The sequence below is a fragment of the Scyliorhinus torazame genome, chromosome 4 (assembly GCF_047496885.1).
Source record: "Scyliorhinus torazame isolate Kashiwa2021f chromosome 4, sScyTor2.1, whole genome shotgun sequence".
In the NCBI taxonomy this organism is placed as follows: domain Eukaryota; kingdom Metazoa; phylum Chordata; class Chondrichthyes; order Carcharhiniformes; family Scyliorhinidae; genus Scyliorhinus; species Scyliorhinus torazame.
This window is the reverse complement of record NC_092710.1, coordinates 65,148,264-65,217,495: the sequence shown is the minus strand read 5'-3', so window position 1 is coordinate 65,217,495 and position 69,232 is coordinate 65,148,264. Positions and strand designations below refer to the sequence as shown.

The following is a 69,232-nucleotide window of genomic DNA, read 5'->3' as shown; positions in this document are numbered from 1 at the left end:
ACAGATATGGCCCAAGTACCAAATCCTGTAAAAGCAGGAAACTCAATTAACACCCGATTGGTTCAGTAATAGGCAGAAAGAAGCAAATATAACATTCTGAATAAAAACAGAAATGTTTGAACTGTCACAAACTTCCTGGCACTATCAGAGGCCGACGATCCTCCAGACCTTGGACATAAAACGAACAATATGATCGTGGTGTTTTAACACAGACAGTGCTGGGTCTGCAAAGGAGACAGTGGGACTGGATCGTTGCACAGCATTCGAGAGAATTTTCAAGTCCCTAACAGCATTAATAATTGACCATCTCGAAACTGGGATGTATAAAAATGTTTTTTGTACATGCCTACCATTAATAGTGAGTTTCTGACTAATTTGGTAGATTTTTTTGAGGACGTTACCAGTGCAGTAGATAACGGGGAGCCAATGGATGTGGTATATCTGGATTTCCAGAAAGCTTTTGACAAGGTGCCACACAAAAGGTTGCTGCATAAACTAAAGATGCATGGCATTGAGGGTAAAGTGGTAGCATGGGTAGAGGATTGGTTAACGAACAGCAAGCAGAGAGTGGGGATAAATGGGTGTTTCTCTGGTTGGCAACCTGTAACTAGTGGGGTCCCTCAAGGATCAGTGTTGGGGCCGCAGTTGTTCACAATTTACATAGACGATTTGGAGATGGGGACCAAGTGCAATGTGTCAAAGTTTGCAGACGACACTAAGATGAGTGGTAAAGCAAAAAGGGCAGAGGATACCGGAAGTCTGCAGAAGGATTTGGATAGGTTAGTTGAATGGGCTAGGGTCTGGCAGATGGAATTCAATGTTGCCAAGTGTGAGGCTGTCCATTTTGGGAGGAATAACAGCAGAATGGATTATTAATTAAACGGTAAGATGTTAAAACATGCTGCTGTGCAGAGGGACCTGGGTGTGCTGGTGCACGAGTCGCAAAATGTTGGTGTGCAGGTGCAACAGGTGATTAAGAAGGCTAATCGAGTTTTGTCTTTCATTGCTAGAGGGATGGAGTTCAAGACTAGTGAGGTAATGCTGCAATTGTATAGGGTGTTGGTGAGGCCGCATCTGGAGTATTGTGTTCAGTTTTGGTCTCTTTACCTGAGAAAGCACATATTGGCACTGGAGGGAGTGCAGAGGAGATTCACTAGGTTGATCCCAGAGTTGAGGGGATTAGATTGTGACGAGAGGTTGAGTAGACTGGGACTGTACTCATTGGAGTTTAGAAGGATGCGGGAGGATCTTATTGAGACATATAAAATTATGAAGTAAATAGATAGGATAGATGCGGGCAGGTTGTTTCCACTGGTCGGGGAAAACAGAACTAGGGGGCATAGCCTCAAAATCAGGGGAGGTAGATTTATGACGGAGTGTAGGAGGAAACTTCTTCACCCAACGAGTTGTGAATCTCTTTAATTCCTTGTCCAGTGAAGCATTTGAGGCTTCTTCTTTAAACGTTTTTAAGAAAAAGATAGATGCCTTTCTAAAGAATAAAGGGATTCGGGGTAATGGTGTACGGGCCGGAGAGTGGAGCTGAGTCCACAAAGATCAGCCATGATCTCATTAAATGGTGGAGCAGGCTCGAGGGGCCAGATGGCCTACTCCTGTTCCTAGTTCTTATGTTCTTATGTACATATGAAAGATCGCTTGAAAAATGGCCTGATCCAGATTAATTCAATTAAGATTAAAAGATCCGGGCTATCACCATCCTTAAGAAAACATATGTAAATTTCTAGGGGCTCATTTGGAGAGGTTCTAAGAACCAGAAATCCACAATGAAAAAGTAACGGATTAGTGAGCTGCTTACCTGGAGAATTCCCATCAGGACGTAACTGGAAGCTATTTAACTACTTCAGTGCTTGAAGAGCAATCTCCCTTTAGTGCGAGCTGCTCCCTGTTCCCTCCGGGAAGATACGCTTCCCTCTTTTCGGTGGCTTAGTCAAAAGCAGATTATTAAGGTTAATCCTCCAGGTCAGAAATCCTAAATCAGTTACACCAGTGTGGTTGCACCACAAAATAGATCTTGTTCACCAAATGCCACACCCATCTCTTGCCCATGCAAATATCTGAGAGTACGCTATTCTGTTTGCAAGCTTACTTCCACTAGGTCCTGAAATAGTCTCCGATCCAATATTAGCGCCATCAATAAGATTGCATATTTCTGCATCCGTAACATTAACTTTGCATCTGCCCCAGGTGAACATTTGTTGAAAGGATCATCAATGTCTTAGATATCTCGAGACTCATTTAAACCAAGCCACTCCAGGATGGTCTGACGCGTTCGACTGAATGTTTGGAATCCATACATAAATTTGCAATGAAAATCCATACCAGAGGTTTCAATTCTCATTTTAAAATCATGGAATCCCGACATTGCAGAAGGAGGCTATTCGGTTCCCGATGACACTCGAAAAGAGCACCCTACCTAGGCCAAAGATTCCACCGTCTCCTCAGAACAGCGTCAACACACCGATCATTTATTGGCCATAAAGGGGCGATTTAACATGGTCAATCCACTAACCTGTACATTTGTGGACTGTGGGAGGAAACAGTGCAATCGGAGGAAACCCACGGAGCTACGGGGTAAATACGCAAACACGATAAAGACACCCAAGACTGGAATTGAACCTGCGTCCCTGGCACTGAGAGGCAAAAGTGCTAATCCATTGTTTCGAATTACGTTTCCCACTCACGTTGACTGGATGTAATTAGTAAGAGGGCTTGGGGATAATTTATATCAACAGCATAAATCTGCCTAACTGAGAGACATTTTAGGAAAAGAAAAATCACCCTGTGGCGCCCAATACCAGTTCGTTCTAAATCACGCACTCTTGTTCCCGAATCCCAATTGCTTCAGACCAGGTAGGTATTTGAATAAAGGAACCCCTTTTGCATTGAACACCTTCACCTTCCAATGTTTAGCAAACAGGTTTCCAAGATAATATGTCTAATTGACTCGCTCTGATTGCGAGAACAACTGTTAAACATGCTGTAGCCTCTTATCCACTCGCAAAGTGCTGAAAGTAAGAGGATTTCGAAATAAACCTGGCAGAGATATGTAAAGATATATACGATAAACACGCAGAGAGCTGCATTAACCCGCAGCTCAGGTAAAACGGTGTTATTTTGGTCATATTGTTTAGCTGATTAATATATTCATCCGACTTCCGGTGGCTGGGATGTGCTGAGCAGTCCCATGAAAGGCGGCTCTCCTCGCAGAGACACCAACATATGTACCTTTGAACCGAAAATCGGTTACTGAGCAAACCACCACTGGAGACACAGGAGGCGATGGCGGAAAATTAGAGAAGGCTGCCACGGAACAGTCATCGGATCGCCGCACTCCAAATAGAGGTAGCGAGGTTGGTGGCGGCCCAGGGAACGCTCAAAGAGAATGTGGAAGACCAGAAAAACAGCTCTCACCACGAGAACCTTGGGATTTTTGGGCTGCCGAGGGCACGGAGGCTAGGAACCCAATGGACTACGTGGCGCGGGTGTTGGGAAAGCTGGTCACAGGAAAAAGTTCCCCGGAGGGCCCAAAGGCCACTCTGGCAGAGGCCCAGGGCAGGTGAACCAACACGGGTCATTATCGCCAAACTCTACTGATTCCAGAGCATTGAACGGATCTTGAACTTGGCAGCACGAGGTCCTGCAAGTGGGAAGGACATACGCTTGTATTTATCAAGAGATTGGGGCTGACATGGCAAAGCGCGGGACTAAGTTTAATGGAGCCAAAACAGCGCTGTTTAGGAGCAAGGTACAGTTGGAGATTTGAACCCAGCAAGATATTGGGTGACATCCCAAAATAGGGAACACAATTCCACAACGCCGCGAGGCGAAGAAGAGCACATCTGCAAGGATGGTCTGGAAAAACAGCAGCAGCAATGTACATAGATGGAGCATTGACGATGACAATGGTCCTTCATTTACCAACAACGGCGCATCCAGGAAGGGGGAGGCAAAGGGCACCAAGATGAGGAGGGGGAGTTCGACAATAGAAAGGGTGAGGGAGTCGCTCCCACGGGGGGGGGGGGGGCACAATGCTGGTGAACAAGCTGGTATTGGGATGTACGAGGAGGGGCGAGGGGTCTGTGCCGCAACATCCGAAAGGGAGGGTGCCCCTGGCAGAAGGGGGCGACGACATTCGGTCGAGCCGAAGGGAGGGAGGAATGACAGGAGGGGGAGGTAAGGGGTGTGGTAAGGGGGGAAATAATTGTTCATAGGGCACTCAGGGACAGGAAGGAAAGGTTGAAGGTCGATTCCATTGTGCAGGTGGCCCGGCGATACACCACAGCGCCTACCACTTGGACATACCAGTCGAAAAGAAAGCAGCAACGAGAAGCACAACTAGAACTGGAGGTAGTCAGGGAGACTACCAACTTCATGCAGTCGGGGTGGGCACTGAGGCCAGACGTATCCCGATGGACTTCGACAAAGAATTTGTGATAACACTGGGCCCGCATCCGTGGGAGATGTTCGTCGACTCGCTATCTGAAGGGGCTCTGCCACCCACGCCGGCACGGTCCTTGGTATCACTGATCCGGAAAAATAACAAGGAACCGATGGAGAGCAGGGCATACAGACCCATCTCACTCCAAAAAACTGATGCCAAAACTCTGGAGAAGGCCGTGGCGAGGTGACTGGACAGTTGCGTGCCAGAGGGTCAGACAGACATTTTGAAGGGAACGCAAGTAACAGCGAACATCGGGCGTCTACGAAACGTGATTATTACCCCACCCAGGGAAGAGACACCAGAAGTGCTCATCTCAAAGGACCCAGAAAAGGCCTTCGACGGAGTCAAAAGGCGGTGGTGGAACGGCTTGTATTCAGGCCAGGGTTCACCTCGTTGGTGAAATTACTGTCCAGCGCTCCCATGGCGAGCGTATGGACATAGGCCAGCAGCTTTGAATACTTCTGGCTGCACTGAGGCACGAGGCAGAAATGAACCTTATCCCCGCTGCTATTTTCGCTGGCAATCGAGCCACTGTCTTCTTCATTTAAAAAATAATCATTTTAGAGCACCAATTATTTTTTTCCAATTAAGAGGCAATTTAGTGTGTCCAATCCACCTAACCTGCACATCTTTTGGTTAAGGGTCAAAACCCACGCAGATACGGGGAGAATGTACAAATTCCACATAGTTGACCCAGGGCCGGGATCGAACCCGGGACCTCTGCGCCGTATGAAGCAATGCTAATCACTACGCCACTGTATCACCCAACTTCTTCCACTTTCCACCATTGCCGAAATAAAAAAGCTTAACCTGTATAAGACCGAAACCTGCCCAGTGAACCAGTCGGTGGAGGGGGCAGGGGGTCGGTTGACATGGGGAGTGGAGAGGGAGGGGGCGTGCAGAGCTGGGGAAGCTGCCGTCAAGCTGGCCCAAGCCAAATTTCGATACCTGGGTATCCAAATAGCCCACGATGGGACACGGATCCTCAAGTGGAAACTGTCGAATCTAATGAACGAGCTGGAAAGAAGTGGGACTCGCTCCCGCTCTAACTGGTGGGGAGAATTCAGTCGATCAATATGAACGTTCTGACTAGATTCACCTTCCTGTTCAGATCCTGCCCGATCTTCATCCCCAAGGCGATCTTCATAAATGTAGATAAACTACTCATCGCGTTTCTTTGGGGGTGCGGGGAAGAACCGAAGGATGAGAAAGAATGTGCAAGAAAGGAGGAGGGACATGGGAGGCCTGGGGCCCTCCCGAAACCCCTGTTCAACCACTGAGCAGCTACCACAGAAAGAGTGCGGGCATGGCTAAAGGAGCCTGGAGCGGAGTGGGTCAAAATGGTGGATAATTTCTGCGCTGAGACATCCCTCCGGGCTTTGGCCGTGGCACCCCTCCCAATACCCCAACCATGCACTCAGGAAGCCCAATGGTAATGCCCAGACTGAGAACGTGGAACCACCTGAGATATCACTTTGGTCTGATGGCCATGCCCACCAAAGCCCCCATCTGCACTAACCATGTGCTCACCCCCACCCGCGCGACGGTAGATGCTAACTTTAAGAGGTGGAGATGGATCGACAGTGTACAGACAAGGGGACTTAGACATAGACGGTAGAGTAGCGCCCCTGTGATACCTCATGGATAACTCCAGGTCCCGAAGGGGAATGAGCGACGATGTATATAAATAAGGAAAGTCATTCAAAAGTAAACCGCAACTCTCCCCCAGCATCCAGGACATTTGCTACTGGACAGACTCCTATCTGCGGGCAATCTAAGACGCAGAAAATACGCGGACATGTATGGACGGCTACTAAATGAGGTACGGTCATCAGTGGTGAGATGCAGAAGTGGAAAAGTTAGGCATAGAGATTGGGGCAGCACCCTGGGTTGAACCAATGTGCAGGCTGACCTCCACCTCTTCAGGCGCCATGCTGAGCCGCACGCAGCAAAAGTGGATGCACCGTGCGCAGCTGAGCAGAACAGTAATGAGTGGGTCCTTGCTATCTGTGCAGGATCAATAGGAACAGTACCAGGGCGACCTTTCTAACTACGCTCGCCGATGAGCGTAGTTATGGTCTTGCCCAAGACTTGCCGGTCCCGGACAGTCTTGTTGGAGGCGATGTCGAAGGTTGCGGAGGTAAGCGGGGAGCCATGCCAGCTAGTGAAGGTCTTCGGGGTTTCAGAGTAGCCAAGCTCCTTCTGGGGAGAGGGACAGGCGCCCTAGCCTTGCAAACCTTATCGTTCGCCGAAAAACCCTGCTCGGCTGGCGATCAACAGCGCCACCCAAGGCCACATACTGGCTGTCTGACCTGTCAGAGTTTCTCAATTTTTAAAAAAAATAAGCCATTCGAGGATCCGAGCAAGGCTTCCAAAGCACATGGAGGCTATTCACCAGTGTGCTCCAATACCTGTTCGCGATCAGCAACCAATAAGCAAGGGGGAAAGGGAAGGCATGGAGGACCGAACCGGACAATGTGGAGATGGATGTATGAGGGAGAGGAAAGGCCGGGGGGGCGAAGATGAATAAGGGGGTGGGGGGCACCACCAAGGCGAACACAGGGCAAGCAGGACAGAGGAGCCAGACGGGGGCAATGGGCAAAGTCAAACATGTGAGCGGTCACAGCAGCAAACCAGAAGCACACACAGTCGACAACAAACAAGCCCCCTCCCGGCTTTCCCTCCCCAACCATCCGTACGTTCTATTACCAGGGAAGGACATGGTCGTAAATACGGAAGTATAGTTGTGACAACCAATTCTCCGGGTTCACCCCCCCCCCCCCCCTCATTTCTGCATAGCGGACAATTTGCGCGATTGTATAAAGGGTTGTCTGTCTCTCAATATTTCCATTTGTATACACATTTTGTAGATTCCCGATTTTCTTTCTTCATTTGTATTTTTGTTTGTCACCCATAACGAATATCACTGTAAAAAAATTATATAACCAATAAAACCATTTAAAATGAACACACACATACATTAATCCAGCAAACAGGAGATTCTTGTTGCAAGTTCCATGAACTCCTTATTTTAATTCAGTGTATTGAATGAATTTATGAAAGTAAGCAGGACAATAAAAAATAAAAAATGTCGAAAATAATTCAAAATGGTTGTTTGAGAACGACTGCCGGTAGAATGTCTCTGCAATGTGTTAATTTAAGGGCACATTATCGCTCATGGCATTTCACACGTTCTGGGGAAAGAGAACATTGTTACAGTGAAATTATCGATCAAATGTCACTCCTGGACGAAGTGGGCGATCTTCTATCTGGGAATTGAGGTTCAGTTGTTAAATTCAAGATTTTTGGGAAGAAAGGCCAACAGAACAATAAAAATCACTACAATGATGGGATACAAAAATTATCAAGACAATTAAGTGAACAAAGATAATAATAGTTTACTGTTAGAACACCGCAACAGGCATAACTAAAATCTTCACCATGCGTATGCTGTTCTTGTCCTGGTAATTGGAACAGGTCGCAGGTTTGTAAGGTTCTGTGAGTGGGACGGACTGTTGTATCTTTCAGATGGTATACACTGTCGCAAATATGTACCAGTGCTGGAGAGACTGAATCTTATAGTTGGTGAAAGTGGTGGCGATCAGGCAGATTTGTTTCTTTTCTGGATCGCATCTCAATGTATTCATCTGCATATATTCTGTGTAATTATCATTGAATCATAGCATCATAGAGTTTACAGTAAAGAAGTAGGCCATTCAGCCATCCGAGTCTACACTGGCCCTTGGGAAGAGCATTGTACTTAAGCCACACATCCGCCCTATCCCCGTAACACAGTAACCCAGTAACACTACCTGTCCTTTTGGACACTAAGGGGCAATTTAGCATGGCCAATCCACCTAACCTACACATCTTTGCACTGTGAGAGGAAACCGGACCACCCGGAGGAAACCCACGCTGTCACAGGGAGGAAGTGCAAACTCCACACAGACAGTCACCCGAGACCGGAATTGAACCCGAGTCCCTGGAGCTGTGAGGCAGCAGTGCTAACTACTGTGCCAACGAGCCGCCCTTAATTGTCTGCAAAGAACGGATGCATTTTAGCTTCTGAATGTGAGGAAGATAAAACGTTTAGAAGGAAGCTCAGCAACATTGAGAAACGTTGCTGGAAAATGAGAATTCTGAACGCAGCTCATCGACCTGAAAACCGACCTGCGTGTTTTCCTCTTTCGGATGTTCAGGATTTGCCAGAGCTTCCAGTGGAAATTGTGGAAATACCGGCTTTGGACTGGGCTGGGTACAGAATGAAGTCTTACAACACCAGGTTAAAGTCCAACAGGTTTATTTGGAATCATAAGTTTCGGAGCGTAGCTCCTTCATCAAGTGAGTCAATGTATATATATATTCGATTACATCGTATTGTTTCCTATTTAATTGCAGTATTCGTATGTGAATTATTTCAGGACACGATTGCCGTTGTAGGGATATTATGAATTAGGATTATATCACGCCTGTTTCTTTTGTGAAGAACATGAATGAGTAAAGACAAAGAAGGGAATGGCACCATTTCACAGCATTGGGGCAAGAGGAGGCGAATTATTCTGAAATCAATACAGAAAATACTTTAAATACTCAACAACTCAAAAGGCGTCTATGCAGTCCTTCCAGATAGTAGAAGTCAACGGGTTTTCAATTCATTACCAAATTTCTCCAAACTTTCTTCACTCACTTTCATTTCATTCAGCAATCGAAAGACTGCAACCTCAGGCATTCAATGGGATTCTCCATGACTGCTCCATCAATTCCGTTCATAATTGTCACACTAGAAATGCTGCATTTAAACAGTTCACATTACAGACACAATCGTGGCAATACTCCAGCGCAAATATTGCATTCTTGTCACTTTTCTGTTCATGTATGTCATATTACTGGATGATTATTCAGCACCGAGCTGCAATCAGCAATATTCATTCCTCCAGACCTTTCTGTGAATGATCCATTTCACAGCCATTAACACTCAATATTCGCTTCTGTGAATCGTTGAGTATCGGATATATTCCTCAATGCATTGCACGGCTGTGTTGTCCACTTGCGGATCAAACTTGTTGGCAAACAACGGTTCCTGTTGCATGATCCAATGCAGATCTCCAGATCCAAACACACAGATGTGGTGCCTGTACTTTCCTGTGCAAGGCGGGTAGAGTGCTCCTTTTGCTACATCACCAGCCAGAACAGCCCACTTCACTGCTCGCGTAACAGTTACGTCTCTCCTATTGTGCCCTGGAGTGAAAGGTATGGAGCCGGGTATCCCCGGCATTCTCTGCAGCGTGGCCCAGATGTGTTCGTCGGGGCTGTAGGTGTCCTCGGACCACTTGAAGAACGCCTGGATTTCTGGGTCCACAAAGAGAGTTCTCACGAATTCTCGAATGACAAGAAAGTATGCACTCCCCACAAACATGGGGTGGTTTATGGGTGGAGGTCTCTTCTTTCGATTCGTTCTGACTACATTCCTGCTTTTATAATAGTGATATTCCCATCGTTTCTGAAAATCAACACAAAGAGAAACATTTCTCATTTTTTAAATTATATCCTTATGTTCTCTGCAGGATCAAAACTTTAGCAGCACAGGTTTGAATACTAGCAATATTATCTACTTTGTAAATGTTGCATACAAAATATTGGCGTGGGCCCAGAGCAGAGGCACGAACTGTGTGCGTGTGTGTAGTGATTGCATAATAATTTGAATAGAAATCATTTTCTGGTACACACTAAACACTAACACAATATAATCCTGATCACATATAAATATAGCAGATTATGAGGGATCATAGGGTTTTAAGCGAATTGAATACGTAATTCCCAAGGGCAGATACAGAAAACGCTGATTCTGTAAGATATTCATTATCAGTAGTTCCGAGCAGTTACCTTTAAGGAGTGCTGCCTGTAGTATCAGTCTGTAACGAGGATGAGATAAGAAAGTCTCAGTTTGTTGGGTATCAAGAAGACACAGGGACAATTGATAAGGGAGTCTGGAAAACCTCTTGAGGTGATTCTATGCGTTCGGAACTGACCATGAAGCCTCAGGTTGCCTAGTAATCAAGAAATACAAGGCCTGGATTGTATCAAGCCCAAGTGGGCTGTGGAACTATTGAATTGTATAAACTGTGGATGTTATTCTATATTTAAGCGCAGAACCGCATGGTGTATCTAGCAGCGTATTTACCACTAGCGAAATAAACTGCTTGACGTTGGGAACAGGCCTGAGCATTCAGTGATTCTTCTGGATTCATTCCTGCTATCAGAAATCATTAATGCCGAGTGGCTGTAAAGAAACATCGCTGAATGCAAAAGCCGCTACGCTGTCACCAATTCTCCGGTGCAGGTGACATCATGAAAATGCTGCACAATGCCATCATAAATTGTTTGAGTTCTCACAGGCATCCAAATTCGACATAATATGCCGAGTTACAACGACACTTCAAATCAAAGTATGACAATGTTAAAAATCTTTTAAAAAAACAAACAAACAAGGCAATATAGGGTAATTGTTCAAAAGCAGACTGCGGAAGTTGGGAACCTAAAATTAAAACAATAAATACTGGAAAAATCCAGCAAGTGAGGCAGTATTTGTGAAGAGAAACATAGTGAATGTTTCAGGTCGACATGAAGGTCATATCTGTGGTCACCTTGAAAGAACGCCCAATACAGTTCCTGTGAAATAATCTTCTATCTTTGTGACCACAGCGAATGATTTCCAATGACTTGGGTCCTGAGATGGTCAAGATGAACCCACTGTATCATTTCCTAAAAGTGAAACTTCAAGTAATGTGACTACAGTATAAAGACAATCATACTGCAATCATCTGATTTTTCAAAACTATCTATTGAATTACTTTTTTTTACTAGATTTAACTATTCTAATGCAGGGAAACATGATGGAAATATGTCTAGATGGAGCGGGAGAATGAATACGTGAGGGAGAGGGAGGGAGAAAGGAGGGCGGGAGGGGGAGCTGCTGGTTAATAGATGGATGTAAAGTAAGGTTGAAGGATGGGCACAGCAGTTGACCTGAGTCTTTCACCTGTTTGTATCCCGGTGGAGAGTCTGACTCGATGACATTCGAACTATTCTTGGCCATGAGAAGGTTGACGATATCCCTGTTGGTTTTCGTTGGAAGATCTTGCCCGCAGACGTTGATGAGGTATTTCCAGAGGACAGGGCTCTGCAACAGTTCTTCCATACAGTTCAGATCAGCTTGAACACGGGACCATGAGGCATATACGACCAACTCTGACTTCCCTACAATGAAGACATTACGGAAACAGGAAGCTATGGCCCGGACCGTCCAGTGGAATCGTTTTGGAGACTTCCTGTCCACATGGACGCAGTACACATTCTGTGGAGCATAAATACTCCTTAAGAGCCTCTCAAACATTTCAATGTTTGTATGGATCACCATAGAATAGGCCAGAGGGAAATCCCGTTCCTCAGTACTTAAGGGGAAAGTGATGTACTCCCGAATCTTAACGAAATTATCGCAGTCTCGGGTCATTGTTAAATAATCCATTTCGGTTAAGGCTTTGTATTTGTTGCCGATTGTTTTCGACTTCAGAAGAATCTTTTCAATGGCTTTGTGATCGCCACCAATTATCCTCCAACAATTCGAATTATTTGCTGTTAGATTGGGAAATCCATATCGTGCATTGTAACCTGATTTCCAAACGTTTGAGAAATATCCTCTCCAACAAAAATATCCAAAAATAAAAATCACCGAGAGTCCGCTCAGGGTAGATGTTTTTTTTAGCTGCCTGCAAACGCACCGTGGAAATTCCCTCATTGCGGTTGAGTGCACGTTTAAAACATCATTTTGTAATACAATGTTCACATTTAATTTATATGGTAAAACATAATTAGTAACATTTTGGTCTTGAAAATAAGAACTTTGGATTCAGTCACAGGTAACAATTTACTGTATTCCAATGTTCAACAACATGGTGAAATGAAATCTGAATGTCTGGGCTGAGGAAATGAATTGTTTATTTATTGGGGTTCAGCGGGCTACTCTGTTTAACGGGTCCCAGTGGCGGCTGGTGCCTTTTCCTCTGTTCTATGAGTCTTTCCTCCAATCGGTGTCTGCACCTCTCTGACTCTTTCAGATGTTATGAAGATGTGTTCTGTAAAATATTAAAATATAATGAAATCGGTTGGACAGATGGCGTTTTTCAAAATACATTTTTACAAATCGGAGGGCACGTTCCTCCAGCAACTATTATGTTGCAATTCTGAAAGACACAAACTACTTTATGGAAATTAGCTTAATCAAGAGGGATATCGTAGCAGGAGACTTCAGACCCGTTATATGCTCCTCCAGCACAATGTGGGAACTGAGGGATGCTTCCAGCGTCCCTGGTAGCCATGTGTGCAGAAGGTGTGTCCAAATGCAGCTTCCAGCTGACACAATTTTGGAGCTGAAGCTGCGGGTGGAATTACTGTGGAACTTTCGCGATGCTAAGGAGGTCGTGGATAGCACATTTAGCGAGGTGTTCAACCGCAGGTGAGGCTTTCACAGGCAGAAAGGGGATGGGTGACAATCAGGATCAGTAAAAGTCTCAGGAAGCCAGTACAGGAATCCCCTGTGGTCACCCCCCTCTCAAACAGATATACCGTTTTGGATGCTGTTGGGGAGATGGCCACTCAGGGAAAAGCATCACCAATCAGGTTCACAGCACCGTGGTGGCTCTGATGCTCGGATGGGTTGGGAAAAACATGTGGCAGGGCTAGAGTGATAGGGGATATAATGGTAAGGAGCAAGTGTTATGGGCCTGAGTTGAGAGAACCCCAAAGTATATCATGGAGTTCACCTGACCCACAACTTTTACAATATTGTGGTATGAGGAGCACACGGTCCACTCTACAGGTAAGCAGAAATGAAAAAGTTTTTTTAAAGCAAAACAATGTTTATTCTATGAATTTAAGTTAACGTTTTTAAAACATACAGTGAACATCTTAGCAACCATTAATTCAAATACAATCCCAAAGACTACAAAACTAAATAAACCTTTAAGCTTTCCTTTTTAACATCCATATGGCTTAAAAACAAAACCTTTATCAGAAGTACATCAGGCTAAAGTCACTACGGAAAACATTTATAATTCTGAATTCACCAAATGATCAAGAGACAGTCTTTTGATGACAGAGAGAACAGCAGTACATCTGCTTGGTCTGGCTTTAGCTCCAACATTGAAAACGAAACTAAAACACACCCTGCAACCTGCTCAAAAACGAAAGTAAAAACCTGACAGACAGCCCAGCTCCACCAACTCTCTGACATCACTGCAGTAGTAAACACCCATTTCTTAAAGGTACTCTCACATGACACCTCCCCCCCGCAAGAAAAGAAAACCCATCAACTTCAAGATGGTATCATTTTTCACCTTTTCACCATTCTTTAAGTAATACACACAGTAAATATACTTTTTCGTTTAAAAAAACAACACACGTAAACAAGTATAATCATAATAGTCCATTTTTTTCGTTCTTCTTTCTCCCACTGAAATCCTTCTCGATTGACAGTCTCCTTGAACAAGAAGGTCTCTGCACGATCCATCCATTTCTCTGCGCCTCGGCATTTCTCTTTAAAGTAAGATACTTTCGTTCAATCTGATCACAGAGTCCCTTGTAATTCTCCAACACAGGAGCATTGGTTATCACAGATTTCAGGCCGTCAACTGCCTGTTGAACGTCCGCTGTCCACTGCAATTTTCGACGTTACTTCAGCAAGTTCAGCAGTGTAGCAACCACGCTACAAAACCTTTGCACACATGTTCGATCAAATCCACTCATGTCAAGAAATCACATTATTTCCCTTCGTCTTGAGTGTATCGGAAACTCCTCAACGAAAGTGAATTGGGCTTTTCCAAATTCACTTTTGGCTAGGTTTACCACAAAACCTGCCTCCGGAAGTCGATCGAATAACCATCAGATGTTTTAAATATTCTTTCCATGTCTGGCTGAAAATTACCATATCATCAATATATACCGCACAATTGGGTAATCCTGAAACGACTTTGTTAGTTAACCGTTGAAATGTTGCTGGGGCATTTTCCATGACAAATGGCAGAACTTTGAATTGGTATATACCATCTGGATTCACAAAAGCTGAAATCTCCTTCGCTCTTTCGGATTAAAGTACCTGCCAGTAACCATAAGACCATAAGACATAGGAGCGGAAGTAAGGCCATTCGGCCCATCGAGTCCACTCCACCATTCAATCATGGCTGATTTCAACTCCATTTACCCGCTCTCTCTCCATAGCCCTTAATTCCTCGAGAAATCAAGAATTTATCAACTTCTGTCTCAAAGACACTCAACGTCCCGGCCTCCACCGCCCTCTGTGGCAATGAATTCCACAGACCCACCACTCTCTGGCTGAAGAAATTTCTCCTCATCTCTGTTTTAAAGTGACTCACTTTCATTCTAAGGCTGTGCCCCCGGGTCCGAGTCTCCCCTGCTTCCCTACGTTCACCCTATCTAAGCCATTCATTAGCTTGTAAGTTTCTATTAGATCTCCCCTCAACCTCCTAAACTCCAATGAATATAATCCCAGGATCCTCAGACGTTCATTGCATGTTAGGCCTACCATTCCTGGGATCATCCGTGTGAATCTCCGCTGGACCCGCTCCAGTGCCAGTATGTCTTTCCTGTGATGTGGGGCCCAAGATTGCTCACAGTATTCTAAATGGGGCCTAACTAATGCTTTATAAAGCTTCAGAAGTACATCCCTGCTTTTATATTCCAAGCCTCTTGAGATGAATGACAACATTGCATTTGCTTTTTAATTACGGACTCAAACTGCAGGTTTACCTTTAGAGAATCCTGGACCAGGACTTCCAAGTCCCTTTGCACTTCAGCATTATGAATTTTGTCACCGTTTAGAAAATAGACCATGCCTCTATTCTTTTTTCCAAAGTGCAAGACCTCGCACTTGCCCACGTTGAATTTCATCAGCCATTTCTTGGACCACTCTCCTAAACTGTCTAAATATTTCTGCAGCCTCCCCACCTCCTCCATACTACCTGCCCCTCCACCTATCTTTGTATCATCGGCAAACTTAGCCAGAATGCCCCCAGTCCCGTCATCTAGATCGTTAATATATAAAGCGAACAGCTGTGACCCCCAACACTGAACCCTGCGGGACACCACTCGTCACCGGTTGCCATTCCGAAAAAGAACCTTTTATCCCAACTCTCTGCCTTCTGCCTGACAGCCAATCGTCAATCCATGTTAGTACCTTGCCTCGAATACCATGGCCCTTATTTTACTCAGCAGTCTCCCGTGAGGCACCTTATCAAAGGCCTTTTGGAAGTCAAGATAGATAACATCCATTGGCTCTCCTTGGTCTAACCTATTTGTATCTCTTCAAAGAACTCTAACAGGTTTGTCAGGCACGACCTCCCCTTACTAAATCCATGCTGACTTGTCCTAATCCGACCCTGCACTTCCAAGAATTTAGAAATCTCATCCTTAACAATGGATTCTAGAATCTTGCCAACAACCGAGGTTAGGCTAATTGGCCTATAATTTTCCATCTTTTTCCTTGTTCCTTTCTTGAACAGGGGGATTACAACAGCGATTTTCCAATCCTCTGGGACTTTCCCTGACTCCAGTGACTTTTGAAAGATCATAACTAACGCCTCCACTATTTCTTCAGCTATCTCCTTTAGAACTCGAGGATGTAGTCCACCTGGGCCCGGAGATTTATCAATTTTTAGACCACTTAGTTTCTCTAGCACTTTCTCCTTTGTGATGGCTACCATATTCAACTCTGCCCCCTGACTCTCCTGAATTGTTGGGATATTACTCATGTCTTCTACTGTGAAGACATGCAAAGTACTTATTTAGTTCCTCAGCTATTTCCTTGTCTCCCATCACTAGATTACCAGCGTCATTTTGGAGCGGCCCAATGTCTACTTTTGCCTCCCGTTTGTTTTTAATGTATTTAAAGAAACTTTTACTATCATTCCTAATGTTACTGGCTAGCCTACCTTGATAATTGATCCTCTCCTTCCTTACTTCTCTATTTGTTATCCTCTGTTTGTTTTTGTAGCCTTCCCAATCTTCTGACTTCCCACTACTCTTTGCCACATTATAGGCTTTCTCTTTTGCTTTGATGCATTCCCTAACTTCTTTTGTCAGCCATGGCTGCCTAATCCCCCCTCTGATAACCTTTCTTTTCTTTGGGATGAACCTCTGTACTGTGTCCTCAATTACTCCCAGAAACTCCTGCCAATGCTGTTCTACTGTCTTTCCCACAAGGCTCTGCTCCAAGTCGATTTTCGTCAGTTCCTCCCTCATGCCCTTGTAGTTACCTTTATTTAATTGTAGCACCTTTACATCTGATTCTACCTTCTTTCTTTCAAATTGGAGATTGAATTCTACCATATTATGATCACTGCCTCCGAAGTGTTCCCTTATTTTAAGATCTTTAATCAAGTCTGGCTCATTCCATAACACTAAGTCCAGAATGGCCTGTCCCCTCGTGGGCTCCATCACAAGCTGTTCCAAAAAGCCCTCCTGTAAACATTCAATGAATTCCCTTTCCTTGGGCTCACTGTCAGCATTATTTACCCAGTCCACCTGCATATTGAAGTCCCCCATGATCACTGTGACCTTGCCTTTCTGACATGCACTTTCTATTTCGTGGTGCATTTTGTGCCCATGGTCCTGACCACTGTTAGAAGGCCTGTACATAGCTCCCATTATGGTTTTTTTGCCTTTGTGGTTCCTCAATTCTACCCACACAGACTCCTTTAAGTAACTAACCTTTAAGTAAATCCAGTTTGGAAATAAAAGCTGATTGTCCCACTTTCTCAATGCAATCCTCCAAATGTGGGACAGGATAAGAGTCCGTTCTTGTAACTGCATTAACCTTTCTACAGTTTACTCACATCCGTTGGGTACCGTCTGGTTTAGGTACCATCATTATGGGTGAGCTCCATTGACTGCAACCCATTTCAATTATGCCATTTTTTAGCACACTCTCAATCTCTTTGTTAACTTGTGCCAATTTTAAAGGGATAAGGCGATATGGATGTTGTTTGATTGGAACAGCATTTCCTACATCTACATCATGTGTGGCTATTTTAGTACTTCCCAATTTATCTCTACAAACTTGCCCATGTGATATCAATAACTCTTTAAGGTCAGTTCGTTTTTCCTCTGGAAGTTAACTCAACAATTTTTCCCAATTTTTAAGAACATCCTCGATTTCGAATTTAATTTGAGGTATGTCAAATTCACAGTCATCTGGAGCTGTTCGTCACTTTGGGGTAGAACCATTAAAATCTCCTCCTTTTTCTCTCCTTCCCTTTCAAAGTACCTTTTAAGCATATTCACATGACACACTCAGTGAGTCTTTCTTCTATCTGGTGTTTTTAACCACATAATTCACCTCAGTTAATTTCCTTTCAATCTGATAAGTTCCACAAAACCTTGCTTTAACAGGTTCCCCTACCAGCGGTAACAACGCTAAAACTGTATCTCCACTGGCAAAACTACGAACTTTGGATTTCTTGTCCGCTACCCGCTTCATCACATTTTGTGCAACTTTTAAATGTTGCCTACCAATTCACGTGCTCTATTTAATCGTTCCCTAAAATTTGACACGTAATCCAATAACTAGCCGATTCATCTGCTCTGCTTAAGAATTCCCTAAAATTTCACACGTAATCCAATAATGTAAGTCCTGATTTCACACTCACCAATTTTTCCTTCATCAATTAAAGTGGTCCTCTTACCTCATGACCAAATATTAGTTCAAAAGGACTAAATTTTGTTGACTCGTTAGGTGCATCCCTAATTGCAAACAGTACGAATGGAATTTCTTCATCCCAATCCTCTGGATATTCGTGACAATATGCCCTCAACATTGTCTTCAATGTCTGATGCCACCTTTCTAACTGCGATTCTGGATGGTACGTAGTTGATAGAAATTGTTTGATTCCTAAGCTATCCAGAACTTATTTGAATAACTTTGAAGTAAAATGTGTTCCTTGATCCGATTATATTTCTGTGGGGAGTCCATATCTAGTAAAGAATTTAAGTAGCTCCTCCACAATCTTTTGAGCTGCAATATTACGTACTGGAATGTCCTCTGGAAACCTAGTAGACACACCCATCATTGTCAAAATATATTGATCCGAACATTTTGTTTTAGGAAGCGGTCCTACGCAATCAATTAGGACCCTTGTAAAAGCGTCCTCAAATGCTGGAATGGGTGTTTTTATCACTGCTTGAGGTTTTCCTATCACTTGACATGTGTGACATGATTGACAAAATGTAACTACATCTTTTTGTAGTCCAGGCCAATTAGAATGTTTCTGGATTTTAGCTTGAGTTTTCCTTATTCCCAAATGACCTCCCACTGGTACCCCATCGGCAACTCACAACACATCCTTTCTATACCCTACCGGCAATACTACTTGATGAACCTCTGTCCACTTTTCATCCGCCTGCATATGTAAAGGTCTCAATTTTCTCATCAATACATCACTTTTACGGCAATAACACTCTGTCATGTTTCATGGACGTTATCCGAAGTTCAAATTCTATCTCTTTATCTTTTTCCCTGATCTATATCTCCCTTTCTCTTTCTTTTTGTTCTGCTCGGGCTATTCTTTCTGTTTTCCTTTCTTCTCTCCCATTTTCCTCTCTCTCTCTTTCTCTTTCTTCTTCCTCTCTCTTTTTCGTATTCACGCTGCTTTAATTCTTTCTCATGTTCCATTTGTTTAATTTGTAACTGAATTTTTGCTATTTCCAATGTCAAACTGTATCTCAGGCAACTTTAAATGCTTAGCCACCACCATAATGACCTAATCTTTTCGCATTTTGTCAACTAATGCTAACGGCAATGTTTGTGCCAAACCGAATAGTCTGTTTTTAGTCTCTGTCCGTAAGGTACCGCGTGTGACCGTCTCCACCCCAAAAAACGTCAGAGCCTCTGAGAGAGCCATTGTCCACAACACACTCCCTACTTGAACTAGAATACGAAACCTGAAAAGCAACCACAATATGCTCACCCCTCACTAAGCCAATCCAATAGATAGATTTTTTAAATCCCCCTGGAGCCCCCAATTTGTTATGGGCCAGAGTTTTGAGAACCCCAAAGTGTATCATGGAGTTCACCTGACCCGCAACATTTACCAGATTGTGGTATGGGGAGCACACGGCCCACTCTACAGGTGTGGTACAGCAGATATGGAAAAGTATTTTTTAAAGCAAAACAATGTTTATGCTATGAACTCAAGTTAACCTTTTTAAACCATACAGCTAACAACTTAGCAATCATTAATTCAAAAACAACCACCAAAGACTACAACACTAAGTAAACCTTTAAGTTTTCCTTTTTAACATCCATACGACTTAAAAACAAAACCTTTATTAGAAGCGCATCAGGTTAAAGTCATTACTGAAAGCATTTATAATTCTGAATTCACCAAATGATCAAGAGATAGTCTTTTGATGGCAGAGAGAACAGCAGTACAGCTGCTTGGTCTGGCTTCAGCTCCAACACAGAAAACGAAACCAAAACACACCCTGCAGCCTACTCAAAAACGAAAGTAAAAGGCTGACAGACAGCACAGCTCAACCCACTCTCTGACATCACTGCAGTAGTAAACACCCATTATCTCACTACATATATTTATATACACACCCATTTATAAACACCCATTTCTTAAAGGTACTCCACAATGACACAAGACGGAGGATTATGTGGCCTAAAACGTGATTCAAGGATGGTATGTTGCCTCCCTGGTGCCAGGGTCTGGAATGTCATGGACCGGCTCCGGGTAATTCTGGGGAGGGTTGGTGAACAGCCAGTGGTCCTGGTACATATATGTACCAACAACATAGGTACACTAAGGGATGACGACCTGCAGAACGAATAAAGGAAGTTACGAAATAAACTAAAATGCAGGACCTCAAATGTAGTAATCTCAGGGTTGCTCCCAGTTCCACGAGCTAGAGAGAGCAGGATAAGGAGGATCAGATGACTGTGTGGCTGTGGAGATGGTGTCGCCAGACGTGATTCCGTTTCTTGAGGCAGTGGGACCGGCTCTAGGACAATTGTGACCCAGACAAACCGGACAGGCTACCTCCGGGCACAGTTGAGGCCAATGATCGTGCAGGGGCTTTCGGTAGTTTTGTTGGGCATTATTTAAACTAGGGTGGCAAGGGGTAGGATCAGATACGTCAAAATCAGATCAGGAAAATGAAGGTAGAACATTAGTTAGTGAGGTAGAAGATCTCGTGATAGATCTGGAACTGCAGGAGAAGCAAACTTCAGAAGTTCCCCGCAAGGAGTAATGATGGGGTTAGACTGTTTATACTTCAATGCAAGTAGTGATACAAACACGAGACGATTTGAGGGAACAGGTAGACACACGGCAACGGAATCCCGGCTAAAGGAGGGGCAAAATTGACAACTCAATATCCCTGGACACAGAGTTTTCAGGCAGGATAGGGTGGAAGATAAAGGATGGGGAGCAACACTAATGTTTAAAGAATCAATTCCAGTTGTGAGAAGGGATGATATCTAAACGAATCATCAAACGAGGGTTTATGGATTCCACTCGGAAATAGATAAGGAGCTGTCACACTAGTAGGTGTATAATACAGTGTGGCTGTGGAGATGGTGTCGAAACAGAGAGAGAAGATCAAATGTGCAGACAAATATCTACCACTAAGATAAAGAGGACAATAATAGTAGGAGACTTTAACTACAACAATATTAACTGGAGTACAGAAAACACAAGGGGAACTGAGGGGGAAAATCATGCAGTATGTCCGGGGAAGTCTTTTCAACCAATTCGTGACAAACCAACGAGAGCAAATGCAATTCTCGACCGAGTCTTGCAGAATGAAGAATGGCAAGTGGATGAAGTGATGGTTGGCGACCAGATCGGGGACAGTGATCACACTTCAGTTAGATTGAGTATTACCATGGAAAAGGACAGAGATAAAGCAGGAATAAAAATGTTGAACTGGGGGAAGGCATATTTTGCAAAAATTGAGAAGGCACCTGGCTAAGGTGGACTGGCCAGCATGGCCAGAGAATAAATCAGTGAAAACCCAGTAGGAAGCACTAAAAGGAGAGATCCTAAAAGTACAAAGTAGAATGTCCCCTCCAGGGATAAGAGTGGAACTGCCAAATCAAGATCTCCCCTGGCTGTCTAGAGGCATTCAGGGGAAGATCAAACCGTAACAGAAAGCGGATGATAGGCACAAAGAACGAAGACTGCAGATAGCCTAGACGAATATAGGACTGCAGAAACGAAGTCAAAATGAAATAGGGAAATAAAAGAAAACAAAGAACAAAGAAATGTACAGCACAGGAACAGGCCCTTCGGCCCTCCAAGCCTGTGCCGACCATGCTGCCCGACTAAACTACAATCTTCTACACTTCCTGGGTCCGTGTCCCTCTATTCCCATCCTATTCATGTATTTGTCAAGATGCCCGTTAAATGTCCCTATCGTCCCTGCTTCTACTACCTCCTCCGGTAGTGAGTTCCAGGCACCCACTACCCTCTGCGTAAAAAACTTGCCTCGTACATCTACTCTAAACCTTGCCCCTCTCACCTTAAACCTATGCCCCCTAGTAATTGACCCCACTACCCTGGGGAAAAGCCTCTGGCTATCCACTCTGTCTATGCCCCTCATAATTTTGTATACCTCTATCAGGTCTCCCCTCAACCTCCTTTGTTCCAGTGAGAACAAACTGAGTTTATTCAACCGCTCCTCATAGCTAATGCCCTCCATACCAGGCAACATTCTGGTAAAACTCTTCTGCACCCTCTCTAAAGCCTCCACATCCTTCTGGTAGTGTGGCGACCAGAATTGAACACTATACTCCAAGTGTGGCCTAACTAAGATTCTATACAGCTGCAACATGACTTGCCAATTCTTGTACTCAATGCCCCGGCCAATGAAGGCAAGCATGCCGTATGCCTTCTTGACTACCTTCTCCACCTGTGTTGCCCCTTTCAATGACCTGTGGACCTGTACACCTAGATCTCTTTGACTTTCAATACTCTTGAGGGTTCTACCATTCACTGTATATTCCCTACCTGCATTAGACCTTCCAAAATGCATTACCTCACATTTGACCGGATTAAGCTCCATCTGCCATCTCTCCGCCCAAGACTCCACATAATCTAAATCCTGCTGTATCCTCCGACAGTCCTCATCGCTATCCGCAATTCCACCAACCTTTGTGTCGTCTGCAAACTTACTAATCAGACCAGTTACATTTTCCTCCAAATCATTTATATATACTACAAAGAGCAAAGGTCCCAGCACTGATCTCTGTGGAACACCACTGGTCACAGCCCTCCAATTAGAAAAGCATCCTTCCATTGCTACTCTCTGCCTTCTATGGCCTAACCAGTTCTGTATCCACCTTGCCAGCTCACCCCTGATCCCGTGTGACTTCACCTTTTGTACTAGTCTACCATGAGGGACCTTGTCAAAGGCCTTACTGAAGTCCATACAGACAACATCCACTGCCCTACCTGCATCAATCATCTTAGTGACCTCCTCGAAAAACTCTATCAAGTTAGTGAGACACGACCTCCCCTTCACAAAACCGTGCTGCCTCTCTCTAATACGTCCATTTGCTTCCAAATGGGAGTAGATCCTGTCTCGAAGAATTCTCTCCAGTAATTTCCCTACCACTGAAGTAAGGCTCACCGGTCTATAGTTCCCTGGATTATCCTTGCTACCCTTCTTAAACAGAGGAACAACATTGGCTATTCTCCAGTCCTCCGGGACATCCCCTGAAGACAGCGAGGATCCAAAGATTTCTGTCAAGGCCTCAGCAATTTCCTCTCCAGCCTCCTTTAGTATTCTGGGGTAGATCCCATCAGGCCCTGGGAACTTATCTACCTTAATATTTTTAAGACACCCAACACCTCGTCTTTTTGGATCTCAATGTGACCCAGGCTATCTACACACCCTTCTCCAGACTCAACACCTACCAATTTCTTCTCTTTGGTGAATACTGATGCAAAGTATTCATTTAGTACATCGCCCATTTCCTCTGGCTCCACACATAGATTCCCTTGCCTATCCTTCAGTGGGCCAACCCTTTCCCTGGCTACCCCTCTTGCTTTTTATGTACGTGTAAAATGCCTTGGGATTTTCCTTAACCCTATTTGCCAATGACTTTTCGTGACCCCTTCTAGCCCTCCTGACTCCTTGCTTAAGTTCCTTCCTACTTTCCTTATATTCCACGCAGGCTTCGGCTGTCCCAGCCTTTTAGCCCTGACAAATGCCTCCTTTTTCTTTTTGACGAGGCCTACAATATCTCTCGTTATCCAAGGTTCCCGAAAATTGCCGTATTTATCCTTCTTCCTCACAGGAACATGTCGGTCCTGAATTCCTTTCAACTGCCACTTGAAAGCCTCCCACATGTCAGATGTTGATTTGCCCTCAAACATCCGCCCCCAATCTATGTTCTTCAGTTCCCGCCTAATGTTGTTATAATTAGCCTTCCCCCAATTTAGCACATTCATCCTAGGACCACTCTTATCCTTGTCCACCAGTACTTTAAAACTTACTGAATTGTGGTCTCTGTTACCGAAATGCTCCCCTACTGAAGCATCTACCACCTGGCCGTGCTCATTCCCCAATACCAGGTCCAGTACTGCCCCTTCCCTAGTTGGACTGTCTACATATTGTTTTAAGAAGCCCTCCTGGATGCTCCTTACAAACTCCGCCCCGTCTAAGCCCCTGGCACTAAGTGAGTCCCAGTCAATATTAGGGAAGTTGAAGTCTCCCATCACCACAACCCTGTTGTTTTTACTCTTTTCCAAAATCTGTCTACCTATCTGCTCCTCTATCTCCCGCTGGCTGTTGGGAGGCCTGTAGTAAACCCCCAACATTGTGACTGCACCCTTCTTATTCCTGATCTCTACCCATATAGCCTCACTGTCCTCTGAGGTGTCCTCCCGCAGTACAGCTGTGATATTCTCCCGAACCAGTAGCGCAACTCCGCCTCCCCTTTTACATCCCCCTCTATCCTGCCTGAAACATCTAAATCCTGGAACGTTTAGCTGCCAATCCTGCCCTTCCCTCAACTAGGTCTCTGTAATGGCAACAACATCATAGTTCCAAGTACTAATCCAAGCTCTATAAGTTCATCTGCCTTACCCGTAATACTTCTTGCATTAAAACATATGCACTTCAGGCCACCAGACCCGCTGTGTTCAGCAACTTCTCCCTGTCTGCTCTGCCTCAGAGTCACACTGTCCCTATTCCCTAGTTCTCCCTCAATGCTCTCACCTTCTGACCTATTGCTCCCGTGCCCACCCCCCTGCCATACTAGTTTAAACCCTCCCGTGTGACACTAGCAAACCTCGCGGCCAGGATATTTATGCCTCTCCGGTTTAGATGCAACCCCTCCTTCTTATCCAGGTCACACCTGCCCCGGAAGAGCTCCCAGTCGTCCAGATAACGGAAACCCTCCCTCCTACACCAGCTGTTTAGCCACGTGTTTAGCTGCTCTATCTTCCTATTTCTAGCCTCACTGGCACGTGTCACAGGGAGTAATCCCGAGATTACAACCCACGAGGTCCTGTCTTTTAACTTTCTGCCTAGCTCCCTGAACCCCTGCTGCAGGACCTCATGCCCCTTCCTGCCTATGTCGTTAGTATCAATATGTACAACGACCTCTGCCTGTTTGCCCTCCCCCTTCAGGATGCCCTCTACCCTTACTGGTACATCCTGGACCCTGGCACCAGGGAGGCAACATACCATCCTGGAGTCTCTTTCACGTCCACAGAAGCGCCTATCTGTGCCCCTGACTATAGAGTCCCCTATTACTAGTACTCTTCTGCGCTTTGACCCTCCCTTCTGAACATCAGAGCCAGCCGTGGTGCCACTGCTCTGGCTGCTGCTGTTTTCCCCTGATAGGCTATCCCCCCCCCCCGACAGTATCCAAAGGGGTATATCTGTTCGAGAGGGGGACAACCACAGGGCATTCCTGCACTGACTGCCTGCCCTTTCTGGTGGTCACCCATTTCTCTGCCTCCACCTTGGGTGTGACCACATTTACATAACTGCGATCTACGACGCTTTCCGCCACCTGCATGCTCCTAAGTGCATCCAATTGCTGCTCCAACCGAACCATGCAGTCTGTGAGGAGCTCCAGTTGGGTGCACTTTCTGCAGATGAAGCCATCCGGGACGCTGGAAGCCTCCCGGACCTGCCAGATCTCACAGACAGAGCACTGCACCCCTCTAACTGACATTGCGTCAATTAATTAAAATTAAAATTTAAAAAAAAAAATTTAAATTTTTTTTTTAAATTTCAAAGTTACTGTTAACTATATGTTTCCTAGCATTAGATTTCTAATAGAAATGCGAAAGCTAAATATAGTACTCTCCGATCTCTGGCTTACATATCCCTCTAAATTATAATTAAGTAATTATGTTTAATTAGTTACCAATGCTTAATTTTTTTAATTTAGTGTAGATTCCCAACCAGCCACTCAGGCCACAGCTTTTCTGTGATGTCACTTCAATTTCCCCTCGACACACACAATTTGAAAAAGGTATAAAAGTAAAAATGAGTAAAAATCACATACTTACCTTCTTACCCTCTGAGTGTCTTAGATGTTCTCAGGTTCTCTCCCTGACAGAGACTGCTCCTCCTCCTCCGAACGGCTCCCGAAACTTGGCCACGATCTTTTAAAATCTCCGCTCGGACTCGCAGCTCCCGCGCTTTTTAAATCTCCCGTGCTGCTTTCACTGTCCCGGCTCACTCAGCTCCCGTGCTGTTTTCAAAGTCCCGGCTCACTCACCTCCCGCGCTGTTTTCACTGTCCCGGCTCACTCACCTCTCGCGCTGTTTTCACTGTCCCGGCTCACTCACCTCCCGCGCTGTTTTCATTGTCCCGGCTCACTCACCACCCGTGCTGTTTTCAAAGTCGCGGCTCACTCACCTCTCGCGCTGTTTTCAAAGTCCCAGCTCAAAGACGGGGCACAAAAAACGATTAGCAGCTAAAGTTAAAGAAAACGCGAAGATTAATGGTAAACGATTAGTAAAGAACAAAGTGGGAAGTATCAGAGTTGAAGATGGGAACTTGTGTGTAGTTGCACAGGCTGTGGGAAGGTTGTAACTGAATATTTTATCTCTGTGTTTACAAAGGAAATAGAATATACAGGTATTGTAATCCAGGGGGAACACTCTTAGATATTGGATGGGATCAGCATAACGAGAGCGGAAGTATTGGAAGAATTGGAATCCTTGAACCTTGATCAGTCGCCAGGGCCAGATGGATTGTTTCCGAGGCTTCTGAAAGTGGTGAGGGAGGAGATAGTAGACGCTCTGAGGATGATTCTCCAATCCTCATGAGATACGAGGAGGTATTGGCGAACTGGAGAAATTTAATCGTGGTCCCATTGTTCAAAGAGGGATCGAAGAAAATGCCAAACAATTATAGGCCAGTTCGTCATACGTCAGTAGTGGGAAAATTACGAGAATAAGTCCTGAGAGATGGGATAAACTGTCACGTAGAAACTCATGGATTTGTTAAAGGCAGATCTTGCCTCACGAATTTGATTGGATTATTTGATGAAGTGACATGAAGAGGTGATTAAGTAAGTGTAGTAGGTGTTGTATAAATGGATTTTCGCAACGCGTTTCACAAATTCCCACATGGAAGATTTGTCAAGCACGTGAAAACCCATGGGATACAGGGCAATGTGTTCAACTGCATAAAAGGTTGGCTCAATAACAAGAAACATGGTGTCACGGCCGATGGCTGTCCTTGCAAGTGGTGTTCCAAAGGGATCAATGTTGAGGCCCTGAAAGTTTGTGTTGCATATTAACGATTTGGACGGGAGCACGATTTGGAAATTTGCAAATGACGCAATGATTGGCCCAGTGGTGGACAGTGGAGAGGATAGCTATAATCCCCAGAATGATATAGACGGATTGGTGGGGTGGGTGTTAAAGTGGCAGATGGAATTAACACGGAGTAGTGTGAGGTCATGCATTCAGGGAGGTCAAAAAGTTATAGGAAGTACACAATAAATGGGAATATACTAAGAGGGATAGACGAAGTGAGAGATCTTGACGTACAAGTGCGCAGGTCCTTAAAGGCAGCAGTTTGAGTAGACGGGGTTAAGAAAACATATGTAGTGCTCAACTCACTTTTCAATCCAACTGTGCTACAACGAACATAAGAATTCGACACAGAAGGGAGCGTTTCCCTGGCTGACCTGGCCGCAACTTTGTTCTTTGATCTTCAGTGGATCTCAGTGTTGCAGGTGCTTTCAACTGAGATTCAATCTTTGCATTCCAAAGATGCTGTTGGTGGATTTCTCCAGCGTGTAATTGGTGCCACTGAGGAGACAATTTTAGGGTCCATTTTCTTGTTTGGTAACGAAGGCAATCACAAAAAAATTCCTTCAGTGAAAACAGGAGAAACATTGCCGTGGATTTCCTCAAGATTCCAGCCCCTAAACGATTCGTAGGAGCCGATTGATAAAATTATTAATAAAGACTAGATTGATCGAGATTAGTGACAAATATGGGCGATAAAATGAAAATAATGTCGCCGCCCTCTTTACAGGCTTAAAAGCAATGAATTATTTTAGAAATGTATGCACTGATAGATTGCAGCCCCCAATACTGCCACTGTGGCGACCCAAGAACCTCATTCATCGAATAAAAAATAGTGACGATCTATCAGTAGCTCCTGGCCTGAAGTACTAACTTTGCTTCTCCTTGATACGTTTGTACCATAAATAAGGAACAACTCATTTTAGTGGCAGAAGAGTCGGGCACAAAGAAAGCACGAGAGACTAATTGATTGGCTAGAAAACATGCAAATGTGACATTCGGAAACATATCTTCTAAAGTAACTGATTTGTTATTGGGAATGTGGTGTCGGGAAGGCAAATGAAAAAAAAAAGACAATGAAATTATCCCAAGGAAAACTGGTTAAAAAATTGGAAGGAATAACTTAACTTGGCACTGGAAAAATAATGAAGCGGCGAGTGTAAATTGATAAGGGTACCAAAAAAAAAATCAGAGTCAAGACGAGAGAACTATCAGTCTTCTGTTCTGTCTCATTATATGAGGTTCAGATTTCAAAGTGAATGAGCCGGACTTCATATATTATAAGTTTGTTTAGCTGCTTATTTCTTTCACTGCGTTCAATCGATTGAAGCAAAGGGGATTTGGTATTTACAAGACTCGAGCCCAGGCTTTTGTTTAGGTCTATACCTCGATAGTCTTTGAGATTCTTATTTGCATTATAGTAAATTTTCTATCGGGCCATGTTTCAGACTATAAACGGTCAAACGTATTAATTAAACATCAATGAGTCTTTATTTCAGTACCGTAGCTATTTATACCTCTTGGATATTCGGCGGGGTGGGGGGAGGGGGGAATGAACAGTCTCAAAACCTGCATGAGTACCTCGCAAGCTACTGTAGTGGCATAATTTTGATTGCCCTACTTAATGGTCCCTATCTCTGATGGTATCGGAAGGAAAGCAAAAGTCAAGCAACCATGTGGGTTCCATTTATGAGTGGTATAAGAACATTCAATATGGTGCTTGGTGAGAAAAATACGGAAAAAATAGAAGGCAAGGAAATCCATGAAATGTACAAAGTGTTTTCCCGGTTCTCAACCCAGCAACGAAGAACGTTGGGGTGGGGGGTGACTCACTTTTTGGTGGAGTTGCATAATGGTGCAATGATCATGGAATTATCTGCTTTGGAACTTTTAGTGAAAATAAGATGGAACAATACATCATAGAAATTGATTATTTGAAGAAATACGCTTCAGTCAGTTGGAATACAATGTGTTCCAAGTGGATTTGAATCAAAGATTTGTAGCAATAATAGTGATTAGACAGTGAAAGGCCGACAACACTGCAGACAATTCTGGTACAGAGTAGTCTGCTTCCAAAGACGGAGAGAGGAAGGGCGTCCAAAGAGGAAACCCCCTAGATAACTCAATATGTAGAAGTTAAAATGAGACAAAAAGGATGATGACAAATGTAAGGCTGAGAGCACGATAGAACCAGTACGAACACGGGTCGCACACAGGAGACCTAAAACATATGAACGCTTCACATGAAAGGGAACATAAACATATTTTACAGTTATATAAATAGGAATAGGATAGTCAAAGCAAGGGTGCTAACAAGTAAGGAAAAAAGTAAGACGCTTTTGTGGAGGCGCAGGTACTAGATAATTTATTTGACTGTGCCTGCTCTGAAGAGTGAGGGGAAATGTGCCAGTATCGATATGAGTAGCGGTAATTCGAGATCGAATAAGAAAATGTACTAGAAATGTTACGAGCGAAATCAGCCCCCCAACTAGGCTGATCACCTGGAATGTTCGAGTGTTAAATGGGCCTGTCAAGAGGGCACGTGTGTTCGCGCATCTTAGGGGACTGAAGGCGGACGTGGTAATGTTGCAGGAGACGCACCTGAGAGTAACTGACCATATTAGATTGATGAAAGGCTGGGTCAGTCAGCTCTTTCACTCGGGACTGGATTCAAAGACGAGAGGTGTTGTGATCCTGATTAATAAGCGGGTGGTGTTTGAGGCGGGTGGAATAGTTTCGCATGTGGGTGGTCGGCACATTATGGTCAATCAGAAACTGGATGAGGTGCAGGTGGTAATAGTAAATGGGTATGTGCCAAATTGGGATGATGTCGAGTTTATAAAGAGAATGCTGGGGAAGATACCGGACCTGGACTCGCACAGGTTGGTCATGGGAGCGGACTTCAACACAGTTATTGACCCTGGTTTAGACCAGTCAAGCTCGAAAACAGGCAGGGTGCCAGCAATGGCAAAGGAACTAAAAGGGTTCTTGGAGTAGATGGGGAGGGTGGATCCATGGAGATTTGGGCAGCCGAGGGTGAAGGAGTTCTCCACTACACACACGTGCATAAAGTGTACTCCGGGATCGTTTTTTTCATTTTGAGCAGGGCCTTACTGGCAGGGGGAGTGGACACGGGGTACTCGGCGATCACACTCTCAGACCATGCTCCGCACTGGGTTGAACTGCAGGTTAGTAAGGGCAGTAACCAGCGCCCGCAATGGAGGTTAGATGTGGGACTTTTGGCTGACGAAGGGGTGTGCGAGCGGCTGAGGAAATGTATTCAGAACTACCTGCAGGTCAACGAAATAGGGAAATTTCAGCAGCGATGGTCTGGGAAGCACTGAAGGCGGTGGTCAGACGGGAGCTGATCTCGATATGGGCTCATACGGAGAAGGTGGACAGGGCAGAGACCGACCGACGGGTTAAGGAGATACTACAGATCGTCAGGAGGTATGCAGAGACCCCAGAGGCAGGGCTCTTCAGGGAACGGCGGAGGCAGCGTGCGGAGTTCGGCTTGGGAACCACAGGGAGGGCGGTGGAGCAGCTGAGAAAGGCGAGGGAGGCGATCAATGAGTATGGAGAGAAGGTCAGCAGAAAGCTTGCACAGTAGCTTAGAAAGAGGGAGGCAGACAGGGAGTTAGGGAAAGTAAATGATTGTGATTGGAACCTGGTTGGAGTTTCAGCAGGGGTCAATAAGGCGTTTAGGGATTTCTACAGTAGGCTGCAGAGGTCGGCACCCCCTACGAGGCCAGAGGGGATGAGGCACTTCTTGGGGGGGCTGAATTTTCCAAAGGTGGACGGGGAGCTGGTAGAAGGGCTGGGGGCCCCGTTCGCGTTGGAAGAGATAGTGGAGGGTCTGAAGACCAAGCTGTCGGGTAAAGCCCCGGGGCCGGACGGGTACCCAGTGGCGTTTTATAAACATTTCTCTGGGACATTGGGGCCGGTGTTGATGAGGATGTTCAATGACGCAAGGGAAAGAGGGGTGCTGCCCCCGACGATGGCACAGACCACGATTTCGCTGATTCTGAAGCGGGACAAGAACCCCGAGCTGTGTGCGTCCAACAGGCCGATATCCCTGTTGAATGTGGACGCCAAACTGCTGGCCAAACTGTTGTCCTCCAGGATTGAGGATTGAGTTCCGGACGTTATTGGGGAGGACCAGACGGGGTTTGTTAAGGGTAGGCAGTTGGTGGTCAATGTAAGAAGGTTGTTAAATGTGATCATGATGCCTCTGGAAGATAGGGAGGCGGAGGTAGTGATCGCAATGGATGCGGAAAAGGCTTTTGATCGCGTAGAATGGGATTATCTGTGGGAGGTACTGGGACGGGTCAGATATGGGCGGGGCTTTATTTACTGGGTCAGGTTGCTGTATCGGGCTCCTGTGGCAAGTGTATGGGCGAATAGGACAACATCGGACTATTTTAGACTGCACCGGGGAACGAGACATGGATGCCCCCTCGCCCCACTGTTGTTTGCACTAGCTATAGAGCCGTTGGCAATTGCTCTGAGAGCCTCAAGGGCCTGCAAGTAGCTGGTCCGGGTGGTAGTGGGTGGGGGGGGGGGGGGTGGTGGGGGGTGGTTGTTGGTGGAGCACAGAGCCAACTCTATGCAGAGGATCTGCTTCTGTATGTATCGGAATCGTTAGAGGGGATGGAAGAAATCCTGTGGATTCCAGGGGAATGTGGCCGGTTTTCGTGGTATAAGCTAAATATGGGGAAAAGTGAGATGTTTGCGATCAGGTGAAGGGACAGGAGAGACGACTGGGGGAGCTGCCGTTTAGATCAGTAGGGGGAAGCTTTAGGTACCTAGGCATTCAAGTAGCGCAGGAATGGGACCGGCTGCATAAATTAAATCTTGCCCGGCTGGTGGTCCAAATGAAGGACAATTTTCGGAGATGGGATGCACTCCCGTTGTCATTAGCTGGGAGGGTGCAGACGATTAAATTGACGGTCCTCCCGAGATTCCTGTTCGTGTTTCAATGTCTCCCCATCATTATTCCATGGTCCTTTTTTAAACGGGTCAACAAAGTGATCTCTGGCTTTGTTTGGGCGGACAAGACCCCACGGGTAAGGAAGGTAATGCTTGAGCGGGGTTGGGGAGAGGGTGGGCTGTCGCTGCCAAATTTTAGTAACTATTACTGAGCGGCGAATAAAGCCATGATCAGGAAGTAGGTGGTGGGGGAGGGGTCGGCATGGGAGCGTTTTCAGGCGGCTTCATGCAAGGGCACCACTTTGGGGGCGTTGGTAACTACGCCTCTGCCGTTCCCGCCGGCATGGTACTCCACCAGCCCCGTGGTGGTGGCCGCCCGGAGAGTCTGGGGGCAATGTAGGAGACACGTGGGAGCAGAGGGAGCTTCGGTCTGGTCCCCAATCTGTAATAATCACTCGTTTGCCCTAGGAAGTATGGATGCCAGGCTCCGGATATGGCGAAGAGAAGGGATTGAGAGGATGCGGGATATGTTTATAGAGGGGAGCTTCCCGAGTACGAGGGAGCTGGAGGATGTTTGGGTTGGCGAGGGCAAACGAATTGAGGCATCTGCAAGTGCGGGAGTTCCTACGTAAACAGGTGCCAACCTTCCCTCTCCTACCGCTAAGGGGGATTCAGGACAGGGTAGTTTCCAGAGGGTAGCCAGTGAGTTTCACCTCAGTGGTTGGGAAACTACTGGAGACGATTCTGAAGCAGAGAACCGATCTCCAGTTGCAGAGGCATAGGTTGGATCAAGGATAGCCAACATGCCTTTGTCAGAGAGAGATCATGCCGAACAAATTTGACTGTAGTTTTGAGCATGTAACCAAGTGTGTAGATGAGATGTAATTGATGTAGCTTACATGGGTTTCAGCAACGCCTTTGACAAGGTCCCACGTGGGAGACGTATTAAGAAGGCAAAAGGACATAGGACACAGGGTGATTTGATAGGATGGATTCATAAGTGGCTTAGTGGTAGGAGACAGAGGGTGATCATAGAAGGCTGCTTTAGTGACCAGTGGAAAACCACAGGGATCCGTGTTGGGCCCCCTATTGTTTGATATTTATATAAATGACATAGACGTCTATGTGGAGGTAGGATCAGTAAGTTTTTTGATGCCACAAATATTGGCCACGTGATTAACAGCTTGAATGTCTTCGATTACAGGATAGTGGGATGGTCAAATGCGTGGATTTGCGGGGCAGATGGAATTTAACCCTGAAATGTGTGAGGTGATATATTTTGTAAGATGCAATTTGACAAGTAAGTATACGATGAAAGGGCGGACACTGGGAGGTTCCGAAGAAGAACCGGACCGTGGCGTGTTTGTCGATTTCCAAAGGCAGAAGAGCAGGTTAATAGGATCGTGAAAAATGCATAAGGGACAGTCGCAATTCTGGTCGCCGCATTATAGGAAGGATATAATTGCACAACGGTACATGATCCCGTTACAAAGGGGGATTTCTCCCCGCTACCTCCCTCATAATTTGGTATGCCTCGATGAGGTCCCCATCTGTCTTCTTTACTGTCAGGAAAACAACCCCTGCCTAACCAGCCTCTCTTTCACAACTGACCAGCTTCCCCAGATGCTGCCGGACCTGCCAAGAGTTTCCAGCACCTTTTGCCTTTATTTCATATTCCCAGCCTTAGCAATATCTCACTTTTTGAACAGCAAACGATCCCTGTCCGGGAATCGATATTCAAGTCAGGAATGAGATACAGCAGAGGGAAAATATTCAACGCATCAATGAATTTCATTGAATCCAAGTAATTCTGTCGCTGCTCCACACGACAATTAACCATAGTTATCAGCAATGTGGAATAAACCTGAATTGCATTCCTAATGGAAGATAAGTGGAGGTTGGAAAGGTTTTTATTTGAAATACTCCCATATTTGTTTCCGGAGCAAAATCTCACCGAAACAGATTAAATTCAGTTCCAAACATAGGATTTCTGATTTGCGAGGTTTAAAGATTAGTCAACTGCGATGGCTGGGAAGATTGTTCTACTCACTAGTGTGCCACAATCGTGAGCAATCGATGCCTCAATATGCCTAAAAGATCTTGACAGGAGCAAACAGACAAAATAAAAAAAAGTTGACTTTGAGACACAGATGGAATTTTTGTGTCTCTGCTCCCGTCCTCTATGTATCTTTTGTCACTGACTTTAATCCACGACCCCCAGTTATTGATCTACACGCAGAGAGAATCGTTTCACTGTTTACTCTCTCTGTTTACTGTTTAATTGTAAACATGCCTGGCAAAGTTATAGGGGATACAACAACTGCTTTATTAGAAAGTACAAAGTAAAAGTTTGCTCAGTTATAAAAATGATGCAGAAACGAAAGCAAATCCAGTAATGTATGCGAGAACGAAGGGGTAGAGAAGATTTGCAGATTGCAGCAATAATTTGATGGGAAACAAACCAAATCGACTTTTGTGGACAATAGATATGTTTTAATTGGAAATCTGGTACATGGACCTGTAGAGGTGTCGATAGATTGTTTCATCATTTCGAAAGGTTACGTCAATTAGAGTTGATAATTGTGAGATCTGAGGCACACAGGAACTGATATATTAGGAAAAGGGCAAGCGAGTTTAGGGGAACACAATGACTGTCCAATCAGAAATTGAATAAAGGTGACTTTAGTGCACCACTATAATGGTCCTATTATATGTGGAATATTGCAGATTGTAAGATAATGCAGTCACAATTCAGTTTGAAATTGGACCATCTGTACAGAATCAATATAATAATAATAATCGCCTATTCTCACAAGTAGGCTTCAATGAAGTTACTGTGAAAAGCCCCTGTTCGGGGAGGCCGGCACGGAAATTGAAGCCACGTTGCTGGCCTTGTTCTGCATTACAAGCCAGCTGTTTAGCCCACTGATATGATAATGTTATTTATATTGCCTTAACAACTATCTGGAGGGGTAAGCCCCACAAATATTCCCATCCTCATTGATATAGAGCTCTGAAAATCAGTGCAAAATATTCGCACCTGCAAATGCCAGGTGGATGGTCTAATTAGGCCTCATCCTTCTGGCCCCAGCATCAAGATTCCGATCTTCACTTAGTTCTATTTTATCCGCGTGATTGGAAGAAACACCTGAAGGCAAATGGTATCAAAAGAATTATGAGCGTTGACAAAATTCCGGCAATAGTACTGAAGACATGTGAGCCAGAGCTAGTTGTGTCTCTCTCCACACGGTTCCAGCATCTACACCATTGGCATCTACTTGGAAAACGTAGAAAGTATCCTGGGTACGCCGTGTCCACGAATAGCAGGACAAAGCAACCCCGGACAATTGCCGCTCCATCAGTCCACAACAGTAAAGTGATGAAACGTATCGTCAATCATGCTCTCAACTGGCGGCTGGTTTAGCACCAGGGGCAGCACGGTAGCATAGTGGATAGCACAAATGCTTCACACATCCAGGGTCCCAGGTTCGATTCCGGCTTGGGTCACTGTCTGTGCGGAGTCTGCACGTTCTTCCCGTGTGTACGTGGGTTTCCTCCGGGTGCTCTGGTTTCCTCCCACAGTCCAAAGATGTGCAGGTTAGGTGGATTGGCCATGCTAAATTGCCCTTAGTGTCCAAATTTCCCTTAATGTTAGGTGGGGTTACTGGGTTATGGGGATGGGGTGGAGGTGTGGGCTTGGGTAGGATGCTCTTTCCAACAGGCCAGCAGCACGGTTCAATTCCCGTACCAGCCTCCCCGAACAGGCGCCGGAATGTGGCGACGAGGGGCTTTTCACAGTAACTTCATTTGAAGCCTACTTGTGACAATAAGCGATTTTCATTTCATTTTCAACTAAGAATTGCACAGTTCACTGCCGCGCAGGTCCTGTTCTATCAGGGTCAATCATCTTGTCACTCAATTACGTTCTCAGTCCAAGTGTGGGCAGAACAGCCAAACTCCAGAGATGAGGAGACTTCATTTAACCGAGTTTGGAATTATGGAGCTCGAGTAATTCTGATCTGTGGGGGTACTTGCGGCCGGCTGGAGGCGTAGTAAGCACAATGAGAAATGTTGCAGTTGTTTAACGTCATTCATATCAGGGCATCCTCAGTAATTCCTCAGGGCACTTCCCCAAACCCAATTATCTTCAACTATTCTATCAGTAATCTACCGTCCATCATCAGGTCAGAAATGATGATGTCGCCGTTGACTGCCGATATTTCAGTATTATTGCTTCAGATAATTGAGGCAAAAAGGCGAAAAACACTGAACTGGCGCGTAATGTCGTTCACTGTCCCCTGTACTAGAATCATTGATGTTGAGAGGAAGTGAAGCTGTGATTAGTTTATACGTACTGATAATACTCCAGAGCTGCTGGTCACTTAGCTTTTGACAAGGTGCCACACAAAAGGTTGCTGCATAAACTAAAGATGCATGGCATTGAGGGTAAAGTGGTAGCATGGGTGGAGGATTGGTTAACTAACAGAAAGCAGAGAGTGGGGATAAATGGGTGTTTCTCTGGTTGGCAACCTGTAACTAGTGGGGTCCCTCAAGGATCAGTGTTGGGCCCGCAGTTGTTCACAATTTACATAGACGATTTGGAGTTCGGGACCAAGTGCAATGTGTCAAAGTTTGCAGACGACACTAAGATGAGTGGTAAAGCAAAAAGGGCAGAGGATACCGGAAGTCTGCAGAAGGATTTGGATAGGTTAGGTGAATGGGCTAGGGTCTGGCAGATGGAATTCAATGTTGCCAAGTGTGAGGCTATCCATTTTGGGAGGAATAACAGCAGAATGGATTATTATTTAAACGGTAAGATGTTAAAACATGCTGCTGTGCAGAGGGACCTGGGTGTGCGGGTGCACGAGTCGCAAAAAGTTGGTGTGCAGGTGCAACAGGTGATTAAGAAGGCTAATCGAGTTTTGTATTTCATTGCTAGAGGGATGGAGTTCAAGACTAGGGAGGTTATGCTGCAATTGTATAGGGTGTTGGTGAGGCCGCATCTGGAGTATTGTGTTCAGTTTTGGTCTCCTTACCTGAGAAAGCACATATTGGCACTGGAGGGAGTGCAGAGGAGATTCACTAGGTTGATCCCAGAGTTGAGGGGATTAGATTATGACGAGAGGTTGAGTAGACTGGGACTGCACTCATTGGAGTTTAGAAGGATGCGGGGGGGGGTGGATCTTATTGAAACATATAAAATTATGAAGGGAATAGATAGGATAGATGCGGGCAGGTTGTTTCCAGTGGTCGGGGAAAGCAGAACTCGGGGTCATAGCCTCAAAATAAGGGGAAGTAGATTTAGGACGGAGTGTAGGAGGAACTTCTTCACCCCAAGGTTTGTGAATCTCTGGAATTCCCTGCCCAGTGAAGCAGTTGAGGCTCCTTCTTTAAACGATTTTAAGAAAAAGATAGATACCTTTCTAATGAATAAAGGAATTCGGGGATATGGTGTACGGGCCGGAGAGTGGAGCTGAGTCCACAAAGATCAGCCATGATCTCATTAAATGGCGGAGCAGGCTCGAGGGGCCAGATGGCCTACTCCTGTTCCTAGTTCTTATGTTCTTATGTTCTTATGTCACAGATGTGTGCTGATCTTTAAATTTTGGCTCCACGTGGCGATGAATGAATTGATTTGATAGGTTTAGTTTCTCGGCTCAATCTCCCATTTGATTTGTCATCAGATGGGAGACGTTTCACTATTCAGATATGATGGCGTTTCTGTGAGTTCAGCTCCAACTAATAAAGTGATACGTGGCCTTCTTACTTGATCAACTGAGGACTGAAGAGACGATTTTCAGATAGATAGAAAGATAGACATATAGATATATATACAGAATAGCCTTCTCTTCTGAAATATGCACACGGTTCACATGCAATGACTTTTGAAACAGAAACTGATCTCATTTCACATTCCATTACAAAGTTTCATGCTGGATAATTGTGCTCGGTGGTCAGGCTCTTGCAACCACATTGCCACAGAAAATATGGCGTTAATCGTATAATTTGTGTAGCGTTTACAGGAACAAGGTTTATCAGAACAAATGGGACGTTCTTTTACCTTTCTCCCCAGTTGATGAAGAAAAACACCTTGAATCGGAAGGATTCTCTCTGGTTGGTTCCCTCACTATTCTGTACTGGTTGACCTGCTGTTGTTCCCCACCCTCCAATCCCTGTTTACTCCCAGTTGATTCCGTACTCCTCACTCCATCAATAAGAGGGGAATCTAATTGTAGCAAGACAGAAACGGTGAGATAAATTGGCAGCCAGAAGTATAACATTCCATCATTCTTAATCCGCCACATTTACCTCATGGTCCCTAACCCCTTGGCGCCCTCCGCTTCCGCTTCTATCTTCCATTAGTTGTCTCTCTTCCTGGTTCTCACCCTACATCCACTGGCTGTTCCCTGTCTATTTCATCCAGTGTGTCTGCTATTTGAGTTCACGATCTGATTCGCTATTAATCCAATTTTCCTCCCCATCGTTTCATCTCTATCTGCCTCAATCATTTGTCACCCTCTATGCTTAGTCAGTCCATTTTTCTCGATGTTTCTCCTTCCTGTCTCTTGTCTAACCAAAACTGATGTTCCTTCCCTATTCCACCTAATTTGGCTACTTGTGCATCCATAATCTGATTTTCTATCTTTCACTTTCGCCATCATTCGTCACCGTTTTGTTCATTCTTTCTTTCTGTCGTTCTTTCTTTCTATCCATCTATCTATGTATATATATATAGCTGTTCGTCACTATCTGTTGGTCTCTATGTCTATCTATCTATCTATCTGTCTATCTCTTTACTTATCTATCTATCTAACTATCTGTCTATCTATCTAGATACATATATATCCTCTATCTATCTATCTATCTATATATATATCTATATATACATATATATCTGTCTATCTAGATATCCAGCTATTCGTCATTATATATTTGTCTCTAGAGCTATTCGTCTCTTTATCTATTCGTCTCTATATCTATCTATCTATCTACCTATCTGTATATCTACCTATATGTCTATCTTCCTATCTATCTATCTATCGATCTATCAATTTGTCTATCTATCTATCTGTCTATCTATCTATCTGTCTATCTATCTATCCGTCTCTCTATCTGTCGATCTCGTTTGCATTTGCATCAGGATTTCTCTAGATACGTCTCGCAAGATCTCGCCCTCCCTTTTAGTCGCTGTGTTCTCAATTCTCTGCCCACATCTGTATCCTTTAATCTCTTCCCTCCTTTATTTCCACATTTCGCTCCACCTCTGTATTCTCCAACTGTCACTAGCTCCCTGGTTTCGCACTTTCTGCATCTCCCTGCCTTCTCAATTCGTCCCTCACTCTCTCTCTCCATCTGTCTTATTGGAAGTTACCCATTCGCTGCCTGCGTCTCGATCCATCGCCTGCCACATCTGCTTCTTTCGCACGGTGTTTTCCTTACTCGTCTATTCCTCTTTTACCCGATGAACCTCTCTGCCTTTTCTTTGTACCTCTATATACCTCACACAAGTACGTGTTTCATGGCTCTGTTTACCAGCAGCCTGTTTCCCCATCATATGTCTCCGCTTATCTCTCCTCCTCCCCTTATCGTTTTGACTCTTCATGTTTCTCTCTATCCTCCCAACCATCTCTGTCCGGGCATCACAAAGCAAACACAGACGAAGCCGAGGGAGTGGGTGAAGAAAAGTATGCGGGGGAGGAGGCAAGGGAGGGGAGGGGGCGGGGAGGGGACGAGAGGGAGGGGGTGGAAAGGATAATAGGCCGAGCCAGAGGGCGGAGAAGTGTATATAAAGTTAAGTAAAGGAAGGACAGGATAAACTTTTTCGTCCAATAAAGTAAGTTAACGCAGCTGAGAAAAAACGTTTAGAAATGTGGAAAATGGCAATAAATTTGTTTTTTTAAAAAGGTTGTGAAGAGAGGTTGGATAGACTTGTTTTCATTGGATCAGTGATGGCTGAAGGGCGGTTTGATCCAGAAGTACAAGATTATGAGGGGCATGGATAGGATGGATAGGGAGCAGCTGTTCCCTTAGTTGAAGGGTCAGTCAACTAAGGGGACACAAGTTCAAGATGAGTGGCTGGAGGTTTGGGGGCGATGTAAAGAAAAGCCTGTTTACTCAAAGGGTGGTGACAGTCTGGCTTTCACTGTCTGGGCGGATGGTAGAGGCGGTCTACCTCATTTCCTTTAGAGAGTACATGGGTGAGCACTGGCACGCCATAACATTCAAGGCAATGGACCAAGTGCTGGCAAATGTGATTAGGTAGGTAGGTCAGGAGCATTTCATGTATTGGTGCGGAGTCAACGGGCCAATGGCCTCTTCTGTGTTGTATTTTCTGTGATTCTGTGATAGTAATATATCTACTTTTCGCCACAAACGAAACCACGATTTAAAAAATTTCTTATCAGTCTGTTTTTTCATCACATTTCAAATTTCTTCCAGCCAAATCACCAGCTATAGTTAATCTCTCCATAAAATCTGAAAAATAATCCAACAATGTGATCTCCGTATTCTGACTCATCAATTTCAACTTGATCATTTAAGTAGTCCCTTTACCTCATGACCAAAAGTCAATTCAAATTGACTTATTTACTTCACTATTAAGTGCATCCCTAACTGAAAATAGCACAAATGGAATTTCTTTATCCCACTCCTTTGGATAATTCTGATTATGCATAGAATCCCTCCAGATAGGAGGCTATTCAGTCTGTTGTCTGCAATGACCCTCCAAATGAACGCCCGGGTACCTGGCGCTACGAGACAGCAGTGCTAACCACTGTGCGACCGGAGTGGCGCCTATCCCCACAACAGGGTATTTAAACATTGATGCCACCTTTCTAACGCTCCTTGTGCATTTGATTTGCTTTACTCCTAAGATATCTCCAACCTCGCTGAATAACGACTGCATAAAATTGGAACCTTGATCTGATTGGATCTTTTTGGGAAGTCAGTGTCGGGTTAAAAACATAGCTAGCTCCTTTAAAATGCTCTTACCTGTAATATTTCGCAATGGAATGACCTCTGGAAATCTAGTTGACACATCGTTTCTGGTCAGCAAATATTGATTTCCACTTTTCGTTTTGGGAAGTGACCCCATGCAATCAATTAAGGACCTAGTTAAATGTTCCTCAAATGCTGCAATGGGCATTCAGCGTGCTGGTTTGATTACCGCTTTAGGATTTCCTAATACCAGCCGCGTGTGACATGTGCAGCAACATTCAAAAACATCCTTATGCAGTCCATGCAAATAAAAATGTTTTTTGTATTTTTGCTGAGTTTTCCTTACTGCTAAATGATGCCCCGCGAGACCATCATGCCCTACCCGCAAAGCCTCATTTCTGTAGCTCACTGGATAAACATCTGCTCATTTCGCATCTGCCTGAATATGTAAACATCTTCACTTCTTCATTAATCTATAGTTTCTAATATGATAACATTCCGACATACAACCATATTCTCCTTCTGCGTATGCTTTCTAACACAAGTTTTATCTCTGAATGCATATGTTATAGTTCCATCAACTTTCCTGAACTAAAGATATCCGCTTGATCCTCCACCAGCTCTTTGTACTTAGCAAACATCTGCTCAACGATTGCTTCTGATAAATGAAACTCCGGATCTGAATCCTTATTCCTTGGTTTCTCTTCCTCCTATCTCATTATTTGTGCTTCGTGATCTTGTTCCGTTACAATCTGAAAAGCACTCCAATGTCAGTTGTTTGACTTCCTCTAGCTTTTCAACCATAGTAGGCAATTCAACCCTCCGAACCTGATGCACCATTTAATCAGATCATGGTCGATCTCTTCCTGGTCTCAAATCCACCACCCCTAACTGTCCTTCATATCCCTTTAACCTGTTTTTGAAAATCAGATGTATATGTATCTCCTTGAAGTCATTCAATGACTCAGACACTACCGCACTATGGGGAGCGAGTTCCACAAATTCAACACCCTTTGCGAGAACTAGATTCTCCTTATCTCAGTTCTAAATCTACCGACTGTCAACCTATATCTTTGACCTCTCCTTTTAAATTTCCCCACAAGAGGCAACATTTATCAATGTTAACTTTATCAATCCCGTTCAGTATTTTTGCACTTCGATCAGTTATAGATATGCCACATCCACAGGTACCCCATTATCCAACTTGCTGGTTACATTGTCAAAGAACTCAAGCAAGGTTGTCAAGCATGACTTACCCTTCATAAAACCATGCTGAGAATGATGAATTGAGGTTTGTCTTTCGAAATGTTCAGTTATCGCCTCCTTAATGAATGATTCCAACACTTCCCCACTACAGAGGTCAAGCTAACCGGTCTATAGTTTCCTACGTTTTGCCTCTCTCCCTTTTTGAATAGCGGTATCGGATTAGTGCGCTTCCAATACACCGGGACCCTTCCAGAATCTAGGAAATTCAGACAAATCATAACCAATGCATCCACTATCACCGCTGCCACCTCCCTTAATACCCCCAGGGTGCAGATAATCAGTTCCAGTAGTTCTATCTGCCTTTAATCCCATTAGTTTATTCAGTACTGTTTCCCGAGTGATGGGTATTACACAAAAATCCTCTGCATTAACTGAGGTTTGGGGAACATGTTTATTATCCTCTACTGTGAAGACAGAGGCAAAATATTTATTTGGTACCTCCGCCATCTCCGTGTTCCCATTATCCCCTGACCAGTACCATCCTCTAAAGTGCCAACATTTACATTAGCGATTCTTTTCTTCATATACTTATAAAAGCTTTTGGCATCAGTGTTTATGTTCTCTGCTAGTTTCTTTTCATCTTAGCTCTTTGATTTTATTTTTGGTAGCCTTTTTCTGAACCTTGAAACATTCCCAATTCTCCAGCTGATCACTAGTCTTTGCAGTATTGTATGCCCAGGATGTTCCCTTTATGTCTTCCTTGTCTTCCTTGTTTAGCCATGGAACGTTTTTCTCCCTTTTAAAATTCCTCTTCCTCTCAGGAGTATATTTTAATTGAGAGGTATTTAATGTCTCCCTGAACATCCGCCATTGTTGCTCAATTGTCCCACCCACAATTTAATTCTGCGCAGTCTATTGTGACCAACTCTTTTCTCAGGTCTGCTTAAGTAGCTCTGCCCAGCGCTAACACAGTCATATGGTACTGTCTTCTTGCGCGCAATCTGAATTTGAAATTCTAACATTCGGTGATCGCTCCTTCCGTGATGATCCGTAACAACAAATCTATTTATCAACCATTCTTCGTTACATTATACTGAATCTAAAATACCATACTCCCTGATTGGTGCCATAATATATTGCTCTAAGAAACAATTCCTCATACACCCTATGAAAACTCCCTCGAGGCTACCCTTACCAATTTGATTAAACCAGTCAATATGCATGCTCAAATCACCAACGATTACCGTTGTGCCTTTCTCACAAGCCCTCGTTATGTATTGGTTGATATTATGCCTCACTTTGGAAGTATTGCCCGGGGTGCTTTAAATTAATCCTATCAAGGTGTTTTTTCTATCTTGTTCTTTTATTTCAACCCAGATCGGTTCAACATTTTAGCCCTTAGTGTCAATATCATTTAATACAGCTGTGGCGTCATCATTAACCAATAAAGCAACTGCACCTTCTGTTCCATCCAGTCTATCCTTTTGGAATGCTGAGTACCCTTGGACATTCAACTCCCAGTCCTGGTCCCCCTACAACCATGTTTAAGTAATCCTCATCAAATCATACCCATTTGTCTCTATTTTTGCGGTCTGCGCATTGACCTAATTACAACTACTGGGTGAATTTAGGTACAAGGTCATTAAATATACCCTATTGACTTGCCTTTGCCTTGTAGGATTTTTTCTGCAGTATTCGTTTTACGTATTCTGGCTTCTTTTATTAATCTCTGATAACACTTAGTCTCAGCCCCAACTTTCCTTCCCACAGCTACATTACATTTTGATTTTTACGTTTCCTTGCTCCTCCGTAGTCATTAGACTGGCCATGCCTGTTCATCCAATTAACTTCTCCCTTCTGTTCCCATGCTGACCTGATGCCTTGGTTCGCATTAACCATTATACTTATTTTAGTTTCACCCTTCTCTTCGCTTCCCCCAATATTTGCCATTTTAATGTCCTTGTGAACATCCTAGTTATCCTTTTCACGAGAACACTGGTCAAAGATTGAGTCAGGTGGAGACCGTACCAATGGTATAGTACCCTGCTGTTCCAATGCTGGTGCCAGTGCCCCGTGAAGAGAAACCCCTCTTTCCCCCGCCACTCCCTAATTTTCTAATCCCTATGCCAATTTACACATGGCTCGAGTAGTAATTCAGTGATTATAACGCTTGAGGATCGGTTCTTTCATTTTGTTCCTCGTTCCTTATAATCTCAAACCATGTCCTCTTTCCTAGTCTTGACCATTTTGTTTGTCCGAACGTGGACCACAACAACCGAATCCTCTCCCTTCCATTCCTTTCAACCTGGGTAGAGCTGCCCCTCACCCTGGCACCGGGCAGGCAACACACAATGCAGGACTCTGGGTCCTGCTTCCAAAAGATGCTATCAATTGCTCTAATTAGAGAATCCCCTACCACATGTCTTTTTGCTGCCACCGCTTGAATGGGCTCCTGTACCATGGTGCTGAGGTCATCTAGTTCATCCCCCTTATTATCATTTTCCTCACCCACATAAGGAGCAAGTACATCGTACCTTTTGGATAAGGTCAAGAACTGAGGCTCTTCCATTTCTGAATTCAGGATCCCCAATCTGCTTCACCCCCAGTCACACCATGCTGTCCCCGACCACCGCCCGAATTTGAGGTACTTAATGTACGGTGTGTGAATGCCTCCTGAAACTAATCGGCCAGGTAACTCTACCCCTCCCGGATGTGGTGCAGTTTCTGAAGCTCAGACTGCAGCTCATCAATACTGATCTGAACTTCCTCGAGCAACAAACACTTGCTGCAGATGTGGTCACTGCATCACGCGATGGGATCTGCTAGATACCACATCCTGTTGCTGCACACATTGCCACCTCTACTTATTTAATTAATTCATTCATTTTGCAGTGCATTTTTCAATTTGGCACCGATTTCCAACAGCCAACTAGGTCACAGATTTCCTGTGACGTCGGTTTTTCAGTTTTTTGAGCTTCAGTGGAATCGCCCGCACTCACCACTCCGTGCTCCGCCCTCCGAGACTGCTCCCTGCAGACACGTCCACGTATCCCCGAGGTAAATTACTTTCTATACTCACCGCCCGATGCTCCGCCCTCTGAGCACTGTTCCCTGGAGACTAGTCGGCGCATCCCGGCGGTAAGTTATTTTATGCAATCACCGCTCTGATGGACCGCCCTCCGAGACTGATCCCTGGAAACTATTGCAATGCGTGCATTAGTTTAAGTATTAGCCATCGCCTATTCACCTTCATGTATTTTAATTCATTTCCCCTATCAACCGCGGCCACCTCACTCCTCATACCATCGCACTTTCCTTTGCTAAGAGTTTCAGGACACTAGACTCAGTTTGGACGACTTCACTTTCAATCCTAATTGACGTCTACCACCTTCATGCGCTTTAATTATTTTTCACAATCTCACTCCCGCAGCCATCTCACTCCTCATACCATCGTAGTGTCTTTCGTTTCCTTTCAGGACATTTATTCCAGATTGGAGAAATTCACTTTAGATCCTTATCAATACTTCCATTTCATGTTCCGTAAAGGACCTCACACAACACATTATTAAAAATAATTCTAATTACTCAACACAAAATCTATGATACTATATTCCCTCGTTGATTCCTCCACACACCATAAAATAATCTCTGACGCACTTCCAGAATTACTATTGCTAGTTTGATTTGCCCAATCAAATGTAGATTATAACGAGTCATAATTACTGTAGCACATTCATTACATGCATTTCTCTCTTCCTGTTCATCCCATCCTCCGCCTTGCCACTTCTGTTTTGAGGCCCATGGATACATTTCGCTCAGTTTTTCTGTTCCTTGTTTCTTCTTTGCTCCACCTAGTTAAATTCTATATCTGACTTTCTGGGCAAGCATCCTCTCTCATTATTGACCTGAGTTAATTGTTAACTAACAACATCACCCATCACATTTTACTTTTTGTATATCCTTTCCAAAATGCGAATACCCTTGACTTTCCAGTTCCCGACTTGGTCACTCTGCAAGTTATATCTCTGTAATCACAATCATATCGTACATTTTGCGTCTTCTTGTGCTCTGAGTTAATGGGCCTTAATGCGAAAGCAATGTGCAATTTGATACCGTTTCTTTACAATTTACATTTTAATGCCTTTATACATTTTTTGTACTCTGACCCTATTTTCTGCTTTGCTTTGTTTACTTCGTCTGCAACCTTTGTTTTCTACATTTCTTCCTTTCAGTTTATATCTGCGTTTCCGTTTTTTGTGTCTTCGAACTCGGAATCCTATTCGCTGCCACTCTAGTTGATATAGTACCAGCAATTTCCCTGCAATGATATTCCTCTCGGTCTTGCTGGGTTACAAGCAGTCCAGCTTGTACAGGTCCAGTATTTCACAGAATTTCTCCAGGTGACTCGGAATACATTGCTCCTACAACATCTCTCCAGCCATGTATTCATCTGGTCTGCTCTTCTATTCCCGATCTCACTAACACGGGACACGGGGAGCAATGCTGAGAATGATACCGTTGAAGTCCTGCTTCCGAGTTTATTTCATTTCTCCCCAAATTCTGCTTGCATGACATCATACCTCTCTTTAATACTGTGATAGTTTCGATATGGACTACCACCCTTCATTGTTCAGGATATCATGCAGTCGCTCAGTGACATCTTCAACCCTATCAGCAGCGAGGCGACATACCATCCTGGAGTCACTTCTAAGGCCGCAGAAACGTCTATTTGTTCCCTTAGAATCCCCTATAATTATGGCTCTCCCTTTCCTTTGTGTCTCTCCAAAGCCCCCCCACCCCCATACTGGTGAGCCACTCCTGGTGTCTCAGACCTCGCCCTTATTACAGTCCCCTGACAAACCACCTCCTCCAACATCATACAAAACGGAAAGCATGTTAGAGACAGAGAAGTCCTGAACGATCAGCCTAGTTTTATGTTTTTTCTGGCAGTCACACATTCCCTTTTATACTCCTCACTTACTAGCTCACTGTACTACTTTCGGATGATCGAGTAGCGAGAGCTGGAGACACTTCCTGAACACGTGTTCTCCCTGGGCTCTGGAAATGACTCTGACTTTCCCATCGCACATGAGGACATTCCACGTGGCTGGGCAGCTCTCCTGTTAAATATCTTTTAATTACGTTCTTTATTTTCATTTCATATAGTTTGGAGAATATAAAGGACAATATAAATACTTACCGGACTTACGTACCGATGGCGTCCCACTTGCCCTGTCGCCAGGTCGCGATCTCTTCTCGGGTTTGATTCCTTTCGCTCTTTAAGGATCCACAAGCATCCACTCTACTTCCACAATTCTTCATCTCACATGCTGATCCTCTCGCAGGACATATCCTCGCTCCACCACTAAGTTTCCTTGAACAATTTGGCTCCACAACAGTTATCTCTTGTGCTGCGATCTGCCAGATTGTTAGCCTGGCAACAGAGGAAATCGTTGTTCACCAGTAACTGAAAGCGGAAGTCACGGAATCAACATCACGTGTGCTGAGTTCAGTTTCCAGTAACATTAACCCTCAACACCGCTGATTTTTAAAAATTTAACAATGCAACTTCGAGTCTAGTAATGGGTGTTTTTCACCGCGGCATGACAGTATGGGTTGATTGGATGTGATGTCGGTGCCAGCAGAACAGGACAATAAGCAGCAATGCATCTGTAAACATACATCAATAAAATTGTACAATGTTAGAAATAGGAGTTGCAATCTGAAGCAATCTAACTGTCGTAACCTTCCGAAGCTTGTTACTGGAACCGATAGTCGGTCCAATTGCCAGTAAAATACTTAATCAAATGAAAAAAATGTGATCGCCATGTTCCTTGAATTTCTGAATAAAGAAATATAAATAAACATAATTATTAAAATCCAGTTACCGTTTAAACGGTTGGAAAGTACCGTTTTTTTAAGTTTCCTGCGGAAATCAACTCCCCACAATGTACAGCTGCTTGTGTTGAGCGAGCATAGAAATGGATATCGAATGGCTATAGAACGCACCGGAACAAACACTTATCTAAGTTAAATAGGAATTGCCCTGTGCCCAGGCCTGGAGCTGGATTAGGTAAACGAGCACCTGTGCCCTGACAACAAAATAAATATTCACTTTTAATCACGTTCACAATGTAAATTGGAACGATAAAACTTGGCTCATAATTTTAGCACTGATTCTCATTTAATTGATAATTATTGAATCCAAATGTAACTATTAAATCGAGAATCAGTGGGAAATACATTTGGCGAATGGAACGCGGTGTCCAGCGTTGTTCCAAGTGGCTCAGTGTCGTGTCCTTTGGTGTTTATTGCATATGTTAATGACTTGAACATAAATGTGAGACATCATTGGAAAATTTGCAGGCGACATAAAAACTGCCCGTGGTGTTGCTGGTGAAGAGAATCGCTGTGGATTCCAAAATTATATGAACAGTTTGGTTCGTGGGCGGAAAAACTGAAACTGAAATACAACCGGGCAAGTGTGCGGCAATACATTTGGGAAGGCAGAAAACGTAGGGAAATACGGAAAATTTAAAGTGTTAGAGGAAATGGGATACCTTGGAGTGCATGGCCCCATGTCCTGGAAGTTGGCATGACAGGAGGATAAGGTGGTAAAGGAAGCACATGTGTTATGGGTCCGGGTTTACAGAACCCCAAAGTGTTTCATGGAGTTCAACCGACCCACAACTTTTAATAGATTGTGGTGTGGGAAGCACACGGCGTACTCTCCAGGTGTGATACAGCAGAAATGGTTTTTAAATCAATGTTTATTCTATAAACTCAAGTTAATCTTTTAAAACAAACATTGAATATCTTAACACCCATTACTTCAAAGATAACCCCAAAAGACTACAACACTAAATAATCCTCCAAACTGTTCCTTTAAATATCTTAAATACTTCAAACCTTCAAAAATAGGAGCACATTAGGTTACATTCAATATATTTATAGTCTTTGAATTGCAGAAATCAACCGACCAGCTCTGTGTTTCTTCCTGCAGCTCACAGCAAAACACACAGACACTCCCAGCTGCATTCTCAAACTGAAACTCAAAAAGCAGAAGTGAGCTGAGCTCCCCCCACCCTCTTACATCACTTCAGTAATATGATCAGCTCCATTTCTTAAAGGTACATTGCTTAAACATCCATTTCTTAAAGGTACTCTCACATGACACATGGAATGTTATTTTTTTATTGGGCGAGGCTTAGAGTACAAAAGCAGGGATGCAATGTTGGAGCAGCACAGAACGCTGCTTATGCCACTGCTGGATTTTGTATACCGTTCTCGTCATCAAAGTCCAGTGAGGAGATAATTGCTCTGGAGAGAATAAACAGATTTACAACAATATTGCCAATGCTTGAAAGTTGCGGCAAAGAGGGGAGAATGGATTGGCTATGCTATCGTCCTTAGAACAGAGGAGGCTAAGACGTAACCTAATTGTGATTTATATATTAAGAGGTGCCTTCATATGGTACTCCGAAAGACATGTTATCCCTAGCGGAGAGATCAATTACATGAGAGCTTAAACTTAATGAGGATTAGATGGGACATGCGGACAACGTTGTTCAACCAGAGGTTGGTGAGTGTCTGGATTTCTCTGCCTAGATTGGTGGTGGAGGAATAAACCCTACACTCATTTCAGAGATACCTGGATCTGCACCTGAGCTGTTGTAATCAGCAAGGCTACGGAGCAGGTGATGGAAAATTGGCGGCTTGCTTGATCGTATTATTTGTCTGGCGCAGACACAAAGTGTTGGAGTCCTCTTCCTGAGTCGTATCTTTTCTATGGTACTGCGGTTCTATAGCAGCTGGAGGTTGAGACCCATCAGCTCGTTTCTTCTGATATGGAACAGAAATGCTGGGAAAGCGCAGCAAGTCTAGTAGCATGTGCGGATAGAAAGGCAGAATTGATGTTCTGAATCCGTGAGATTCTAATTCAGACCCCACTTCACTGTTTGAATATAAAACATATATTCATTCGGCAACAGTAGCGAGTTCTTCTGTTCTGGAGCAGAGATCATGCCCTCATATAATTCACATATCTGTAACTGGATCAGCCCACTAGATGTCACCCGAGATCAGTTTTCTACATTCATTTTCTATTCAATTAGCAACTGTATGTTCACCTGCGAAGTACTGGGACAAACTGGGTTATAATCATATCGGAATAGAATTATAAAGAAAACTCGGGAAATAAACGGTTTTTTAATTGTTTCATGTTTCTCAATGTGAGTCATGCTACTCATAGAATGCTTTCGGCGTTATGATTGAAATGCTAATTTTATGAAGTTATACCCAACATGGCGGCATTTCACTCTTCTGCGATTATGTGCTCAAGTATATATCGCAGTCCCTTCCCTGTCGCATGGTCGAACAACACTGTGAAAGAGGGGAACAGGAAAACGGCATTTACGTGGAAAACCAGGAAGGCAGGCCACTGCGGGAGATAGCGTTAAAACATTCCACATTTATGAGTACCAGGCTGCAGAGCTAACAGCTACAGCTTATGTAGTCAGCCAACCGGACCACTTCCCTACACCAGCAGACATATATTCGGTGAGCATGTATTTCCACAGTAGTGCAATAGCCTTCCCGGCACGATGGGAAACAAAGGGATTCGTCTCTGCAGAAGGGAATCCTCTGCTGTTGGCACCATTACATGATGCATTTCCCAAACCACCGAAGGCTGGGAATATTGCATCATTAAAGTCAAGGCCCCTCACCGCCCTGTCACACCTGGGAGCATAAGGATGGATGAACTAGTCAAACAAGGTCTCCATGAATACGAATTTCGGCATCCACCATTATGGAACGCATTGAAACTGTGATTAGTCAGACAAAGGTCGAAGACCTTAAACAGACCCAAAGCAACGACCAGGGCCTGAAACAAATTCATGAAGGATCATCTCGACCTGCTTTGAGAAATAGCAGGATACACTCACCATACAAGTTGGGCTAATCCTTAAAGGTGGCCTATATGTGGCGAGGGACCAGAAACAATTATTTTCCAACACTATGATATCCAGGGCCACCAAGGGGCAGGAATCACCAAGAGGTGAGCAATCAAGGCTTCTGCTGGTGGCAAAGTCTAGAGCAGGATGTACGACATTATGTTAATAATTGCACAATCTGCGCACAGAACAATGCAGATATACGTGCTCACAAGGCACACATGCCCTGTGGAAGGCCCCTGGACTAATAATTAGATTGACTACATCGGCCACCTACCGCCCAGTGCGGGAGGTTACAAATACATCTTGGTCATTGTAGACAGTTTCAGTGAGTGGGTGAAAGCATTCCCAACCGGTACTAACACGACCAAGGTGACGGCTGACATGCTAGTGCAGCAAATGGATGTGATAGTTGGAGGTGAATCATTTCAGCTTCAGGACATCATGGCAGAAGTTACTCAAGGTCGTGTTTAAGGTTAAAATATGATCATCTGCTTTATCAATGATATTCCACGCATCATACGGTCATACGGTGGGGATGTTTGCTGCTGATGGCACAATGCGACTCTACAGATACTAAAGCAGTCCATGTTCCAATTCAGCATTAGCTGGTCAATGTGAAATTGAAATCACTTATTGTCAAGTATGCTTCAAATGAAGTTACTGTGAAAAGCCCCTAGTCGCCACGTTACGGCGCCTGTTCGGGGAGGCTGGTACGGGAATTGAACCGTGCTGCTGGCCTGCCTTGGTCTGCTTTCAAAGCCAGCGATTTCGCCATGTGCTAGACCAGCCCCTCGGCTGGAGTTCACAAGTGTTAAGTAACATTCGTCCAAAAACGTGAACTTCAATGACCATCTCGAACAAAATAGGATCTAGCTATCACCCTTGACGTTCAATGTTTTTTCCACCCATCGCCGAATCCCCCACTGTCAATAACCTGGGGATTCAAATTGAGTAGACTCTGAACTGGACGAGCCATATAAATACGGCGGCGAACAGGGCACGTCAGAAGCTAGGAATCCTGTGTTGAGTAATTCACCTCTGAACTTCCTGAGGCCTGTCCACCATCTACAAGGTACATGGCAGGAGTGTGATGCAATACTCTCCACTTGCCTGCATTTGTGCAGCTCAAACAGCACTCAAAAAGGTCGAACATATTTAGGAGAAAGCAGCAAGCTTGATTGTTCCCCCTTCCTCAAATAATAATTCCCCCCACTACCGACAAACAGTGGCAGCCGTGTGTACCGTCTCCAAATTCAGTGCAGGAAGTCACCAAGTTTCATTTAGCAGCACTTTCCAAACCCACGGCCACCACAATCTCGCAGGCAAGAGCACTAGATACGTGAGAACATCACTAGCTGCAGGTTCCCCTCCAAGTCATACGTCATCCTGACTTGGATATATATCGCCGTTCCTTCACTGTCGATGGGTCAAAATCCTGGAACTCCCTCCCTAAATGCTCTGTGGGCGGGCCTAAACCTCATGGACCGCAATAAAGTGCTGGTCTAGCTCACGCCGCCCAAATGCCGCTAAATGAATAAGTGAATTTGAAAAAACATTTCACATCCTTACGACTCCAACCAATGGAACGTTGTTGTCACAAGTACGCTTCAAATGAAATTACTGTGAAAAGCCCCTAGTCGCCACGTTACGACTATTCCCAATAATAAAACCCAACATGTCAGGGTTCCTTGATGATCTGACTCACTTTCTGGCTCCCGAGATCTGGCAAATAGTCTATGAAGCACAAGTCTGTCATATTTTCGAACATTTTCCACATGCCCGGATGTGTGCAACCCCAACAACAGTAATGAATCTGCACATCATCCAGGACAAAACAGGCGTTTGCTTGGCACCCCATGCACCACCTTCAACACCCATGACTCCACTAAAGACGCAAAGTGGCAGCAGTGTGTCATGTACAACATGCACCACAGCATCTCAGCAAAGCTTCATTGGCAGAAACGTCCACACCCGGGCTCTCGACACCTGAGATGGAGACCGGCACCAGACAGATGAAAACACCACCACCTCCACCTAACCCTCCAAGACACATACCATCCCGAATTCACTCAATATCGCGGTTCCTGTACAGTCTCTGGGTGTCATTCCTGCAATTCTCTTTCTAAGAGCACCGCAGGTGTTACTACAGCATGTGGATCACAGCGACTCACCACCTTTTGCAAGGGAAAAAAAGACAATGACAGTCAATGCTGGCCTCGTCAGCGAGGGTCACATCCCATAAAATCCCATTAACACGACCTGCAATTTCCTTCAAGTCCAGTTTGATTTGCAACTATAATGCAGTATCTTCACTTTATTGTTCCTATCTCCACGAGTCTTTGTCTCTCGCCGTGGCATATTCCCTCTCTTCCCCGGTCTCTCTCTATCTCTCCGCAGTCTGTCTCTCGCCCATCAGCCCCACGCTTGCTCTGCCCCAATTGCTCTCTATCTAGCCTTTCTGCCCCCCGTCGCCCTCTTCCGCTGTCTCTCCCACCTTCGATCCGTTTCTCCCAACTCCCTCCTTGACTCTTTCTCCATAGTTTTGTAGTCTGTTACTTGCCAATACCATTCTCTCTCCCTTTCTCCTCCTTTTCCCTCTTGTCACACTGTCAGTCTCTCTCTCTATTCTTTCTTCCAGCAGTCTCTCCCTCTCTCCTCCCAGTCTTTCTCTGCCACCAGTCTGTCACTTTCCTTGGCCTCGTCTCTCTTTCCCCCCCCTCCCGCCGTCTTCTCGCTCCTATTCGCCCGTTCTAACCCTCTCTCTGTCTCTCCGGCGTTGTCTTCCAGTCTCTGGGCCTCTCAAAGGAAAGGCCCAACGCCCGCAATGGAGGTTAGATAGGCTGTTAGCGGAGGAGGAGGAGGTGTGCGAGCAGTTGAGGGAGGCCATTCGCGGATTTTATAAAGATAAATGACACAGGTGAGGTTTCGGCTGGGGTTGTGTGGGAGGCACTGCAAGCGGTTATTAGGGGCGAACTCATCTCTATTGATAGAAGGAGAAGGCTGAGCGGGTGGAGTTAGACAGGCTGGCAGGCTAAACTTTACAGGTGGACAGAAGGTGTGCAGAGTCTCCGGATGGCGGGCGTCTGAAGGAGCGTCAGAGACTGCAGCTGGAATTTGAGCTCCAGTCCACAGGTGAGGCGGAGTGACAAGTTAGGAGGGCGGTCTATGAATATGGGAAAAACCCAGCCGGATTATGGCACATCAGCTGAGGAAACAGGAGACAGCAAGAGAGATTGGGAATGTAAGAGGTGGAGCTTTGGATGCTGGGCTTTGGATGCAGTGGGGGCGAATGATGTGATTCCGGAATATTATAGTGGACTGTATAAACCCAACGGGGCTGGTGCAGGTTAAAGACGGATTGGGGGCAATGCAATCGCATAAGGCCCCGGGACCTGACGGATACCCGGTTGAGTTTCATAAAAGATTTTCCGGACTGTTGGGGCCGCTTCTGGTAAAGACTTTTAATGAGTGCACGGAGCTGGGAGTGCTCCACTCAACATTATCGCAAGCATCGATTTCCCTTATTTTGAAGTGGGATCAGGATCCGCAGAGTTGTGGGTCGGACAGGTCAATCTCCCTGTTAAATGTGGATGCGAAATTGCTGGCAAAGATCTTGGCCATGCGCATAGAGGATTGTGTTCCGGGGGTAATATGGGAGGACCAGACGGGAATTGTGAAGGGGCGACACCTGACGTCCAACATTAGGCGGCACCTACGTTATGCCTGTGGAGGGGTGTGAAGTCGAGGTGGTGGTGGCCATGGACGCAGAAAAGGCCTTTGATCGGGTGGAGTGGAAGTACCTGTGAGATGTCCTGGGAAATTTTGTGCTCGGGCAGGGATTTGTTGATTGGGTCCGGTTGCTGTATCAGGCACTGGTGGTGAATGTAAAGGCCAACCGTGTTCGATCAGGGTATTTTAGCCTGTGCAAGGGGATAAGACAGGGGTGTGGGCCTCTCACCACTACTGTTTGCCCTGGCCATAGAGCCTTTGGCATCGAGGGCATCGAACATTTGGCGGTGGATAGTGAGAGGGGGTGGTGGAAAAAAAGGTCTCGCTTTATGCGGATGATTTACTCCTTTATACAACGATCCCTTTGGGGGGTGGGGGGGGGGGGATTACAGGAGGAATTTGGCCGGTTCTTTGGTTACAAATTGAATATGGGCAAGAGTGAGGTTTTTGCGATCCAGGCAAGGGAGCAGGAGAGGGGACTGAGGGAGATACCGTTCAAAGTGGTGGCAGGGTGTTTTAGGTACCTGGGGATTCAAGCGCCAAAGGACTGGGGTCAGCTTCATAAACTAAATTTGGGCAGGATGATTGAGCAAATGAAAGGGTACTTTCTTAGTTGGGACGAGCTCCCGCTGTCAATGGTGGGGATGGTGCAGACTGTAAAGATGACAGTCCTCCCGAGATTGCAGTTTATGTTTCAGTGTGTCTCAATCTTCATCACCAAGAAATTTTTTAGGGAGATGAACGCGGCGATCTCGGGTTTTATATGGGCTGGGAAAGTCCCGAGGTGAAGAAGGTCCTTCTTGAGCGGGGGCGCAGTGAGAAGGGCTTGGCCTTTCCGAACTTTATTAACTATTACTGGGCAGCCAGTACTTCGACGATTAGGAAATGGGTAGCGTGGGAGGGGTCGGGGTCGGAGCTAGTGGAGGAGCCATCTTGCAAGGGCACGAGTCTGCACCTCTGCCGTTATCGCTGGCTCGTTACTCCACAAGTCCAGTGATAGTAGCAGCCCTGAGAGTTCGGGGCAATGGAGGCAACTCATGAGACTGGAGGGGGCGTCGGTATGGTCACCGATCTGTTATAATCCCAAGTTTACTCCGGGGGATGGACGAGGCCTTTAGGGGGTGACAGGGGCAGGAATTGAGCGATTTGGGGATATCTTTATCGAGCGGGGTTTCCTGCGCCTGGAGGACTTAGAGTAGGGGTTTTGGTTACTGGGTGGGAACGGATTCCGGTACCTGCATGGACGGGATTTTGTCTGGAGTCAAGTTCCAAGCTTCCCTCGCCTCCCTCTAAGGAGACTACAGGATAAGGTGATGTCTAAAACAGGGGTTGGGGAGGAGAGAGTCTCGGAAATATATAAGGAACTGATGGAGTGGGAAGGGGTCCCAATCGGGGAGGTGAAGAGGAAGTGGGAGGAAGAGTTGCTGGGGGGGGGGGGGGGGGGGGCAGTTGGAAGTTCGACTATGGGGAAAGGCCCTGCAGAGAGTCAATGCATCCTCGTCGTGTGCAAGACTCAGTTTGATCCAGTTCAAGGTTGTCCACAGGGCTCATATGACTGTGGCCCAGATGAGTAGGTTGATTGAGGAGGTGCAGGACAGATGTGGGCGGTGCGGGGGAAGTCCGGTGAATCATGTACATGGTGTTTTGGGCTTGTGCGAAGCTGAGAGGATTTTGGCAGGGATTCTCAGATGTCATGTCAGAGGTCTTGGAAAGGAGGGTGACTCCGAGTCCAGAGGTAGGAATATTTGGAGTGTCGGAAGATCCGGGATCCCAGAGAGGGAGATTTACCGACGTTTTGACCTTTGATTTCCTGGTGGCCGTGAGACGGATTTTACTTGGATGGATGGACTCGGAGCCTCCAAAGCAGTAGCGTTCGTGACATGGCAGGGTTTATTAGGCTAGAAAAGATTAAGTTCGTCTTAAGGGGTTCATTACAGGGGTTGGCTCTGAGGTTGCAGATATTCATCGACTTCTTTGAGGAAAACTGACCGTCAGCAGGGGGAGGGGGGATGCGGGGGCGAGTCGGAGGGGAGGCATGGAAGTTAAGAATAAGGGCAGGGAGTCTAATATATGGGTAGCTAGGAATTAGGGCGAGGGAAGTTGGTTATGTTATTGTGGGTTTTTTGCATGTGCTGGACCGCTCTGTTGTGCAGAATGTTAAAATGTTGAAATTATAAATGCCTCAATAAAATATTTTCTGAAAAAAGATAATATAGACCAAATGATGAGTGTTGTTGCATTTCACTGACCAATTGTAATGCAGTCGTGCTTTCCAATGCTTCAATGAGGAAATAAAGAGAGACCTAAGTATTGGAGGCAGAAAATCACGGGGAGATAGTTAAAGAGACTGGAAGAAAAAGACTATTCGGGGAGAGGGAGACACGGAGAGACTTAAAAAGGGAGTTTAGGAACTAGCGAACAAGGGCTGAGAAAAAACGACACCGGCAGAGAATGACTTTGAGAGAGAGAGCGTCAGTGAAGATAGAAAGGAACTGATGGGACGAAAAAGACATAAAAGCAGACGCTGCGACAATGGATGAACGGACATCGTGCGACAATTGCCAGGCCGGAATGTTCTCTTCCAGTAGGGGAACACTTCAGCAGTCAAGGGCATTCAACCTCCGATCTTCGGCTAAGCATTCTCTAAGACGACCTTCAGGATGCACGACAATAGAGAATCGCCGAACAGAAACTTATAGCCAAGTTCTGCACACATGAGTACGGCCTCAACCGATACCTTGGATTCATGTTGCATTACATTCACCCCCCACCATCTGGCCTGGGATTGCGAAATCTTACCAACTGTCCTGGCTTGAGACAATTCATACCTCTTTAACCTGGGATTACTCCTCTCTCTGGATTGGTAAAGACTTAATTACCTGCAAATGCTCGCATTCAAAGCATCATCTTGCATCTTTGACTTTGATTTGAAACAAACCTGTTGGACTTTAACCTGGTGTTCTAAGACTTCTTACTGTGCTCACCCCAGTCGAATGCTGGCATCTCCACAACAATATTTTTTAGGCCGATTATAAATTAACAAGAGATGGAGAAACTGTCATGCATAGGTGGGAATTTTGAGTTGAGGTTGAAACAATCTCAGCCATGATCTTATTGAATGGCGGAGTGCTCACAAGGGCCGTCGTATCCCATTCATATTCTTAGTTTGGCTCTATAGTTTGCACGTATTCCATTCGGGTTAGTGAAACGCGCTCAGTAATATACTACCATTCAGGTAGACCCAGTCAACTAACGTAACTGGAGGTAGATATTAACACCTTATCATTACATTCAGATACTTCACATCGTTCTGTAACATCTGCATATTAATATTCACACTGGTAAATATTTCCCGTAGTACATAATCAATGGACTAAGAAATTGTACTCTGGTTACACGCCTGCATTCAGTACAATTCTGCACTGACAAATCTCTCCGTAAACACATGGTCACAGGTTTCAGGCACTCATGTTGTGCTGAGTGCGCGTCACCACTATGTCTGGTGACACACACACACAATTCTGCACTCCAAAACTGCCCTGCCATACATGACCAGGGTTAAGTATTGCATTATGGTTAGCGACCCACTTAGACGAATTTGACGCTGACCAATACTCCCAGCTATACATCGTCACTTGTACAGGTATCTCATTATGTTTAATGACGCAACTTCAGGACAATTCTACACTGACTTATATCCCCAGTCATACATTTCATTTTGGTTTGATTGATTGTCACATGTACCAAAGTACAGTGAAAAGTATTTTCCTGCGGCAGAGGGAACGTACACAGTACATACATAGTAGACAAAAGAATAATCAACAGAGAACATTGACAGATGGTACATCGACAAACAGTGATTGGTTACAGTGCGGAACAAGGGACCAAACAAAGCAAATACATGAACAAGAGCAGCATAGGGCGTCATGAATATTGTTCTTACAGGGAACAGATCAGTCCGAAGGGGAGTCATTGAGGAGTCTTTTAGCTGTGGGGAAGGAGCTGTTCATTCTGTACAAGTTTACACTGCTGGGTAATGGCAGCTATACATGGTTACTTGTGTCATGTGTTCTGCGCTGGTCAGTTACATACTCTGAAAGCAATTCTACACTGCTCTCTGTACAAGTATGTAGTACTGATTGGAGGACGAGAAATTGCAATCTTCTAATAAAGACGATAAATTTAGCTGAACATGAGATTTTAACACAAATTTTTTTTAGATCAGCAACCTTCGAAACAACCGTGAATTTTTTTATTTCAATTTAATGAAGTGGTATCGCTCATCAGTTATCCATAAAATAGCGCGCAATAAATAAATATGTAACCTTATCAGTCAAACACTAAAGCCAGAACAGTTCACATAAAAATTTCCAAAACCTCTATGGTTATAATCACGTAGAAGGAACGCCAACAATAGAAAGGACTGTGCAGAATATTTTCACAGGCATATCAATTGGGCAATGCATGTTCAGTGCCGTGTCATAAGAACATAAGAACATAAGAACTAGGAGCAGGAGTAGGCCATCTGGCCCCTCGAGCCTGCTCCGCCATTCAATGAAATCATGGCTGATCTTTTGTGGACTCAGCTCCGCTTTCCGGCCCGAACACCATAACCCTTAATCCCTTTATTCTTCAAAAAACTATCTATCTTTATCTTAAAAACATTTAATGAAGGAGCCTCTACTGCTTCACTGGGCAAGGAATTCCATAGATTCACAACCCTTTGGGTGAAGAAGTTCCTCCTAAACTCAGTCCTAAATCTACTTCTCCTTATTTTGAGGCTATGCCCCCTAGTTCTGCTTTCACCCGCCAGTGGAAACAACCTGCCCACATCTATCCTACCTATTCTCTTCATAATCTTATATGTTTCTATAAGATTCCCCCTCATCCTTCTAAATTCCAACGAGTACAGTCCCAGTCTACTCAACCTCTCCTCGTAATCCAACCCCTTCAGCTCTGGGATTAACCTAGTGAATCTCCTCTGCACACCCTCCAGTGCCAGTACGTCCTTTCTCAAGTAAGGAGACCAAAACTGAACACAATACTCCAGGTGTGGCCTCACTAACACCTTATACAATTGCAGCATAACCTCCCTAGTCTTAAACTCCATCCCTCTAGCAATGAAGGACAAAATTCCATTTGCCTTCTTAATCACCTGTTGCACCTGAAAACCAACTTTCTGCGACTCATGCACTAGCACACCCAGATCTCTCTGCACAGCAGCATGTTTTAATTTTTTATCATTTAAATAATAATCCCTTTTGCCGTTATTCTTACCAAAATGGATAACCTCACATTTGTCAACATTGTATTCCATCTGCCAGACCCTAGCCCATTCACTTAACCTGTCCAAATCCCTCTGCAGACTTCCAGTATCCTCTGCACTTTTTGCTTTACCACTTATCTTGGTGTCGTCTGCAAACCTGGACACATTGCCCTTGGTCCCCAACTCCAAATCATCTATGTAAATTGTGAATTGTGAATTGTGAATTGTGTCCCTTCGAGATGCTGTAAAACTCTCTGTATTGAACTCTGAGGTCAATAATCTCGCAGCCTTTCATTTAAACACTATGAGATCATAGCTGGGATGTTGAGGTTACAACATAATTCCGTTTCAAAATATATTTTAAAAACGCATGCTGTTGAATCCCTGTTGTGAAATATATTTGCTGCTGAGATTAATTTGTCGAAGTTCAAAAACAAGATAACAAGGATCCTATCTATTAACTAATTAAATTAGGAGTTGTATTCTCACAGCAGTGGTGCTTTACATTCAACCAACATGAGCCTTCTCTTGAGATCTGATATTGTTTCGATGATGTTCTTAATATAACCGTGGTCATACAACAATTACGTTCCAGATTTTACAGCCAGATGCTAGAAAACTCCATCTCCAGGTTATTCTACTGCACCATCTCTCAACCTCAACTCCCTGCCACACACACGGGCGTTTTCTTATTACGGTCACTCAGTTCCGTGATAAAGGTCGGATTTTTGACTTTGAATTGCAGACTTCAGTTATTAAAGCACGGGAAACGCATTCAACATCATAAGTTATTCCACTTCTCCATCTAAGAACGACTGCCAAGCGCATGCAAAACCTCAAATAAACACACAGATTTAAACTGACCTAAACTGCAGAAGACTGTCACGTCACAAAATCCTTCCAGCCAATCTCGTTCCTCCACCTTACACAGAGCCCCCAATTGAGATGGATCTTGAAACTGGTACTGACCAGTCAACGATACCTTGTAACATATATAGATGCTGTAATTCACAAGCCCCGCCAATAGATATATATCCTTGTTCGGAACACAAAGGTAGTATTACGGCATTTATATTTGAATGGATCAACATTGGAGATAAGGTATAGTGTTCGCCTAGTTTAATTTAATGTTGCTGTGCCTGGAAGGGAACTATAGTTAGATTTATTCTGGACAAAGGCAGTTGTATGTGTGGGGGTTGGTTAAATTCCAACTGTGATTCGATTCTGCTTACAGAGGAGTTTTTTTTAAATAAATGTTTTTCATTGGATTTTTGAAGAAAGTATATTTACCGTTATGTACACAGGATAAGAAATATGTATAGATATATATATATATCTATACATATATAGAAGAGAAGGGCACACCCAAACATACCAAAGAAAAGAAAACAATAAATAATTTTAAAAATACAATAACAAATAAAATAGAATAACTGGTAGGGTATTGTGCACCATCTCAACAGCAGCAACTCTGTACATCTGGCAAAATTATTTACAACACATAAGTACGCGACTGTTTTTTTTCGGGGGGGGAGGTGGGTGGAGACTGGGGAGGTAAATATATATTTGGGTGTCGGAGAAGCAATTACAGTGGGCAATTATCGAATGGGCTTGGTGTTGTCGCTTGCTTTTCCCGGATGGATCTCGCTGCCGTCTCACGCTCCCCTCCGCTTCTGCCGTTCCTCCCATCTTTCGTCTTTATTCTCCTCGTTCCCTGCTCCTGGAGATGCCAAGTTTGTTATTGTATCCCGTGCCTTCCTTCCAGCTCTCATTTCCCTGCCCCCCCCCCCCCCCCGACCTCCCGGGTTCTCCTCTCTTGTTCCCTGTCTCTTCCCTCTCCCCCTCCCCCCTCCTGTGGTTCACCTTTCTTTCCTCTTAGGTTTAGCTGTCGTCCCCCCCCCCCCCTCTCCCGGTCTATCTCTCCCTCTCATGCATTAGCTACTTTCACCTGATTCTTGGTTAGCTGGCTATTCTTCTGCTTGTTCGTTGGCCTTAAACAGGTCCCGGAACAATTGCGTGAATGGCTCCCACGTTCTGTGGAAGTCGTCGTCTGACCCTCGGATGGCGAATTTGATTTTCCCAATTTGGAGAGATTCCGAGAGGTCGGACAGCTAGTCTGCAGCTTTGGGTGGTGCTGCTGACCACCAGTCGAACAGGATTCTACGGCGGGCGATCAGGAAGGCAAAGGCAAAGACATCCGCCCTCCTCCCCAGGAATAGATCTGGCTGGTCTGAAACCCCGAAGACCACCACTTTTTGGGCATGGCTCCACCCTCATCCCCACCACTTTGGACATTGCCTCAAAGAAGGCTGTCCAGTACCCAGTAAGTCTGGGGCAGGACCAAAACATGTGGGCGTGGTTGGCCGGGCCTCTTTGGCACCGTTCACATCTATCCTCCACCTCCGGGAAGAACCTACTCATACGGGTTCTTGTTAAGTGGGCTCTATGTGCCACTTTTAGCTGCATCAGGCTGAGCCTTGCACACGTGGAGGTGGAGTTGACCCTATGCAGTTCTTCGCTCCTGAGTCCCCATCCTATCTCAATCCCCAGGTCCTCCTACCATTTCTTTCTTGTTGCATACAGTACAGTGTCGGCCCTTTCTATCAGTCGGTTATACATGTCACTCCAGTTCCCTTTATCTAGTATGCTTGCGTCCAGTAGTTCTTCCAGTAATGCCTGTCGTGGCGGTTGTGGGTATATCCTTGTCTCCTTTCGGAGGAAGTTTTTGAGCTGTAAATACCTTAGCTCGTTCCCCCTGGCTAGCTGGAATTCCTCTGTCAATTCGTCCAGTGTTGCAATCCTGCCATCCGTGTATAGGTCCCTGACTGTCAGTGTCCCTCCATTCTGCCCCCACCTTTTGAAGGTGGCGTTGGTCAGTGCTGGTGTGAAACTATGATTGTTGCAAATGGGAGCTTTGTCCGATATTTTGGTTAGGCCAAATTGCTGTCGTAGTTGGTTCCAGGATTGGAGGGTGCCTATCACCACCAGGCTGCTGGAGTGTTTTTTGGGTGGGGATGGGAGTGCTGCCGTGGCGAGGGCCGGGAGGGAGGTCCCCATACAGGAGGCCTCTTCCGCGCTCACCCACTCGGCTTCTGGCTCCTTGATCCATCCCCTTATTCGCTCGGCCATCGCCACCCAGTGGTAGAATTGTAGGTTTGGGAGGGCTAGCCCCCCCCCTGTATTTTGTTTTTTGTAGAACCTTCTTTGTAATCCTAGCATTCCGCCCCCCCCCCCCCCGCCCCCCCACCCTCCCCCCCCCCATACGAACGCCAAGATTAGTTTGTCCAGCACTTTGAAAAAGGCCTTGGGGATGTAGATTGGAATGGATCTAAGTAGGAAGAGGTACGTGGGCAGTACGTTCCTTTTGACCATCTGGACTCCCTGCGAGGGAGAGTGGGAGTGTGTTCCATCTTTGCAGGTCCTTTTTTTACTTCCTCCGTCAGACTGGTGAGGTTCCATTTGTGGATCACTTTCCAGTCATGTGCTTTTGGATCACCAGGTAGCGGAATTTGTGTCGGGCTTGTTTATACGTTAGTTCTGCCCCCTACTTGTGGGTGTACTGGGAAGATCTCGCTTTTGTTCATGTTGAGTTTGTAGCCCGAGAACGCGCCAAACTTTTTCAGGAGCGCGATGATTCCGTCCATGCTGCTCTGTTGGTCCAAAATGTAGAGGAGCAGGTCATCTGCATAGACTGAGACTCTGTGCTCTCTGCCTCCCCTTCGGATCGCCCATCCCCCTCCAGCTGCTCGTGCTGCTCTGAGCACGATTGCTCGTGGTTCGATCGCTAGGGCAAACAGCAGCGGGGACAGTGGGCACCGTTGACTGGTGCCCCTGTGCAGCTGGAAGTATTGGGAGTTGGCATTGTTAGTCCGTACGCTCGCCATGGGAGCGTTGTATAGGAGCTTTACCCAGCAGGTGAGCCTTGTTCCAAGCCCGAACTGCTCCAGTACTTCTATGAGGTATTTCCATTCGATTCTGTCGAAGGTCTTTTCTGCATCTAGGGAGACGATCACCTTTGGTGTTCTCCCCCCGGAGGGGGTCATTATCACGTTCAGCAGACGCCTGATGTTCGAGGTAAGCTGTCTACCTTTGACGAATCCCGTTTGGTCCTCTGCGACCACCTCAGGTACACAGTCTTCTAGCCTTTTGGCTAGGATTTTGGCCAGTATTTTGGCATCCGCGTTCAGTAGTGAGATGGGTCTGTATGACCCACATTCCGTTGGGTCTTTGTCTTTCTTAGGTATCAGCGATATTGAGGCCTGTACGAGCGTGGGTGGCAGTGTGCCCCTAGCTAGGCAGTCTGTGAACATCTCCCACAGGTGCGGGGCCAGTGCTGTCGCCAATTCTTTGTAGAAGTCCGCCGGGAACCCGTCTGGCCCCGGCACCTTCCCCGCCTGCATGGAACCAATGCTGTCCATGATCTCTCCCAGTGCTAGTGATGCTTCCAAGCCCCGTTTTCTGCCCTCTCCCACAACTGGAATGTCCAGTCCATCAAGGAAGCATTTCATCCAGGACTCCCCCATTGGTGGCTCTGACGTGTTCAGCCCTTGGTAGAAGGCCTTGAAGGTTTTGTTGATCTTTTCTGGTTCTGTGTCTAACGTGTCTCTGGTATCTCTGATTTGTGCAATTTCTCTGGTGGCTGCCTGCTTTCTCAGCTGATGGACCAACAGGCGGCTGGTTTTGCCTCCATGTTTGTATAGGGTCCCACGTGCCTGGCGCAGTTGGTGCACTGCTTTCCTGATGGAGAGCAGATCAAAGTTCCTTTGTAGCTCTTTCCTCTCTCTCAGGAGCTCTACGGTCGGGTCCTCAGAGGATTTACGGTCTACCTCCAGAATGGAGTCGACCAGCTGCTGCCTAGCCGCCCTTTCCTCTTTGCGCTTTGAAAGCGATGATTTCCCCTCTTAGTACGGCCTTTAGTGCTTCCCAGAACATCGAGGGTGAGACCTCCCCGTTCTGGTTGTTCTCTGTGTACTCTGCTGTGTCCCGCGATATCCTTTCGCTAAAGGCCTTGTCAGTTAGTAGGGCAACGTCCAACCTCCATGTGAGGCGTTGGGCCCTGCCCATATCCAGCCTCACATCCATGTAGTGTGGAGCATGGTCAGATATTACAATTGCAGAGTATTCCACTTTGTCTTTGCCCGGAAGTACCGTTTTTCCCACCACAAAGAAGGCAATTCTGGTGTATACATTGTGTACTGGGGAGAAGAAGGACAACTCATTCTCCCCTGGGGGGGAGGGGGGGGGGCGGGGTGGGGGGGCGAACCTCCAGGCGTCCACCGCTCCCATCTGCTCCACAAAGTGACTGGGTTCCCTTGTCATCCTTGAGGTTTTCCCCGTTTTGGGGTTTGATCTGTCTGTCTTTTGATCCTGTACACAGTTGAAGTCTCCCCCCCCCCCCTTCCCCCATGATTAGTCGATGCGTCGCTGTGTCAGGGATTTCTGCCATGGTCTTCTTGATGAAGCTCATGTCGTCCCAGTTGGGTGCGTACACGTTAACTAGTACTAGTAGTGCCCCATTCTGGGCCCCGCTGACAATGACGTACCATCCCCACGGGTCCATAACCGTCTTTATCGCCCTAAACATCGTCCTCTTGCCGATCAGTATCGACACCCCCTGGCCCTTGTCCCATAGCAGGAATGGTAGGTTTGTCCCACCCAGCCCTGTCTTATCTGCAGTCGGTCCTGCTCTCTCAGGTGTGTCTCTTGGAGGAAGACTATGTCGGCCCTCATATTTCTTAGGTGGGTGAGGACTCTGGATCTCTGCACTGGGCCGTTGATTCCCCTTACGTTCCAGGTGACTATCCTGGTGGGGGGCTTCTGCCCCCTCGCTCCTGTGGGATTAACCATACTTACCTGGTGGACGTGCCCCTGCCCTCCGCAGTTTCCCTGTGTTAGGGGGCCATCCAGGATGGCCGGTGTCATTGCTCTTTCCATGCGGTCGGGACCCTGCGATCTGGGGTTTCCCTTTGTCCCGGGGGCACCCAACATGGCCGCCCACTCTACGTCCACCACGCGGGTAGTCCCCTGCACTCTGGGGTCTCCCTTCACCCAGAGACCATACTGGATGGGTGCTTGCAGCGATTCCTTGTTTCGACCCCTTGGCTGTAGCACATTGTCGCCCTATTCCTTTTCTAGCCTTGTTTGTCCCTCCTTCCCTGTGTCCCCCCTCCCTGCTCTCTCTTTCCCTGTCCCCCCCCCCCAGTCTCTCCCTTTTCCCCCCTCTCCCATATATCCTTACTTTGTCCCTCTTTCCCCTGTTCCTATCCCTGTTTGCTCTCCCGCCTCTGTGAGTGGACCCCACAACCCCTGCCTGGCGCCTTCCCACCTGTTGGGGGCGCGCTGCGGCCCTGCATTGTTGCATGCCCCCGGCGCTAGCTTTCTTGCTAGTGCGATGGCCCCCATCTCGGCAGTTACTCTCTCGCTTCACCCTGCCCGGCCTCTGCGCTTTTCTGCCCGCTCTTCCCCTATCCTACCCTGCACTCCTCGTGCTTGCTCTCCCTTCTCCGCTACTCTCGTTCCCTTGTGCCGTGGCCTGGTCTCCCACCTGAAGCGGTCCCTCGGGCAGTGGTTTGCTCTTTGTTCAGGGTGCGCTCGCCGTGGCGGGGCGGGGGGGGGGGCTCGTGTTGCCTCACCCCTCCCCTCCCCCCACCGTCGGCGTGTTGTTGCCCCTTGCCAGGGGCCCCTCATTTCTACCCTAGATGCTGGTTTTCTAGCCTGTGTTCCTCGACAAACTTGTTTGCTTCGGCGGGGGCTGTAAAGAAGTATTCTCTTTCTTGGTATGTGACCCAGGGTTTCACTGGGTACAGCATACCAAAACGCACGTTGCTCTTGTGAAGAGCTGCTTTCGCTGTATTGAATTCGGCCCATCTCCTGGCTAGGTCTGCCCCAATGTCCTCGTAAATTCTAATGGAGTGTCCTTCCCATTTGCAGGTTCTGTTTTTCCTGGCCCAGCGCAGGATTGTTTCCCTGTCTTGGTACCTTCGGGCACAGCGACCGGTGTGCTCTGTCCATTTCTGGTGGGTTGGGAAAGGCTTTCCTCCCCACTAGGTTGCCCAGCATCTCGGCCACGTATGTCGTGTGTTTCTACCCTCGATCCCCTCTGGTAGGCCCACTATCCTGACATTTTGCCTTCTCGAACGGTTTTCCTGGTCGTCCACTCTGCCCTTAGGCTCCCCTGTGTTGTGCCCAGTCTCGCCACCTCCCCTAGCAGGGCCGTGATCTGGTCGCTCATGTCAGTTGCCGCCGGATCGCTTCGCTCCCGAGAACCCAGTTCTCTTGCTCCCGATTTCGCGGGACTTTAATTTTTTTTACCGAAACCCCGCATGGAAACCCCCCGAAAAAGTCACGGTTTCGTGGACCTGCGGGAGCCTCTTTGCTGCGGCCGCTCCGCTCATCCGCTTGCAGAGGAGATGACGTCTGCAGAGGAAAGAAAAGCCTAGGGAAGGCTAAGTGGTTGTAAGCATTGTAAGCATGAAAACACCTTTCCTTTGATCTGAATTTTATTTTCAACTGAAAGCCACAGCCGTTGAAGCAAGATCACTGCGGAGTAACGAGCTCTTAACTCTGCCAGGAGAATATGGGCAAGGGAAATTGCAATGATGCTACAAGTTGGTAGCATTGTGGATAGCGCAGTTGCTTCACAGCTCCAGGGTCCCAGGTTCGATTCCGGCTTGGGTCACTGTCTGTGTGGAGTCTGCACATTCTCCCCGTGTGTGCGTGGGTTTCCTCCGGGTGCTCCGGTTTCCTCCCACAGACCAAAGATGTACAGGTTAGGTGGGTTGGCCATGATAAATTGCCCTTAGTGTCCAAAATTGCCCTTAGTGTTGGGTGGGGTTACTGGGTTATGGGGATAGGGTGGAGGTGTTGACCTTGGGCAGGGTGTTCTTTCCAAGGGCCGGTGCAGACTCGATGGGCCGAATGGCCTCCTTATGCACTGTAAATTCTATGATAATCTATGAAGTTTACGAAGGAACAAGGTACATTCCAGATAACCCGGGAATTGGGAAAAGCAGAGTTAAACAGAACAGAGGAAACTGAAACAAGACAAATTATTGTTCAGGAAAGACCAGAGATTTTAAATGACATTAGATCGTGAGAGGCCAGAAATATTTATGCTATAGTGCTTAATTTATGAGGCATTCGCTTGGTAACTATTTTTCGTTTACAGGGATTCTCTGCCGCACCTAGATAACAAACACACCTATGTCAGACTCCTAATTAACCTTCAACACCATCATTCCTACGAAACTCATCTCCAAACTCCGTGGCCTTGGCCTCAGCTCCTTCCTCTGCGACTGGATCCTGAACTATCTAATCCACAGGCCACAATAGGACAGGTAACAACACCTCCTCCACGATCAGCCTCAACACCGGTGCACCATAAGGCTGTGTCCTCAGCCCCCTACTTTACTCCTTATACATCTATGACTGTGTGGCCAAATTCCCCTCCAACCCGATTTTCAAATTTGCTGATGACACCAACATAGTGGGTCGGATTTCAAACAATGATGAGACGGAGTACAGGAATGAGATAGATAATCTGGTGAACTGGTGCGCCGACAATAATCTCTCCCTCAATGTCCACAAAACGAAGGAGATTGTCATTGACTTCAGGAAGCGTAGTGGAGAACATGCCCCTGTCTACATCGATGGGAACGAAGTAAAAAGGGTCAAGAGCTTCAGGTTTTTAGGTGTACAGATCACCAACAACCTGTCCTGTCACCCCCATGCCGACACTATAGTTAAGAAAGCCCACCAACGACTCTACTTTCTCAGAAGACTAAGGAAATTTGGCACATCAGCTGCGACTCTCACCAACCTCTGCAGATGCACCATAGAAAGCGTTTTCTCTGGTTGTATCACAGCTTTGTATGGAGCCTGCTCTGCC

The 69,232-nt window shown here is 45.6% G+C and overlaps 1 protein-coding gene across 1 annotated transcript; it reads right to left on the bottom strand.

The window, feature by feature from the left end:
• Positions 1-8,742: 8,742 nt before the first annotated feature.
• LOC140410276 (beta-1,3-galactosyl-O-glycosyl-glycoprotein beta-1,6-N-acetylglucosaminyltransferase 3-like) lies at positions 8,743-48,049 on the bottom strand. The gene is made up of 3 exons (XM_072498238.1): positions 47,594-48,049; positions 11,499-12,591; positions 8,743-9,959 (listed from the first exon to the last, which is right to left on the bottom strand). Exons 2-3 carry the CDS (start codon positions 12,252-12,254, stop codon positions 9,435-9,437), a joined length of 1,281 nt encoding a protein of 426 aa, XP_072354339.1. The 5' UTR covers positions 12,255-12,591; positions 47,594-48,049; the 3' UTR covers positions 8,743-9,434.
• Positions 48,050-69,232: the final 21,183 nt, after the last annotated feature.

Excerpts from the sequence above, each read along its gene's own strand:
- LOC140410276 (XM_072498238.1), bottom strand. The coding sequence starts at position 12,254 with ATGAGGGAATTTCCACGGTGCGTTTGCAGGCAGCTAAAAAAAACATCT. Across the intron at positions 9,960-11,498 it reads CTCCACCGGGATACAAACAG|AAACGATGGGAATATCACTA; the intron begins GTGAAAGACTCA and ends GTTGATTTTCAG.